General features: G+C 36.0%; 1 protein-coding gene across 8 annotated transcripts; it reads right to left on the bottom strand.

Annotated features, from left to right (window-relative positions):
• Positions 1-24,494: 24,494 nt before the first annotated feature.
• On the bottom strand, positions 24,495-43,709 carry LOC110610425 (phosphatidate cytidylyltransferase, mitochondrial). 8 transcript variants are annotated; one of them, XM_043954789.1, is made up of 14 exons: positions 42,578-42,807; positions 41,898-42,440; positions 41,559-41,641; positions 40,588-40,748; positions 39,769-39,883; positions 39,601-39,657; positions 39,452-39,514; positions 39,307-39,375; positions 39,047-39,139; positions 35,191-35,295; positions 26,218-26,295; positions 25,673-25,801; positions 25,145-25,250; positions 24,495-24,907 (listed from the first exon to the last, which is right to left on the bottom strand). In XM_043954789.1, the coding sequence occupies exons 4-14, from the start codon at positions 40,611-40,613 to the stop codon at positions 24,717-24,719; spliced, it is 1,032 nt and encodes a 343-aa protein (XP_043810724.1). In that variant the 5' UTR covers positions 40,614-40,748; positions 41,559-41,641; positions 41,898-42,440; positions 42,578-42,807; the 3' UTR covers positions 24,495-24,716. The 8 variants fall into 8 exon arrangements, with proteins under 8 accessions (XP_043810724.1, XP_043810725.1, XP_043810729.1 ...); XM_043954790.1 differs by lacking the exons at positions 41,898-42,440; positions 42,578-42,807 and adding an exon at positions 43,580-43,654; XM_043954796.1 differs by having other exon boundaries at positions 24,736-24,924; positions 41,898-42,825.
• Positions 43,710-72,089: the final 28,380 nt, after the last annotated feature.

The raw sequence follows: 72,089 nt of genomic DNA, 5'->3' as shown, positions 1-72,089 counted from the left end.
CACTTCGCAGGCTGACACAAACTGTGCCACTTCTCTCTTCATAGCTGGCCACCAATAAACCTTTTTCAGATCTTGATACATCTTGGTGGCTCCGGGGTGAATGTTGTATCTTGCATTATGAGCCTCTCTTATAATGTCTCCTTTTAGCCCTATGTCATCTGGAACACATAAACGACTCCCATAGCGGAGGATCCCCTTGTTGTCGAATCTGAACTCGCTGTCTTTGCCTGACTGAACAGTCCTGGCAATCTTCACTAACTCTGTGTCCTCATGCTGTTTCTGAGCCACCTGCTCCAGAAACACAGGTGCCACTCTCATCTGAGCAATTAAAGCACCTGTACCAGACAACTCCAACTGTAGACCTTCCTCAATGAGCTTGTAAAACTCCTTCACCACTGGTCTCCTCTCTGCCGTGATGTGGGATAGACTGCCTAGTGACTTCCGGCTTAGGGCGTCTGCCACGACATTCGCCTTACCCGGATGATACTGAATCTTGCAATCATAGTCACTCAGCAGCTCTACCCATCTCCTCTATCTCAAGTTCAAATCTCTTTGACTCAGGATGTACTGCAGGCTCTTATGATCTGTAAAGATCTCACATTTTACCCCATAGAGGTAGTGCCTCCACATCTTGAGTGCAAAGATTACTGCTGCCATCTCAAGGTCATGTGTGGTGTAATTCAACTCATGCTTCTTTAGCTGCCTAGAAGCATAAGCAATCACCCTCTCATTCTGCATTAGTACACAACCCAGTCCCACACGGGACGCATCACAAAAGACTATAAAGTCTTCATCACTAGATGGCAGAGCTAACACTGGTGCTGAAGTCAACCTCTTCTTAAGCTCTTCAAAACTCTCTTCGCACTGGTCAGTCCACATGAACTTCTGATTCTTCCTGGTCAATCTGGTCAGAGGAGCTGCTATTTTCGAGAAGTCCTGAACGAACCTCCTGTAGTAACCTGCCAAACCCAAGAAACTTCTAATCTCTGTCACTGAAGTGGGTCTAGGCCAGTTAGCCACAGCTTCTACCTTCTTGGGGTCTACCTCTATACCATTTTCTGACACCACATGCCCCAAGAATGAAATGCTCCTCAGCCAGAACTCACACTTGGAGAACTTGGCATACAAGCCATGTTCCCTCAAGGTCTGTAGAACCAACCTCAGATGATGGGCATGCTCCTCTGCATTCCTGGAATACACTAAGATATCATCTATGAAGACAATAACAAAGTGATCCAGGTACTGGCTAAACACTCTGTTCATGAGATCCATGAATGCTGCAGGGGCGTTGGTTAACCCGAACGGCATCACAAGGAACTCAAAATGCCCATATCTGGTCCTGAAAGCTGTCTTTGGCACGTCCTCTTCTCTGATCCTCAACTGATGATACCCGGACCTCAGATCTATTTTGGAGAAACAACCCGCTCCTGCTAGCTGGTCGAATAGATCGTCGATCCTTGGCAATGGGTACTTGTTCTTGGTAGTGACTTTGTTCAACTGCCTGTAGTCGATACAAAGTCTAAGGGATCCATCCTTCTTTCTCACAAACAAAACCGGAGCACCCCAGGGTGAGGTACTCGGTCGGATGAAGCCCTTGTCTACCAGCTCCTGTAACTGCTCCTTCAACTCTTTCAATTCTGCTGGCGCCATCCTGTAGGGAGGGATAGAGATCGGTCGGGTTCCAGGCATCAGTTCTATCTCGAACTCTATCTCCCTAGCAGGTGGTAAACCTGGCAGCTCGCCTGGGAACACATCTAAGAACTCTCTAACCACTGGCACCTAGGCGGACTCTCTAACCTGACTGCTAAGCTCTCTCACATGAGCCAAATACCCCTAACATCCCCTCCTGAGCAACCTACGAGCCTGAAGAGCTGATATCAGACCTCTAGGTGTACCCCTCCTGTCTCCTCTGAAGACAACCTCAGACCCATCCTGACCTCTGAACCTGACTACCTTGTCCCTGCAGTCCAAGGTAGCACCATGGGTAGATAACCAGTCCATCCCTAGAATGATGTCAAAATCTGTCAAATCTAGAACCACTAGGTCGGCGGACAAGCATCTTCCCTCAACAAACACAGGACTACACTGGCAGACTGACTCTGCCACTGATGGATCACACTTGGGTCCATTGACCCAGAGAGGACACTCTAACCCAGAAGTCATCAGACCCAACCTCCCCACGGCTCTCGGAGCAATAAAAGAATGAGATGCACCAGGGTCCATCAAGGCATACACATCTGAACAACCAATGATTAAGTTACCTGCCACCACGGTGTTAGATGTATCTGCCTCATGCTGTGTCATTGTGAAGATTCGTGCTGGAGCTGATGGACCTTCACCTCTGAAACCCGCTGAAGAAGAGGCTGCCCCTCTCCCTCTGCCTCTGCCACTGGCCTGAGTCATGGCTGGAGCTGCTGGCTGCGCTACACTGCCTGAGGCTGTCTGCTGGGACTGAGCCATCGGGACTGCTCTTGGACATTCTCGAGCCATATGCCCCTCTTGACCACACCTGAAGCAGGCGTTCGTCCCAAACCGACATACTCCCTTGTGTGGCCTACCACACCTCGCACAAACTGCATTATCCGCACCAGAGCTTGAGCCACTTCCGAATCCCTGACTAGACTTAACCTTGTTCCAGAACTTATTCTTCTTACCCTTGGGCTTACCCCCATCTCTTACTGCCTGAGGCTGCTGCACTCAGGGTAGAGGGATCTAACTTTCCCCCACCCAGAGTTTTAGAACCAGAAGGCTGTGCCACTGTCTGCTTAACTGTCCCCTGAATGATGGCACTGGCCTCCATTTTCCTGGCCATATCTACTATGGCATGGAAGCTCTCCCTGTCTACCGACTGAATCAAGGAGGAATACCTGGAATGAAGTTTCATGACATACCTCCTTGACTTCTTCGAATCTGTATCCAGACTCTGCCCAGCAAAAGGCAACAGCTCCAAGAATCTGTCGGTGTACTCCTCTACACTCATATCATCCGTCTGCCTCAACTATTCAAACTCTATCATCTTCAGTTCCCTTGAACTATCGGGAAAAGCCCATCCTGCAAACTCGTTTGCAAACTCTTCCCAAGACATGCTGTCCACCCTCGGATTCACAAAATTCTTAAACCACTCACGGGCCTTCTTGCATTTTAATGTGAACCCAGCCATCTAGATGGCTCTACTGTCATCCGCCCCTAACTCCTCTGTAATAGTCTTGACCCTCTCAAGATACACAAACGGGTCATCACCTGACTCAAACTGGGGAGCACCCAGCTTCATGTATTCAGTCATCTTGACCTTGCTCCCACTGGCTGAGCTAGGTCTCGAAGGTTGAGTAACTGGGGCTGCTGGTTCTGTAGGTGGTGGAGGTGGTGCAACATTTTCTGAGGTAGGGTTTGCTGGATTTGGATAGTAAGGTGGGGGTGGATACATTGGGTATTGTGAATATGGTGGGTAGTATGGTGGGTATGGCATCTGTGTGGGATAAGGGGTGAAGCTAGGGTAATCCGATGTACCTCCCATCGAATACCCAGGATGTTGTGAGAAGTGTGGGTAGTGGGGTGGCTGAATAAATCCCGAGGCCTGAGTGCCTGCTTGGGACTCTCCCATACCTTCCTCTGACATGCTAACTCCCAGACTGCCATCCCTCCTCTGCTCTACATCCATTTCATCCCCCATACCCTCTGACATTCCTCCCTGAACTGTTCCCCTCACTGATCTGCTCCTACCCAGATCCAGAGACCTTCTAGGGTCTCTTGCTGCTCTTTCTCTATTAGACCTACTCGACATTGCCCTAGGCAATGCTGGAGGACGGGCGCTCATGCCCTCATCCTTAGGTGGCACTCCTGTCAATCGTGCAGATCGACGAGTTCCTCTCATCCTGTTTTCTGAAAAACCGCACATAACAAACAAACATTAGCACCATATGGTTCATGTGGGAACACATGAACCCACATCACATACATTACATATCATAGTATATCATTAATGCACATGCATATTATCATGGCATTTCACATCATCATACAAGACAGGACTCCACATCCTATCCTAGTGGACATGATCTTCCTATTGTGCTTGACCTTCTATAACATCTATGAGCCCGACACTCTAGGTCCGACCATATGAACCTAGGGCTCTGATACCACTCTCTAACGACCCGAAAATCGGATCGCTACCGGCGCTAGGATCCAGATCGGCTTAAGGCCGCCGGGACCCGTAGCAAGCCTGACATATAACCTGTAACCTGTATAATCCCATACATGATCAACAACATACATAAAATTTAAAACTTTTCTTTTCATTCATACACCAAACTCAACCTGTGCATGCACTGTATATAACATAAATCATAAACATTGATCCCTCTGTGGGATCTCATCAGTGCCCCCAATGGGTGACATAACATATGTTGAGTTGGTTTACATAGACATCATATAAAAATCTCTAAGATCATGTATTAAAAGGGATACAACAATCTATGGTCAAGCACACCTCTAACATCCATAAACATCATCTCATTACATATCTAAACTGTACTTTTACATTACATCAAAAACATTTATCATGTCCACACTAACTAATACATAACCAAAACTCCATTACTCTATCCGGACTCCTGCTCTATCCTGTACCTGCAAGCCTGGGGGTAAAGGGAGAGGGGTGAGCTAAAAGCCCAGTGAGTAGGACTATAAAACATATTAACACTATGCTCTATGAAATGCATCATAACACAGACAATTCACATAAGGGTTGGGTGAACTTGTCACCAATTAGTCCAAGCTAACTCTGTGCCAGGCCGTAGCATGGGGTCCTGGTCTTCCTGTCATAACATACATTACTTACCATTGCCCCAGGGCCTCCTCTGGGCTCCTAGTCTTCGAGTCCCATAACCGTGCTAGGCCGTAGAATAGGGTCCTGGTCTTTCCTTACTCTGTGCCAGGCCGTAGAATGGGGTCCTGGTCTTCCTGTCATGGACTAATTAGGTCATCCAATATTCACCCACATCAACAACAATCGATGCAATGCGGCATATTCGTGAAAACTAATGCAATCACCCTATTGCATAAGCATGATGCATGAAACATGATAAAACATTTAATTTCTCAATTTAAAAGATTAAGTTTAGTTCCACTCACCTCTGGCTGACTCTGACAACACCGAAGCAGCTGAACTCACTGCTGGGGTCCTCGGTTCCTCGGGTCCGAACCTACACAGGTGGACTCAAATGAGAGACCAAACATACTAGAACATATCTCTAAACTACTCCCCAAAAACCCCCTAAAACATCATGAAACAACCATAGAAAAACATGCAAAGGAGGCCTAGACAGGGCACTTTCGGCGGCAGGTTCGGCGGCTGAAAGTCCCTCCAGAGCCGAAAGTCAGGCAGGTTCGGCGGCACCTTCGGCGGCCGAAACTCCCAGACAGAGACGAAACTCATGCATGTTCGGCGGCACTTTCGGCGGCCGAAACTGCCAGACAGAGACGAAAGTCTACTTTCAGGGGCAGGCTTCGGCAGCCGAAAGGCTTGCCTCCCCAGCCATGTTCGGCGGCCGAAAGTCCTTCGGCTGCCGAACCTGGTTTCTGCCAAAGGGCAGAAACTTGGCTCCTTTTGCACATTTCGCCTCCAAACCTTCCAAACATGCATTAAACCTATTCTACAACACACAAACACAAGCATACATGTTCCTAGGGGCCTCAAACCATCATAAACCCCATCTGCAACACATCAAGCATCCACATTGTTCATGAACATACATTTATACCCATAAACATTACCATAACCTAAACATGCATTCTAACCCATAGATCTACTTAAAACTTACTTAAAACATGCAATGAGCTTAAGATCGGCTCTTACCTCTTGAAGATCGAGAGAGAGACGACCTAGAACTCGGAGTTGGGAGAAATTGGGTTCTTGAACCTCCAAGCTCCAAAACTTGCTCAAAAGCTCAAATCTTCAAAACAAAGTTAAAACAAATGAAAATCTTGAAAGATCTAGAGGAAGAACATCAAAGATTGGTGAGGGACGGCGGAGAACTCACCTTGGCCGACAACGGGGAGAAAAGCTCGCCCGTTTTCGGCTAAGGGACCCTTTTATAGTGGCTGGCCAGGCCACGTTCGGGGGCCGAATGTGCCTCCGCATGCATGCCATGTTCGGCGGCCAAACTTGAGGTTCGGCGGCCGAACCTGGACTTTCCTCACTTATGCCTTCGGGGGCCTAAAGCACTCCCGAAGTGCATGCATGTTGGCGGCCGAACTATGGGTTCGGCGGCCGAACTAGGGGTTCGGCGGCCGAACCTAAGTTTTCCTCCAATGCTATTTTCTTGCAAAAACTCATTTTCTTTCATGCTTAAAACATAAAACACATTAAAACATTTTATAAAAACATGGTTCTTACCCTTCTAGATTCCACCGGACGGTAGGAATCACGATACCGGAGTCTAGCCGGGTATTACAGGCAAGTTTCTTCGGGTTGGCAAAGTCTAACTCTTTCCCACTTCGCAGCGTAATTGCACTTACATTCTGTTTTGGATTTGGTATGGTTTGGGAGGGTAGTTTCCCTTGAGTTTCTAGTTTGCTCACTGAAGTAGCAAGTTGGCTCATTTGATTCTCCAAATTCTAAATGCTTGACTTTGTTTCCTGTTGAAAAGCAAGAGTGCTATTAGCAAAGGATTGAACAATGTCTTCTAAAGACATACCTGATTTTGCAGCTTGATAGTTTGCTCTGGGCTGGAAGTTTTGTTGTCTATTCCCATAGCTAAGGTTTGGATGATCTCTCCACCCTGGATTGTAAGTGCTTAAAAATGGATCATACTTCATTTGTTGTTCATTGAACCCTCCAATAGCATTTACCTGTTGCTCTCCTTCCTGATGGATAGGACATCTATCTGTGGGATGGTTGGCTTGTTTGCAAATGCCACAAGTTCGTACATTATTCCCTGCAGCCAATTGTTGAATTGCAGCTGTTAATTGTGAAATTTTATAATCTAAAGACGCAATACTTACTTCATTGGCATTCCTTGGAATGTCCTCTTCTTGGCCATATTGTCTAGAATTGGCGGCCATTTTAGAGATTAAGGTTTTACCTTCTTCAGGTTCCATTTCTGAAATGGCACCTCCACTAGCAGCATCAATCATCCTTCGTTCTAATGGCAAAAGTCCTTCGTAGAAGTGAAGGTTAAGCTGTTTTGGAGTGATTCCATGTTTTGGACAACTTGCAAATAATTTCTTATACCTTTCCCAATATTCATGTAAAGTTTCATTTTTTCTTTGTTTAATTCCACTTATTTCCTTTCTTATTGATGATGCTTTAGTCGCTGGGAAAAATCTTTCTAAGAATAAGTCTCTAATTTGCATCCAAGTAGTGATTGAATCTAGGGGCAAATAGTAAAGCCAATCCTTAGCAGATTCAATTAAAGTGAAAGGGAAAGCTACCAACCTTATTTGTTCATCAGTTATACCTTGTGGTCTTATACTTGAACAAACCACATAAAACTCCTTTAGATGACGATGAGGGTCTTCATTCTCCAAGCCTTGGAATTTTGGTAACATATGAATCATACCTGTTCGTAATTCCAAGGATACATTTAGTACTGGGTATGTGATGCAAAGGGGTTGCTCTTCAGCGGCAGCAGCTGCGGCCATATTGTCTCTTTGGTTTGTGTCAACTGGAGGCTCAGTTGGTGTTGAAGATTAGGTCTCTTCGGTGCGCAAAGGAATTCGGGTAGATGAGATCTCTTCGGTGCGCAAAGGAGATCGGGCAGATGGTTGAGAGGCTCCCGAATTGGCCTGTTTTTGCAACTTGGTTACTTTCCTCAACCTTTTTGCAGTCTTCTCAATTTCTGGATCAAACTGAATCCTGCTATTCTCAGATCTGGTCATAAAAATAAAAACAAATTGTTAGAGGTCCCCGGCAACGGCGCCAAAATTTGACGGGTGCCGAATCCGTCAATTTAAAATTTACTTCCCTTTTCTTGACTGATAAGAACTTTCCCTTTTCTTGATTGATAAGAACTTTCTCTTTTCTTGACTGATAAGAACTTGTAGATAGGGTAAGTGAGTATCGATCCCACAGAAACCTTAATCCTGTTTAATTTAGATGATCAATTTGAAATAGAAGAGTAGTTTAATATAAAAAGTGAGAAGAAGAGAGTTTTTTCGATGAAAGTGATTTTGCCTTGGGCAAGCCAAAAAAATAAACTTAAAAGAAAAAATAAAAAATAATGCAATTGAAATTGAAGAAACAAATAGTTAAAAAACTTTCCGCTAAAGGTAATTAAATTGAGATATTTTGCAGTTGATCATTGATAAAAAAAAAAATCATTTTATTATCTATTGTTTAGTTATAGTGGTCAAACACGCAAATTTCACCAATTCTTCCTTATGAATAAATTAATCTGCTTCGCGCTTAAATTAATTCCTAGTCAACTAACAACCCCAATAAGCGTGTAGATTTAATTAGTCGACTGCTTTAAGAGAGAAGAACCAAACTTGATTAATAAAAACACGCGTTTTATTTAAATCAAATCTGTCAATTTCTTAACATAAACTAATATGTTAATTACTACTTGTTATTAACCCAATTAAATAATTACGGATTTAATCAGATTAATTAGCGATAAGTTATTTTTCCAAGAGATTCAATAGACCTCTTGAATTCTCAAAAAAACAACAATGGAGGTGGTGTTCCTCAAAATCAGAAATTGACAAAAAATAGAAATAAGATGAAGAGAATTAATTGCATAACCTCACAACTTAAACAAACCTCAATTTAAATTCACCTTCAACTGAAAATAGATTGTTTAGCCACTCATGGTCATAAAATTATAAAAATTAAGCAAAAGAAGAAGAAAAAAAGAAGATGGAGAAGAAGGTGGGGCAGCAAGAGAGGAAATGAGAGTGAGAGGTAGAATATGATTCTCCAGGTTAAATACTAGGAGCCTTTATATAGGCACAAAAAGATAAATTTTAAAATAAAAACTATTATCCTCATCTTATCTCTATCTTCATCTTATCTCTATCCTCATCCGATTGAGTTTGATTCAATTTGACTCCACTTGAAGTTGATATTATCTTTGGTTAGGTGGCAAAATCTATCTTATCTCCCCATCGCCTCCCTGTATAAAAAATCCTTTAATTTAGTATTTTTTCTTCATTTTATCAACTTCTGCTCACAAACCTGTACAAAATTAAATTCAAATTCAAATTAAATATTTATATAAAAATTACAGTAAAATTAAGGAATTAAATAAGAAAAAAAATTGTGAGTTTTGTAACTTATCATTAAAATACATAGATTGAGAACGAGATCGAGAAGTCGAATTCGATATCTCATTCATTTTTTTATATTGAAAAAGTCTCCTAATTGCTAGTTAGAATATATTATTCACAAAAAAAAAAATTCAATAACAACGCATTTTTTCCATTCTAAATGTTGCAAAAACTAATTGAATATCAAAAAAGAGTTGTCGTAGATAGTAGTGAAACTTCATTAAAGTTAATGCGGGCAATTGCCCACCTTAGATTTTTAATTATATATATATAATTAAAATTTTTATATATATATATATATATATATATATATATATATATTAGATTTACAATTTAAAATTTCTATTTGCTTCTCTTCTTTTGTTAAAAAAAAAAAAATTGAAATGAAGTTATATTTTTTTATTTATATTGATATGAATTGAATTAAAAAAATTTTAAGTATAAAAAATATTAGTGTGATATTACTAAAAAGTAATAAAAAGTAAATAAATATATGTTATATCGCTTAAATTTATAAATTCATAACTTTGGCATTTGTTATAATTATATTGATTGAAAAATTACTTTATTATAAAAATATTGAATAATTGATTATATAATAAAATTAAATTTAATAATTCATCAAATATTATTTCAACATATATATTAAGGAACATGTTTTTAATAACATTAATGATTAAATTATTATATTAAGTTACGGATACAAATTTGCAGAGAATATATATATTAATTTTATTATTTTTTATGCTTAAAAATTAGTTTTTTTTTTCAGAAAATAGATTTAATTCTATTATTATACTTTCTCCATTCCATAATGTTTATTTATATTTTATCTTTTGATTTTCTCAAAATTAGTGTATAAATCGATTATTATAATCCTTTTTAATTTTGTATTATTTTCCAAAAATTTTTCAAAATATCTTTTAATATTCAATAAAATTTAATATATTTAGGATGAAATAACTGAAAAGTTAATAAACAAAAATTACAATCCTTCCGTTCTATAATTTTTTTCATCTTTTCTATTTTAATTATTCCAAAATTTAATATATTTAGTCTTTTATAATATATTATTTATTTACATTAATATTTTAAAATTAAACAACTTAAATTTTTAAATTATTTTTAGAATTCATACATTTTACTTTTTAATATGAATATAATAGTAAATTAATAAATAAATTATTTTTTCAAAAAATATGGTGATTTATAATAGATGAAAAATTAAATTTATATTTATAAGATAGAGAAAATTAAAATTTGCTCCTCTAACTTGAAATCATAGTTTCGCCACTGCACGTGAATCTTTAGAAAACAGATTTAGGTTAATAAAAAAAATTAAAATTTTGAGAATTCATATACTGTTTGAATGCATAAAAGACAAGCAGAATTGTTCATCAATACAAATAAAAATGCACAAACATTGCTGGGTAAAGCCTGTTTTGAAATTCTTGGCTACAGGAAGTATTGAGCATTGGTTGCGTGCATGTTCAAGTCCTATAAGCATGCAAATACAGGGAGGGTTGTCTTGCTTTATATCCATAAGACAAGAGATTGAAATAGAAAGATAAAAAGAGCAACAAAATATGAGCTTAAATATTTTTCTTCTCTCTAATTTTCTGGGAAGGGATTTTTCCTCATAATATTTTCTGGTTTTTGAAGCTTCGTCTCCTCTCTGCCGCCAAGTGGTTGTTTTTATTTCTTACTTACCGCCCAGTAGGGGGGAGCTTACTGCTCGGAGTGTGGGTTTTCTCTCTACCTTCAAGTGGTTGTTTTTATTTCTTGCTTTTCTTGGTTTGGGAATAGCAAAACCATCGGTGAATGGGCGAGGGATCTATAGATATGCAATTTTTTGTGTTCTTTTTCTTGTCTTGGATATTTAGTTGGTCTTGTATGCAGGTTCCTTTGTCTCTCTGGTTCCCGATCTGATCTGTTAGTGCTATTCTTGCTTCGAAAGGTCAGAGATGCTTTTCATCCATGGACGCACCTCGGATGGTTTTAACGTTCACGACGCCCCTTTGGTGGGTCGCTCCGGTCTCTGAACTCTGCTTCCATCTTGTCCTTGTCGAAGTTGGTTAACGTGTTGAGATCTGTGTTGTACTTTTGTCGATGCTTTTGATCTGATCTCACCATTATCGGTGTCATATGTGTTTGATTGCTATCCCTGCTTTTCTTGGTTTGGGAATAACAAAAATTATATCTATAACAAACTGAAAAAGCATGGAAGTCCAACAAATGAGGGGTGAGCACTGTTCGGTTTGAACCGAAATAACCGACCGAACCGATTTAATTTAATAATTTGGTTCGGTTTTAAAATAAAATCGGTTCGGTTCGGTTTTAATTTTTAAAAAATTCGGGTTGGTCGGTTCGGTTCGATTTTGGAATCAAAATAGTTCGGTCGAACCGAACCGATCGAATTTAATCTTAAACGCAGCGTTTTATAATCAATTCAGTTCACTTCCCATCCCACGTCCTTCTTCACTCACGCGGCGCCGCATCGATACCTTCATCTCTCTCAGACCAAATCCCTAATCTCCATCCTTCGTCCTTCTTCACGCGGCGCCGCATCGATACCTTCATCTCTCTCAGACTAAATCCCTAATCTTCATTCTTCGTCCTTCTTCACGCGGCGCCACATCGATACCTTCATCTCTCTCAGACCAAATCCCTAATCTCCATCCTTCGCGTCTTCATCACTCTTCAGTCCCGTAGCCACAGCCACCCACCCCAGTCGCCAGTCCCACAGCCACCCGCCGGCCACCCACCCTGCCACCCACTCGCCAAAGCCAATCTCTTCTCTCCATCCTTTGCCGCTTCAGTCCCGCAGCCAATTGATTTTGTGAAAGGGTGGGTCGCTTGTCAAGGTTGGATCTTTGATAAGATTTGTTGCGGAGAGGTAATATCTGCTCTTAGGTTTTAGCTCAGCTTATTTTTTCACTATAACCCTGGCGCATGTTTCTATCTCTGTTTGGTTCCCGAGAAAATTGAGGAAAGCGATGGAAATTTCATTTTGAGGTCGAATTAGAATTCTAATTCATGTGTTCTTTAATCTTTACACCGAGATTATGCTTATTATGTATATAAAACCTTTTTTTTTTCCATTCACAGTTAAATTGATTACCTTGGCTTTTAATTTATCCAGAGAATCTTGTTGTTTTACTGATTATTATTAAATCTTTTGGTTGTTGGTTTACTGAGCTATTAATTTATTCAATATTATTGGCTGAATTAGATCTAACTTATTGTTGGTTGAACATGATGTTTGGAGATGTTACTGCTTCTTTAACCTTCCACGGAGCCCCCTTTTTTTAATTTTTTTTTTAATTACTGCTCCTTAGATTGTTGAGTACAATCAAACATTTGAAGTCTAATTTAGTTTCTACTTAGTTTCAATTTGTGAATTTGAAAGACTGCTGTGAATTTAATTACTATACTGAGAGCATTGTGTTTTGCAGTACTACTTCTTTTTCTTCTTCCAATTAGAAAATTGAAAAAAAAAAAAAAGAAATAGAGGGTGAGCAGTTTCGGATTTTGGAGAGTTCAATTGGTCAGATATAATTCAATGAAATTAGAAAAAAAGCTCAAAAATTGGTTTCGAACCGAACCGAACCGAACCGAACCAGTTCGGTTCGGTTCGATTCGATTTTCTGTCTTATTTGGTTCGGTTCGGTTTACATTTTGAAACAATTCGGTTAAATTGGTTTTGGCCGGTTCGATTCGGTACCGAACCGAACCAACCGATGCACACCCCTAAATGAAAGGAAGAAAAACAAAAAAAAAAAAAAAGGAAATTGTGGGCAGGTTCAACAGAGACTCCATACAATTATCATTTGTGCTTCTCTGCATGAACTCAAAATTATAAAAGTTTTACTAACATAAATGCTACATCATCATTTGCCATTCTCAATTTTGATCGGATTAGAATTGACATAAAATCCTCAAAATTAAATCACATAGGGTATTTACAAAAGTGCAAATTATTTATATTTTATTTGAAAATATAATTTAATTAATATTTTAATCTTATACTACAATATTAATTATACAATTCTAAATTATTTGTTAAAAGCAATTTAAATTTATATTAAAATTTAAAATATTTGTTTCATTTGATTTTCTTTTTAATCGAAATAATATTAACTTCATTATAAATGCAGTAGTACATATCTAATCATTTTATCAAATATTATTCGCCTGCTTTAAAATTTAATTTCAGATTGAAATTATTTTTTTAAAAAAATTTAGATTGTTATGGATAAATAGTTGTACACTTATCATCCAATGGCTTAATTAATTATTAAATAAAATACTTAATTTTGAGTCAATTTTTAAACTTTATTTTTTAATAATATATTACATATTTGACCTGTGCAAAAATTAGATATTAAATATTTTATTTTAAAATGTAATTTAATATTAAATTTTTTAATATTATATTGTATATTTTTAATGATAAAATTCTAAATTATATATTAAAAGCAATTTAAATTTGTATTAAAATCCAAAATAATTGTTTCATTATTTTTTTTACTTAAATTTTATTATTAAATTCTTTATAAATATAATAGCACAAATGTAAATTCTTTTATTCAATATTATTATTTAAGTTGATAATTTTAAAAATACTCATTTACAAACTTAAATTTCAAATTGAGTTATTTTAGAAGAGTTTTTAGATTTTTATAAAAAAAAAAAAAAAATACATTACTACGACATTGTCAACATTAAAATAAATCAAATGGTAATTTTTTTTTTTTTGGCATAATAAAGTAAATCAAATCATAAAGTTCTGTAAGCAAATTTTAGAGTTCCAACTTTCCTATATAATTCAAAGATAGGTCTAATTTTAGAGTTACAGTTTGGTAATCCTAAAATGCAGTAGTGAGTATTAAGTCAATCTATAATTATATAATTAACAATATATACTATTATTTGCATTCTAAATTTTAAAAAACAATTAAAAATTTTATTCTTTTAATTTATTCTATTTGAAAAGTTGTAAACACCCTTTAAAGAGTTAGATACTAAAACACCTCTTAAAGAGTTTTTTTTTTTTTTTTTTTGAAAATGAAAGAAATATTATTAACTCAAAGCGATCAAGGAAACTATATGAGGAGGAGGGACATGAACCCAAACTCCTTGAATTATATTGCTTCCTCATAACTGGATAGAAGCAATTTACAATCTTGAACCAAAAGACCAAAAGGTGATAAATCATCTAATGAAGCATTGTTAATGGACACAATAAGAACCTGAGCATCCGATTCGAAAAGAACTCGATCCCATCCGCACTCTTTAATCCAGCTCAATGCCTCTCGAAAAGCCACTGCCTCAGCACACTTAACTTCCATCTGACTGCAAAAATAGCCTACTTTAGCCGCTATAAATCTACCATTAGCATCTCGGACTACACAGCCAAAGCCTAGCAAACTTCGTTGCGAGTTTAAAGAGGCATCAATATTAACATTAATCCAACCCTGCGGTGGAGGAGACCAAACAGTCAAAGCCGATACAACATTGGTGCAGCTGGTAGAATCAGAACAGGCCCCCCTCCATTGTTGCAAAAAATTCAGTGCCATGAAGAATACACCACTCGCAGTTCGACCCTGAGCTTTCCAAACAACATTATTTCTGTTATGCCACAAAGCCCAACATATCATTAGAATAAGGGAAGCATTCTCCGCAGAAGCAGTAAGGAAGGCTAAAGAGAACCACTCCCTAAGAGAGGCAGCGGAGAATGCAGGCCAACCCAAAGGCGAACTCAACCAACAACTGCGGGCAAAAGGACACTGAACAAGAATATGTAGGATAGTCTCAGGAGCCTCATGACACAACGGATACATCGAATCAACTGGAACTCTCCTAGACTGAAGCAAAGAGAGGCAAGGAACTACATTAACTAAAGCACGCCAGCAGAAATTAAGCACTTTAGGAGGCACCTTCGTCTTCCAAAAACGACTCTATATCTTACTACCTTCCCTATGTCGAAACCCAGCAACCAGAAATCTGTAAGCACTCTTAAAGTGCATTAAAGTGCACCAATATAAAAGATAAAAAAAAACTGTGATAATAGTTATTATTTGATGGAAAAATTATTGAACGCGTTGAGAGAAAATGAAAAATAAAATTTTTTATCAATTATGTTTGAACGAAAAAAATAATAATATTTAAAAAGAAAATAAATATTTTTTATTTTTCTTGCAGTAAAATACAAGATTATTCATTTTACTTGGGTTGTTGCAAATCACAAATCGTCAAAGTTCAGTTTTTAACAATATACGCACAGAATGACACTCAAAAACCCTTAAAACAATTTTAAGAGATTGAAAAATAGAGAAGTCTCAAATGCTAACTCTCTTCCTTTTCTGCAAACTCTCGAGGCTCTTATTTGCTTCTCTTTTTTAAAAAGGAATTGAAAAAATTTATATTTTTGTTTATATATATTAAATTAAAAAATTTTAAATATAACAAATATTAGTAATATTACTAAAAAATAATAAAAAGTAAATAAACATATTTTATATCTCTTAAATTTATAAATTCATAATTTTGGCATATGTTACAATTATATCGATTGAAAATTACTTTATTATAAAAATATTGAGTAATTGATTATATAATAAAATTAAATTTAATAATTCATCAAATATTATTTTGTCATATATGTTAAGAAGATGTTTTTAATAACATTAATAATTAAATTATTATGTTAAGTTATGCATAGAAATTTGTAGAGGATTTATATATATTAAATTTTTTATTTTTTTTACTATAAGTTTTTTGTTCTTTTAAAAATTAGTTTTTTCAGAAAATAGATTTAATTTTATTTTTATATTATCTCCATTCTATTTTTTTATTTATATTTTTTTATTACCTCAAAATTATTGTTCACTATTCTTTTTCAGACTATAATAATATATAAATTAACTATTATAATTCTATTTGATTTTCTCTTATTTTCAAAAAATTTTTCAAAATCTCTGATAATATTTAATAAAACTTTATGTATTTAAAATGGATATAATTGAAAAGTTAATGAAAAAACTTTACTCCTTCCGTCCTATAATTTTTAACCATCTTGTTTTTTTAGTCTCAAAATAATTATTTAATTTTTTTTAGATTATAATAACATATAAATTGAATATTATAACCCTATTTAATTTTGTTTTATTTCTAAGAAATGTCTCAAAATATCTTTTAATATTTAACAAAGTTTAATATATTTAAGATGTGTATAATCAAAAAATTAATAAAAAAATTTGTATTTTTTAACATGTGTGAAAAAATAAAAATTATGGGACGGATAAAGTATTTATTAATATTCTAAAATTAAACAACTCAAATTCCTAAATTATTTTTAGAATTCATAAATTTTATTTTTTAAAACATTTTAAATATGAATATAGTAGAGATTAAAAAATAAATTATATTTTCAAAAGATATGGTGATTTATAACAGATGAAAAATTAAATTAAATTTATATTTATAAGATAGAGAGAACTAAAATTTAATCTTTCAAACTTGAAATTATAGCTTCGCTACTGAATGTTAATCTTTAGAAAACAAATTTAGGTTAATAAAAAAAATTAAAATTTTGAGAATTGGTATACCACTTGAATGCAAAAAAGACAAGTGGAATTGTTCATCAATACGAATAAAAATGTACAGACATTGATGAGTAAAGCCAGTTTTGAAATTCTATATCCGAAAAGAAAAGTATATAAAAAAAAGTGATGGTGAAAAACAAATAATGGAATTTAGTAAATTTTGGCTACAAAAAGTATTTGAGAGTTGGTTGTTTGCATGTTCAAGTCAGGTAAGCATGCAAATACAAAGAGGATCATCTTGCTTTATGTCCATAAGACAAGAGATTGAGGTAGAAAGATGAGAAGAGCAACAAACCATAAGCTTAAATATTTTTCTTCTCCCTCTAGTTTTCTAGGGAGGGATTTTTCCTCTTAAATCTTTTTTGGATTTTGGAACTTAGTCTCCTCGCCTACCGGGAGCTTCTTCCTCACTGCCTAGAGTGTGGGTTCCCTTCCCACTTCCCAGTGGTTGTTTTTATTTCTTACTTTTCTTGGTTTGGGAATAGCAAATCCGGTAATGAATGGGCAAGGGATCTATAGTTCTGCGATTCTCTGTGTTCTTTTTCTTGTCTTGGATGTTTAGTTGGTCTTGCATGCACGTTTCTTTGCCTCTATGGTTCTAGATCTAATTCTCAGAGCTATCCTAGCTTCTGGAGGTCAGAGATGCTTTTCCTCCATGGACGCACTCCGGATGGTTATCTCAGTCACATTTATGATGCCTCTCTGGTGGGTTGCTCCGATCTCTGAACTCTGCTTCTGTTTTGTCCTTGTCGAAGTTGGTTAAGGTGTTGAGATCGAGATCCTGTGTTGTGCTGTTGTTGATGTTTTTGATCTGATCTTACCATCATCGGAGCCATGTGTGTTTGGTTGCTATCCCTCTAGTTCTCTTAAAGTTGCTTCTTTTGGTGGTTTGAGATTATTGGGGAATAGTTTTTGGTCACCGACAATTATTTCTCTAGGCTGCTGCAGCGTTGTGATTCCTTGATGAAGTTTCTCGAGCGGCGGTGAAGCTGTGGGCTTACCGGATCCTTCATCCTTTTCAGGTTAACCGGCTTCTTAGGGTTAGCTCTGTTAAGAATTATTTGTTTGGGCATTGAGCCTTTTGTTAAGGATGGGCTTGGTTTGGTCTTGGTTTGATCTTTTTATAGGTTTGTACATTGTATGTTTTAATTTGTTTATTTTTGAATTTGATGTAATGGGTTTTAGCACTTTTCTAATGAAACTTTCTTATATTATAAAAAAATATATTTTTTTTATAATTTATTAATGTGGAGAGTGGAGGGAGATAATAATAAGACGAGAACATTAATGTTACAAATCATAATCTCATCCTAGAATAATAACATCAAAAATTGAGCACCAATAATCTCAATAATTAAACAAACTCACTTACTTCATTTGGCTAATTTGTATTTGCAACACTTTTTGTAGTATGCCATCAACAATTAATTCTTTAAAAAAACTTTAATTAATTAATTCTTTTTCTCTTGCCATTACTTTTTTCATTAAACAGGAACGCCACACTGTGTATATAAATTTCTAGATATATGATATTGACAATCTTGAGATTTTTATCACCAGAGAAAACTCGTAATTTATCTATATTACTTATATGTTCATGTTAGATTCTTTCTGAATATGAATTAATAAAATTTAATTATATATTATTTATATACATTTGATTCAATAAAAATTATATTTATAACAAACTAAAAAATATTGTAAGTCTAACGGAAGAAAGGACGAAAAAAAAAAAGAAGGAAATTGTGGGTAGGTTCATCAGGCACTCTATAATATTATTATTTGAGCTTCTTTGCAAGGACTCGAAATTATAAAATTTTAAATTATTAAATAATTTAAAACTATCCACTAAATTTACTCTATTATTAAAAATATCATATTTACATGAAAATTTAAATTTAAATTTATTAAAAAATTTTATCAATTATATAATATTTTTGTAATATGAGTTGCTTAGTATATCTAAGATGATAGTCTAAAAAACATCTAATAATTTGCCATATGGCAGTGGCATTTATCTCACACCCTCAATTATTTATTTATAATATGCGTAGTAATTACATTGGTTCACCTATAATATCTTTTCTATTTTTGACCTTTGTGTATAGAATAATTACTAATGAACCCTAGTTTTTTTCAACTAATTAACTCAGTTCCAAAACCTAATTAATCAATTCTTCTAACCAAGTAATTGAAATTCACAAGCAATAATAAGAAAAATATCTACTAAAAACAACATATCATTTCGGCTTCATTTGTGTATTAATTAATTCATTATTTATTAAGGATTCCAGTAATGAAAAACACAATTACAATTACCATTATCGTCCCAACACTCACTTTTTTTTTTAATAATATCATAGAGAATATCATTACCTATTACAGAATGATCATCATTTCCAAATAGAAATTCATATTCTACATGATACTTGTATTATCAATAATGTCAGCTCCATCATCAGCAGAAAAATCTATAATAAACAAAATCATAGATTTCTTGATCCATTAATAGAGATGAGACCGACAAATAATTCAAGTTATGACATATCATTTATGTGTGAAGCTAAAAATTATGATCAAAATCTTCACATATTGAAGCCTGGACAGCAAATTTCATGGTCTATTGTTGACATTATGTTTCCACTGTCTTAGTACTATCTTCATCTAAACGACACAAACCATGGTGTATTTTGGATTTATCAAGTCATATTGGGTTGCAATCAGTGCAATTGGACAATTCAAGATGATGGTTTATTTATTCTCAAAGATAATAACTTTGAAGAGATACATTCATTATTTATTAATGGATTTTTAAACCATTGATGTTATTGTGTTTCTTTAATTGTTCTATTTTATTTATGTCTTTTTTTAAGTTTTTATAAAATATTATTTATTAGTTAAGTTTTTTTTTTTAATTCATTCAGTTTAATACATAAGAATACTTTAAATATTATTATTTCCTCGAACCAAAAGATCATCAACATAAAGAGATACCATGATTAAATCATTCCCATTATGTTTCACATAAAGAGTGGACTCCGATAAGCTTTTAACAAAGCCAAAGCTTAGCAAATGTTCATCTATTTTGCTATACCAGACTCTTGGTGCTTGTTTTAACTGTAGATAGCATTTTTAAGCATATATACTTTATCTTCTTCTCCTTGCTTCACATTTTAAGCATATATACTTTATCTTCTTCTCCTTATCCCTCGTTCCACAAATATCTTTTCTTGTAGCACTTCATTTAAAAAAATTGGTTTGACATCTAACTGAAACACTTTTCACGGCTTTTGAGCTACTATTGCTAACAATAATCTGAGCAACTATTGCTAGTAATAATCTAATTGTATCTAAACGGACAACAGGGGCAAACTTGTCGGAATAATCGACACCAAAAATTTGTGTGTACCCTTTCACTATGAGCCCGGCCTTATATTTGTCGAAGCTATTTGCATTCAACTTTGTTCTGAACACCCATTTCACTCTGATGACTTTTCTATTTGTAGGCCTTTCAACTAATTCCTAAGTTTTATCTTTTTGAATCATTGTCATCTCTTCCTTCATTGTATTCCTCCACCTTGAGTCTTTGAGGGCTTTTTCATGGCTGGCTGGATCACAGATTGCCACATTCCATCTTTGATAAATGTCTGAAATTGACTTTGTACCTCTGACTGGGGAGTCATCTTCTAATTCATTTTGCCACTGACTTGTTGTTTGCACTTTAGGAAAGTTGTCTTCTGGGACTTGTGAAGATTCACCTTTAATTTGTAAATTCTTCTAGTCCCATTGTTCATCTTCATTGAAGTGCACATCTCTGGTGATTGTTATTTTTTCTATTTGTGGATGATACACCTTATAGGCTTTAGATATTGTACTATAGCCCATAAAAATGCTTAGGATTGCCTTCTTGTCAAGTTTATCACGCTTAGCCCGTGGAACATGAAAAAATTACATGCAGCCAAACACTTTAAGAAAGCTTAGGGAAGGTTTATAACTATACCAAGCCTCATATGGAGTTTTATTTTCCAATGCCTTGGTTGGAAGGCAATTTTGTAGATACACCGCTGTGTTGGCTGCCTCTGTCCAAAATTTCTTAGGCAACCCTTTTTCATGCAATATACTTCTAGCCATTTCTATTATAGATCTGTTCCTTCTTTCTGTGAATCCATTTTGTTATGCAGTGTAAGGAGTTGTAAGCTGATGTTCAATGCCTGCTTCTTTGCAAAATGAATTAAATTCCACCGAGGTGTACTCCATCCTGTTATCTGATCTTAGAAATTGAATCTTGCAGCCACTTTGATTTTCCACCATTTTCTTGAACTTCCATAATACTCGAGCCACTTCTGACTTGAATTTCAAGAAAAAAATCCAACACATTCTTGTGAGATCATCAATGAAAAGAACATAGTAGAGGCTACCTTTTAATGATGGCTCTCTTTGAGGCCTAATAACATCTGTGTGAATTAATTGCAGCTTTTGTAAGGCTCTCCAAGCTGATTTAGGAAAAGGATTCTTTTCTGTTTACCAAATTGACAAGCACTACAATTTGGCAAATGATCAGCAAGCACGGGTAAACCTCTCACCATGTCCTCCTTCATTGTCAATATTCGATGAAGGTGGCAATGGCCAAGTCTTTTGTGCCAAATCTTAGTGGAACTAATATCACTTATATAAGTTGCTTGCCCCCTCAGTTGGATCAAAAGAAAAGCTTTTGCCTCTCATATGGACCGTTAAAATCTCCTCTCCAGCAACACCATAAATAAAACACAACTTATCTTTCAAGGAAATTTATATCCTTTTTCTATTAGCTGACCTACACTCAGCAAATTTTGATCAATGTCAGGTGCATAAAGAACATCTGGTATTGTTTTTAAACCTAAACTTGTTGTGATTACAGCGGTTCCTTTTCCTTTTGTAGTGATATAACCACCATTCCAATTCTGACCTTCTTTACTTCAGTGGGCTCTAACTCTTCCAAAAGAATTTTGTCGTAGGTCATGTGGTTTGTATAACCACTGTCTATTAACCAACTTTCTGAGGAGCTCTTGGCTGAAAGACATGCTGCTACAAAAATTTGGTCTTCCTCTTCTTGATCAGCGACTTGGGCATCTGCTTTGTGCTTTTGCAAATCACTACTTCATGCTCAAGTTGATTGCATTTGTTACACTTGGCATCTGGTCTCTTCCAACATTTGAATGGTGGATGCCCCATTTTCCCACAGTGCTGACAAGGTGGATAATTCTTTCTTGAATATCTACCCTCGCTTTGGTTATGGTTGTTTGTAAAATTTTCACTGCTTGATGACTGATTTTTCTTGTCATTCTTTTTATTTTTCTTTCTAGCTTCCTGGTGCTTGGCTGATAAGGCTCCTTCAACCACCCGATCTTCTCTCATGACCCTTCTTCGTTCTTGTGCCTGCAAAGAATTCATTAATTCTGTCAAGTTAATCTTGAACAGATCCTTGGTGTTTTCCAAGGTGGTTATGGTAGCTTCGAATCTTTCTGGTACAGTAACCAAAATTTTCTCAACAATACGAGAGTCATTAAATTCAAAACCAAGTAACCTTGCTCTGTTTGCTATGCTCAAAAGTCTTTCAGAGTATTCCTTGATGGTTTCCGACTCTTCATCTTTTGCAACTCAAAAGTCTCCGATGAGATTCAGCACTTGCATGTCTTTAATTATATCATCTCCTTCATATTCTTTCTTGAGATAATCCCAAATGGCATTGGCTGATTTTAGAGACATAATACGAGTGAAATTTGAAGACGAGACTACTACAAACAGGCAAGCCTTTGCCTTCGGTGTTCTAGTTTTTCTTTCCTTATGGTTCTTCATTGGAGCCATTGTTGGGTTGCCGAGCAAAGGAGGAACTTTATAATAAGTTTCCATCCGTACAGCTCACATTTGGTAATTCTCACCAGTGAAAATTGGAGGTGCCATTGCTGAGAAATTTGAATTTTTTTTCCATGCTCGACATGTCGATCTTTCTATCGTACAAGAATAACAGGTTCCTCAAGAAGATTGCTTGCAATACAACTTGCAGTACAAAAGCAATAATTTTAACAAAGAAAAAATAGAAGGAAAAAAATTGTATAAGGAAAGAAATTGCAGAATCATCTCCATGCAAGACTGAAAACCAGTAAAACCGAACTCAATAATCTTTTTTGCACGGTGACATATCTCTAGAAATGCGATTAGTAAGCTCAGCAACTAACAGATCCTCATCTCGTTCAAAATTGATGTCGAGATCCGTCCCATAATTTACTATATACTGAGCTTCGGTCAGAGTGAAAGAGAGAAAGGGTTATGAGATTCTGTAGTACCAACATGTTTATGGGCTTAGTTCCTTCAGTCTATACCGCTCTCTGTAGCAGGAAAGCTTTTCCACGAGACCTTGAACCTCTCTCTTTTCCTACATAATTAAGCTGGAATTTAAGTCTGCAAGAGCAGAAGTGGACTAGACCTTTCATCTTCTTTTAAATATTTTGTTAGCCTTGAGAGAAGAGAGAGGCAAATTATTCTTTCTACTGAGTAATCCTATTTCATTATTTCTTAGTCCCCAGTCACATTATAGTAGATGATGAGATAACAGGGAAAAACTTTAGAGAAAGAGAGGTTGACAAATTGAGAGCTTTCTTCTTGATATTATTGTCTTCTTCTTCTTGATATAGATTTCAATTTTGTTTCATTTTTCAACCATATAGCTAGCTATGGCTTCTTCCATTTTAGTATGCATCTATGTATAATTTTCACTACTGAAATAATTGAGAAAAGACTTGATCAACAGTAATTGAGTAGATATATATGTTTGTTTATTTATATCTCCCTGTAATCTTTACTGGTCTACAAGCGTCAACTGTCAAAAGAAGGGCTTCAAGAAGTTGTTCAGCACGATGGTGTCATTCGCATCACTTAGTCCTTACAAAGTTGATAGAAAGAAAAGTCGCTAAGCTTTGTTGTCGGCGAGGTCCCTTTGCATTCTGGTAGAGGGTGTTAAGCTGTGTATATGATTTTGTCTCTGATTTTGTGTTTATTTTGTTGTGTTTCTCTTCTATGAGTTTTAATTTATGCTTATGCTTTGGTCATGTTGTGGAAAAAAATTAAATTAAATTAATTTATTATGAAAGTGCTTATTTCAAAATGTAGAATACAAAGTGTCATTTCTATAAAAGTCCCATGGAAATGCAATAGGAAGAAGATGTTTGTTATAATTTGGCTATATAGTTCTATAATAATGAACGTGGACTTGATAGTTATAAACTCTAATATTGAACATGTGTGAATAAAATTTGAGAAGACGTGGAATTGATAGTTATAACTCTAATGAAAAAGGTTATTTATACTTGATATCACCATTTGTTTTTCCAATTTCTTAGCAATAATTTAATGCTTTACAGGCTTCAAATTTCAAATTTAATTTTTTTTTTCAAGCTGAAGCAAGCCAAACCAATAAATATGAATACATTATTAAAATTTCAAAAAATACTATTGTTTTCATTGCTAAGGTCAAGATTTTAAATCTTTGTTGGTCCCCATCCCAATTAACTGAAAAAATAATTTAATGATAATAATATATTGAGCATTCCCTACGGCCAGGTAGAAGGGGAAAAAAGTCCAAAGTGCAAAAACAACAAAATAAAACGCTTCATCTCGCACAAGATTATGAAAAGGGATTAGCATTTAGCAAAACAAAACTTGCTCTCAGAATCTATTCACCTAGTTTTTAGATACCCACGCTTTACTATGTGTTTCTACCTCTGCACGTAAGAAATACATACCTTTAGTCTAGCAGAACTAATTTCAATATACTAGGAAACCAAAGGAATTAAAATTTGCACAAAATCAAGTCCATGATTTCCAAGCCTTGCGCATTTTACTAGCAAGATATCTAGTGGAATTAATACCGCCAACAGCCAGGAGACCAGAGGCAGCCTGTCTTAAACTGGAAACCATGACTGTACGCCTTATAACGTTTTGCATGCATCTTGCAGCCTCTTCTCTTGAACCAATCAAAACTTCACGTAAAACTCTTCCTGGAAATTTAGGTTAACTAAAATGATGTTAAAATATGTTCACCTTGATGTTCAAGATGAAAGTATGCAACTCCAGCTTGTAAACCATTATTGGCAGCAGGCTTCCCTCCATATTTCTAAATCATGTTTTGCAAGTGCTGCTGGCCGCTGAGTTTTGGGGGCTTGATATTGTAACACAGATTATGCAATTGACTACTAATCGATATATTAAATATTCAAGTAAAGAGATTATCATACCAGAATCAGTCAAAACGTTTTCCTCTCCCAGCTTCATCCCCATTTTGCTTCTGACTAATGGTGGAAGAGCACGAACAAGAGAGCGAGTTACCGACAAACCACAATCCTGGTTATGAGAGGCTTGAATGTGTAAGGTTTTCTAGATGGAGATAAAAATGACCATTGTAAAGTATGGATATGCATTTGTCTATAAAAGAAATAGTGCTGCCAATATATCTGCCATAAACAAGAAATTTGAGACAAGACAATTTTGTAGCTTACAACTAAGAATTCCCCGGAAGTTTTCAAGTATAGAATGAGTTCAGGAATACATCCTAAAGCATGCCAGCCAAGTTAAAAAGAATTCTCGAGCTTTCCATAGGATAAACTATACCATTTTTATTTTAATGGATAAAAATAGATATGGATAAATTGATTAGAGATGTTTAATCATCTGATCAAAGAGAGAGCTCCTCCCCCCCCCCCCCCCCAGTTATAAGTACAAAATCCAACATGCTTTAAATTGAGAACTTGGAAATGTAAACAGACCTGAGAGATATTTGCCTGATGACTATTGAATGAGGAGAATCTTAGTAACTCTTTGGCCTCGTATTCTTGAAGTAATGGTGTATACATTGATTGGAATAGACCAAATTGTCCTTGTACAATCTTCTTCACCTGTGGCAGGTTGATAGTGATGATAAATGGTGTCAATCATTTGGCAACTGCGGCCATGTTGCATGTGTACTAACGATATCATAGTTTAAGAATAAGATGCCAACACCACGAAGAGAGATAGGAATGGCTGGTGAGCCAGCTTTGGTTTCAATGAGGGAAAAGATGAAACTAGAGTGGATGTAAAACCTGGACATTGTAAATCACAGACTCACTATTATAGTGTTCAAATTGATAATAGCAAATATGAAGGAATATCTTTGGTATCACTTGTCAAAGTAGACTGTTCTTTGAAAATAGTCAGAAACTCTGCTAAGAGCAATTATTGCCAGGTTTTATAATTGAATACATGATAAGTATGACAACACCATTCACAAGCTATGACCAATTTCCCCAAGGCAAGCTGTGTTAAACTTTACCTTGTTTTTGTCCTCCGCAAAAAGCATGCGCAAGTCTCCCATATACGATAGACTACATATTTTGGAATACAGATCTTCCTGCAAAAGAATAAATGTGCAGACTATTTTATTATTCTACAACAGCCAATACTGCAAAAATCCAAAATTTGAGTCTATCGATTATAGTTCTTTTTTAGTAGCTTAAAGGAGCATGTGGAATAACATCCTATATCACATGGACTATGTTCTATAAAAAAATAGGAAAAAGAGAACAATGTAAAATGGAGAGAGAAGACCGAAAGGGAAACTAATCTTTTCTCTCTTAAAATTTCAACAAGGGTCATCAGGTGAGGTTTGGCATAAATCACACAGTAGTCCCCACTACTTGAAAATGTAACAATTCATTCCCTTAGGTATAATTCTGTTTTCTATGGAGTTCTCACATCAAACTTGAAACCGATGATGAAAAGAAGAAGAATGCAAAAGTTTTGAGAGAAAATACTTGATTATTCCCCCCAAAATTGAGGTATATATACTACTTATAAGAGTATATACTAGGTAAGAAAATAAATTAATTCCCTAATTATAGTCTAATCATATCCCAATCATATCACATAATCATATCCCTAATTATCACTACAAATCTAGACTATTTACAGAAAGAATCTCAACACTCCCCTCAAACTGGAGCGTCCATGTCATATGCTCCAAGCTTGTTACAAATATACTTGATTCGTGAACCTTGAAGAGATTTTGTGAAAACATCGACTAATTGATCATTTGAGTTGACAGAGCCAGTAGAAATGCATCCCGACTCAATCCTTTGCCTAATAAAATGGCAATCCACCTCTATATGCTTCGTCCTCTCATAAAAAACTGGATTTGATGCAAAGATACGTGACTCAATAGGAAATAAAGATTTAGTAGAAAACATGTTATAAGGGATATCACCATGAAGGACGGAGGAAGGCATGCGATTGATCAAAAAACAAGCAATAGATACAGCTTCAATCCAAAAACATTTAGGTACTTTCATTTGGAATAAGAGGGCTCTGGCTACTTCAAGAAGATGTCAGATTTTTTCTTTCGACAACTCCATTCTATGAAGGAGTGTCAACACTGGAAGACTGATGAAGAATCTCTTTTTGTAACAAATAAGATTGGAATTCCTCAGAAAGATACTCTTTAGCATTATCACTTTGCAATATTTGAATGGAAATATTAAATTGAGTTTGGATTTCAGCATAAAAGGCACAAAAGATAGAGAACAATTCTGAATGACTCTTCATTAAAAATAACCAAGTAGTGCGAGAGAAATCATCAACAAAAGTAACAAAGTACTTAAAGCCAAACTTAGACACAATAGGACAAGGACTAAAAATATCAGAATATACTAACTCAAAAGGAGATAAAGCCCGTTTATTGACTCGAGACACTGTAGGTCATGGTTTTAAATCGCGGTCGCGGCCACGTTCGCAGTCGTGGTCGCGGGTAACGGAAACAGACCTATAACGGCCGTAACGTAACGGTAACAGCTTGGCGCTACGCAAATGTTTTAAAAAAATTTGCAAAGTTCATAAATAAAATGATATTGATTAGATTTAATTTAGAACAATGTATACAAATGCATAATAAACATAAATATATAAAATATAGATTATTCAACTTAAATTAAACATCATATAGTTTAGAATAAGAAAAATCAACATAATCTTTATAGATCGAGTAAACTAATAGCTCAAAGTATAATTTTAACTCAAAACTAACGCTTTAATCCACAAAAACTTACAAAAAAAAGGGAAAAAAAACAACAATTAAAAACTAAAATAGATAAAATTTAACTAACTTTTTAGAAGAAATAAGCTTGGAAATAGAATAGTTTATAATGGATCTAAGTTTATATGAGAAATATGCAAGGAAGATTGAAATTTGAAAGAGAAAAGGAAGAGAAAACTTTAAAAATATAGTCTTTAAAGCTGCTAAAAAGTGTAGAAACTAATGAAAATGAGAATAGGGAGCAAAAAATAAAAGATATAAAAGAATTTTAATTATTGGTAACGGCCGTTACCGTTACGTAACGGTCGGTAACGGCCGTTACCGTTACACATGCAAATCAGGAGGGGCCGTTATATAACGGGATAACGGGTAACGGCCCTCCCAAAACCCGTTACATAACGGCCGTTACGTAACGTAACGGCCGTTATTTAAAACCATGCTGTAGGTAAATAGTGATATTTGACAAATTGACAAGACTCACAATCTAAAACAGACAAAGAGTGTAACTGTGGATATAACTTCTTCAAAGCCGAGAGAAAAGGATACCCCAAACGACAATGAATATCAAAAGGTGTTAAACACGTGGAACATGTAAGAGATCTACGTAGTTGCTGATCCAAGACATGAAGGCCCTCTGACTCACGCCCTCTACCAATAATCTACTTCGTTGAAAGATTCTAAAAAACAAAATGATCAGAAAAGAATGAAACACAACAATTCAATGCACAAATGAGTTTACTAACGGAAAGCAAATTAAAGGCGAACTTAGGAAGACATAACACAAAGGATATAGAAAGGGAAAGGGTTAAGTTGACATGTCCAGAACCCATGACAGAAGATTTAGTGCCATCAACAAAAGTAACATAAGAAGACGATGCATGAGACTTAAGATTGGACAAAAGGGTAGAATTACCTGACATATGATCGGTAGCACCAGAATCAATAACCTACTTGGAGGATGAAGACACAAGACATGCAATAGAGTTACCTGACTCGGCAATTGCATAGAGGAGTTAGAGGATTTCAAAGATGCTTGGTTTTGCATAAATTGTGCATACTCATCTGCATATATCAAAATTCCCTAATCAGAAGAGGCCTCAACTGCCATATGCGCCATTTGTGAGCGTTGATTCTTATTCTGAAGTTTCTGGCACGTCTTCTTAGTATATCCAGGTTCACGGCAGTAATAATAAATGATTCTACCGGAGTCAGAAGTAGGAACTGCTTCCCCAGGATGTTGAGATCCTCTACCACCATTAAAACCTCCCATGTGCTCACCTCTATTATTCTATCTGCCACTGTCATTGCGACTAACAAGAGCACTAGGGGTGTGTGAAGGATTTGGAGACTCCGTACGCAACATTCTAGTGAACACATCAGGTAACGATGATATTTCAAAATCAGAAAGGATCTGAGGTTTAGCCGTCTCAAACTCTGGAGGGAGACCTGCAAGAAAGCTCATAACAACCATTTGCTCTCATTGAGCTTGTTGAGTTTTCACATCTGTACTAAATGCATCAAGACATTAAGTTCCCCGTACACTCTTTTAAAATCCATAAATTAGGAGGTCAAAGTTCTATCATTTTTCTCAGCTTGATAAAACGCCTTACACACATCATGAATACGAGAAATATTCCCTTTGCCATAATATAAAAATTCCAAATGCTCCATTAATTCTTTAACAAATTCACAGTGATTAATAAGACTGATTACCTCACTATGAATAGAATTTTGAATCTGTAAAAATAATCAAGTATCATCCCTCATCCAATCTCTCCTAATTTCATCAATTGGAGGATCCTTAGTAAGATGGTCATCCATTTCAATACTTCATAAATAAATACGGATAATCTTACTCCAATCCAAAAAAATAAATCCATTTAATTTGTGTTCCGAGATTTTAGTCATCATTAACTTCAGCCATAGGAACAACCAACCCAAAGCAAAACACAAAATCAGAAAACAGGAGGTGAACATTAACCAGATGTGAACAGTACCAAAAAACACCTCAATCCAACACCCAAACGACAAACGAACAACAGATCTAATGAGGGGGCTGCGAGGCGACTCTAACGATGGTGACTGAAGTAGCGATGGGCAGACGATGCGCCTCCACGCGTCGGAGAGTGGGACGGCGGTAGAACTTTGTCGCGGAGCGTGAGGCTCACTCGCCAGCCGAACGCTTATTGGCTCTTCAAGGAAGCTTCACCGGCGTCCTTCCTAAGTGGGCAGTGAGATCCAACGTTACCCTATATGGGTAACCTAAATGAACAGAGCTCTAAGTCTCAAAAAAAAATGAACAGAGCCCTAAGTCTCCAAAAATTTAAATTTCTATATGGGAGGCTCTGATACCATGTAGAAAGGTAATATTTGATATCTATTACAATAGAGATTACAATATATTTATACATGAGAGACTGCATCTGAAAGGAAAAGAAATCAAGACTATGATCATGCGATCCCTAAGATTAAGCAACTAATACATCTATCAATATTTACTTCTTATATTAACATATTTACTTCCTATAATCTATAACATGAACCATTAGCTAAGGTGACTTTAGATGGTGTGGAAGGTGAAACAAGAGTAGAGAAAAGATTGTGATTACCAGAGATGTGATCAGAAGCACCTATGTGAACACTTAGTTAGACAAGCAAAGGAATTACCGGAGTGAACAATGCTGGAAGATGGAGGATGTTGCTTAGCTGTTTGAAACTGCAAGTATTTTTTATAGTCTTTTCCAGTTAAAGTGATTGAATCTAGTTCCTGAGATTTATTGGTGGGTTGTGGAAGCAAGCCTTCTTTATTAGATTGGGCAAGATGAGCTGTTGACTTGCCAATATTATCGGGTTGATTGGGTTGTAGTAGGCGGCCATGCAATGCCCAACATGCATCCCGTTTGTGACCTTTCTTATCACAATAGGAGCAATGAAACTTCTTCCCTTTACCTTTGCGTTTTCCTCCTTATTCTTGATTCCCTTACTGCACAGCCAAAACTGAGAATTCCATATCTGTAGCGTCACTCTTACTACGGGAAATACATAAGAGCCTAGCTGACACATCTTCTAAAGTTGGAATAACTGAACCAGTCAAAATTTGATCTTTAACAGAGCAAAGGTCATATCGCAATCCAATTAATACCAAAACCATAAAGAATGTATCACGTTGTTCGTCTTGCGCATCAACATCATCAGAAAAAGGCATAAGAGAATTAAATTCATCTTTTAGAGTTTCTACTTGACCAAGTAACTAACCATATCCTAATGATTCTGTTGTAAGTGAACCATATCTGACACAACCTTATAGATGCGTTGTATGTCATTAGTATATCATGTTTGGGCCTTAGTCCAAACCTTACAATAAGTTTTGCAAAATTGAAATAAAGCAAGCAATTTTGGATCTAACGAATGCCATAAAAGACTACATAGTTGAGCATCAATCTTAACCCAGTTGTTCCATCATTGGCAGTGATATCAATGGCATTTTTTGTTAATAATTATTATTTCCTTGCAACTTCACCGTAGCAATTGAAAAGAAAGGTTTAAGGGACTCATAACCTGTATTGATGGTGTTCTGCTTCTCAGATATGTCCAGAGAGATTTTGGAACAACAAGGGACTAAATAGGGACCTGAATCTGGGAATTTGTGCCCGTGAACAGTAAATCCGATGCTACTATTCACAAGGGGCGTGTAAAGACAAGCTGGGTGACCAGACCTACTGGACTGGAGTCACCGGCGCCAAGCGATGCTGGAGGAAGAGTCGCTGGCATAAAACAGTCGCTGAAGGACAGTTCATGCGCCAGCGCGTGTACCGGAGACAAATTGCTTTGAGCAGTGCGTGAAAGCATGTGGGACCGGTTTTGGCGGCGGTGCTTCATCGGAAAGCCGATCAGAAGCCAACGAAGAGGATGGGCTAGATGGTGAGACCAACTGATTTCTAGAAAGTCTCCAAAGCAAGGTGGCTGATCTGCCACTCATAGGTGAACTAAGTTTTTTTTGGCTCTGATACTATGAAACTAATGATGAGAAGAAAGCAAAAGTTTTGAGAAAAAGTACTTGATTATTTCCCTCAAGCCAATTGGGATATATACACTACTTACAAGAGTATATACTAGGTAAGAAAATAAACTAATTCCCTAATTATAGCCTAATCATATCCCAATCATACTACATAATCATACCGCTAATTATCACTACAAATCTAAGCTATTTACAGAAAGAATTTCAATAAAACTGAATCCAAATTGTGGAACATACTAAAATACCTTAATTAAATTAATAGTTCTCTGCTCCTCCATCCATCGCTCCTCTCTCTCTCTCTCTCTCTCTCTCTCTTTCTACCTTCTTGCACTCTCTTCCCCTCTGTCGTCCCTCCCCCATGCACTCCCTTCACCTACCTCCCTAAATCAAAAAGCTAAGAGAACATTAAAAAAAAAGAGAGAAAAGGAAAAAGAAAAAAAGGACCCGAGCTGTCATTTGAAAACAACAATCTTTCACAAAATCACAAAAGGAAAATTATTGAAGGACAAGTGAAGAAAATCACAAAAACCACAAATTACAGATGTTCTCTTACATGGAAACAAAAAACCAGATATTTAATTCACAAAATCAAGAAACATAATTATTTCAAAATCAACAAAACCCAATTACCCATACCTCACATGCTCATGTGAGAGAGCCAACACAAAAATGCATGCTCGGCCATTTCCTTGCACGATAGTGTAACATCTCTCTCAGATGCATCTCCTCTTTCACTCTCCCTAGTTTTATTTTCCCCTATTTTTCATGATTTCACCTCTCTTAGGTTGCTCTAGCGGGTTATCTTCTTCAATTGTAGGGCTCTAATTTCAAGATGGTACTTTGTGCAGCATTGGAAGAAGACTAAATTTAGGATAATTGGGAATCATATTCATTGTGTAAAACTAGAAACTTGAGTATCTCTATTATTAGAAATTCTATTACTATTGTAGTTGCTACAAGTCAGCACATGAAAGTAGATTGGAGTTGCTATTGAATCATTGACCCTCCATAACAATAGCAATTCCCATCCTTGTGGAATGATACTTGCAGGGCCTCATAAGTTGGAACAAAAAAATGAACCAATCCGCTCCTAATAATACATCAAAATTGCCTAGTGCTAGAATACTAATAGGGAAAGAGAATTACGCTTTTGAAATGATGGGCAAAAGTGTAGACCCAGTGAGTTTTCTACCACCTACCACTACAATAGCAGATATAGGTACTTGCACAAGAGGTACCTCTCAAGATCTCATGCAACTCTAGCGTCCAGGAAGCTATTTGTGCTTCCACTATCTATAAAGATCATAAAGAAACTACTCTTTGCTTCCATTCCCTAACTACCCTCTATAGCATGCATTCAGAAGTCATCTCTTGCTGGTACTCGAGTAATTCCCCATACTCTACTAGAGGAATTACTTATTCCTCATTATCATTACTGCTTATTCCCCTTGTTCCACAGATAGCATAGGCAAAACATTCTTCTGCTCATATTGGTGGCTAGAAAAATGCTTATCCCCACACTTGAATACAAGGTTTAGGCCACTGACAGCCACTTGGTTTGCTTGGCTAGCAGGTTTTGGAGGTTGGTTAACAAAGCACTACTGATGACAGGAGAGATTTTGATATATTGGTGGTTGGTTTCCAAACTGAAGATTGGTGAGTAAGCGTAACTTTGATGGAATTGAGAGGTTTTATAGTAAGAGAAGGGCAGAGTTTCTAAATGAGTTGGCAGCTGGTTTGGAGAATGGAGAAGGTTTTGTATTACAATTGATCAACTAGGCAAGGGTTTCTAGTTTCATCATCTTCATCATAAGCCTAACCCCTCAAACATCCATGAGGCTTGAAAGAAAATAAGATTCACTCAATTCAGGTGTTACCCTTTCCACCCGTATCCTAAAATCCCCAAAACTATCTTGATATTCTTACACCAGTCCTAACTGTCTCATTCTCACATATCCTTCCACAATATCTTTCAATCCCAAATCCCCAAGTCTATTTCACAAAGCCATTTCAAATTCTTCCCATAGCTGGGATTTGCTACCATTTTTCCACTTATTAAACCAAGCATCTGCCCTTTCAACCGAATATAAACTTGCAATTCCTACCATCTTATCCTTAGGAACCCCCATAAACTTCATAGTACTTGGTACATTTCCTAATCCACACTCTAGATTCACTTCCATTGAATGTAATAACTCTATTTTAGGAAAAAATTTTATCAAGATTACCTGATTCATCTATAGAACCAGAACTGCCTTGATCTTTATTCTGAGAAGCAAGATTCTCCCTTGGAAGAGGAAGTAGTCCTTTGCCATTTGCTCCATTCTCTCCCTGAGATCAAATAGACCCTTCCTTCCAAGATCTCCTCTCAGCTTTTGGCGTCCAAAACCTCCTTCCTCACTCCCTCCACATCATGCCTGAATACATTTTGGAGATTCTTGAAATTAGCCTTCACCATTTACACTTCTTTCCTTGTGCCTTAAAAACCCTAGTGGAAGGATCTTAGTTGTTCATCCACCTCAACCAACCTTATTGCCTCTTGGCACACCAGTAGATCTAGCCATGGATTCCACCTCCAAAGAATGAATTTGCAAATATTGCCCACTCACAAACAAGCTCTGATACCAACTGTTAAGATAGATACACTAACAAAGCAATTAATAGAGAAGAAAAAACAGTTATAGATGAGAACTGAAGAAACATAAGAAGTTGAGGGAGAAAATAGAGAACAGAGAGAGAATATTGAGAGATAAAACTGAGTATTGTTTAAGATATTTTTTTGGATGAGTCAATTAGAGCTTTCCAGCTCCTTTTATGCATTGACAACTGCCTCTCCCACCAGAACTTAACAACTTCGTTTCTATAATATTAATAACTGCTCTAACAAACTCTTCAAGAGCTAACTACTTTTCCCTCCATTTCTAACTCTCTCCTAGCTACTTCTTCCTATACATCTTTCTACTATATGTAACAATTTGTTTCTCGCCTCTGATAATCTTTTTCTCACCTTTTTTACGCATTGTTCCACTAGTTCTACATCATACACTTGTTAATATTACTTACAACTTCCATGTCCCTCTAATTTTTGGGTCATTAGTTGATACTTGATACTCAATTAGGTCATAATTGATTCAAGTACCAAACTCTTAACGGATTAACCCATTCCATAAAGTGTAAGTGATGAAAAAGGGACAAACCTCAGTGAATTTGGATGGCAAAATGAGGAGAGCAGCAGAAAGTGCAGCCCTTAGGTTTACAGAGTTAACATTTCCAATATCCAAATTATCAAAAAGGATGTGAACCTGAAAAACAAAAAGTTAAAAAAAAAATGACACTTGCTAACGATAAAGGCGGCAAAGATATTATAGACGGAGTATGAACCCTGGCAGCAAACAAAAAGCTTAGGAGCACAAGCATAAAAAGTAAAATAAATGATCACCTAAAAATTAGTTAATTAGTTTATATCAATCAAATCATGCTTAGGCAATTAAAGAAAAAGAGGATCAAGACCTGACATTTAGATGCTGGAGTTGGACTACAGAGAATTTCATATTTAGGTGTCGTATATTGAATGAGTCCAACACCCATAAATACAGAGTCAAGCCTCAATTTTATTTATGAACTATTTGATTCAATTACAATACTAAAGCACTTCATCATGAAATCTCACAATTGCGCAAAAAACAGAAATGTCATACAGACAACGGGCTTTAACAAGTTGAGATTGAGCTCTTAACAAGCTACTTGGGCTCAGCTTGTAAAAAGACTCAATTTGGCTAGTTTCGCTAAATAAACAAACCCGACTCATTCTCTTATCAATTTGAGCTTGAACTTGAATAGTTGCTAGCTCACACTCAAGAGAAGTGACAATTGCTCTCCTTATTTTCCTGAAAATAAAAATATTATAATAAAATTAAAATTAAATATTCCTGTTGTAAAATTATATATATAGACAGACTTAAGTTAATAAGAAAATATATTTTTATCCTTGAAATCACAAAAACATGAAATATAAGTAAAAAAAATGGAGGAAAGACAAATAAACTAACAAATTTAAATGTGAAACTCAGGTGGAACAGTAAGTAATGATATATAGAGACAAGATTAGTAATTTAGTTTAGCTATTTTTTGAATATCACAATTTTTGTTTCACCAATATCTAATTTTTTTCTTATTATAAACTAAATAAATAAAAACTGATCATTTCTATCCTAATTTCAAGATTTTATTGTTGTTATTTTTAGTTATAAGTAACAAATCTTCTTTATTAAAATTATGATGTTGGGTCCTTACATCTTTTTCTATTTATAAACATGTGGGTAATATATTAATGTTGAGATACTTGAATTAAAATTTTAACTTTGATTGCTTCATTATATGTATCGCAAAATATACATTTATTTTAACTAACCGTAAAACTATTATATCTCATTTTCAATACAAGAAAGGGCTCATGGAAAATATTCAAAATCCTGGCTTTACCTTTGACATTGAACATGTTAGATTTTGGCTTGTGAACATAGAATCCTTATACATGCATGTTAGTGCAGGCGCATGCACACAGAAAGCATATAAAACTATAATAGCATCTGATATGCATATATAAACATAAAAATGTTAAATCAGAATAGTCCATAAGACAATTAATCACTATTTTCTTCAAAAACATAAAGTATTAAATATTAATTAAATTGATTGAATTAAAATTTATAGTGGATGTACATTATCCTTCTACTTGATAGATTCTGGTCAAAGTGGTTGCAACAAATAAGGGATCAACATCTTATTTTTAAGCTTAGCTTGTTATCTTTAGTTTAATTTTAATTGTTATCTTGAGTTTAATTTTTAAATTTTTGTAGAAGATAGTAAGTATTTTTTTTAGTTCAAGTTTTTTACGTAATCTTTATCTAAATGCAGCCTTCATTATAAAAATGCATTGAATTCTATGAATAAAGCATTCAGAAATTAATTTGTCAATTTATGAGATCAGAAAATTCTCTCAAATGAGCTCTCAATTTATTTTCACAACAGGTTCTTTAAAGAGAAGTAAAAACATTAACAAGAGAAAATCAATATGGCATGAGACGGATTTTATAATTCGGTATCAGAGCCGATTACAGATGATTTAGAAAATCTAGAACAGAAGCTAAACTCTTTCATGCAACAAACCGGTGCTCAATTCATTGACTTGGCTCGTCAAATTTCCAAGCTAGGTTGCACCTTCAATAGAGGAGCAAACTAAAACCAAAATGGGACAAGTTGCGGCTAGCAAAATTTTGTCCAATCAAATAATAATCGCTCTAAGGGTTACGTTATTCCTAGATATAAGAAACTTGATTTTCCCTTGTTTGATGGCTCCAATGATCTGCTCGGATGGCTTAAACATTATGAACAATTCTTTCACAATCAACAAACTGCAGAAGCAGATAAAGTTAGTTCAGCTGCCTTCCATCTTACCGGTGAGGCTCAATTTTGGTTTTACAGACTTGAACAAGAGGAACCTGGGATGACAGGAGATGTTTAAGGAGAACTACAACGTGCGATTTGTCCCTCCTTTGTGTAGCAATCCCTTGGGAGAGTTGGTAAGCCTAAAGTAAGTTGGAAGCATAGAAGATTATTAAAGCCAATTTCAATCCTTATTGGTGAGGGCAACAATTCTCCAAATTGACATCCATACTGCAGAATTATGTAAGAATATTTGGCTAGAGATGGAACTGCATAACCCTCGCAATTTAGTTACTGCAGTGAATTTTGCTCGAACATTAAGGAAAAACAGCTAGGTCAATCAGACAATTAGATGGTGACAGCTTATAGGTCATTTCAAGAGTATGCACCATTACTAGCAGTTTAACTCATAGGTCTAGGGGAAATAACAGTGCAACATCTTCAAGTGTGGCAAGCACCTCAACTCCATTTGTCAAACAACTAAGAAGGACAAAAATGGTTGAACTTCAAGCTAAAGGCCCTTGCTACACCTGTAATGAGCCATATTCCATCAAACCGTCAATGCAAAAAAAAAATTTTGGATAGAATTGAAGGATTTAGGGCCTCCTATATCGAACCAGATGACTGAAAACAAGCATGGGGACAAGCTTTTTCTCTAGGAAGGAGGTAGTGTTGTGAATGTGTATTATCCTTCTACTTAGTAGATTATGATCAAAGTGGTTGCAACAAATAAAGGATCAACATCTTATCTCTAAGTTAGCTTATTATCTTCAGTTTACTTTTCAATTGTTATTTTTAGTTTAATTTTTAAAATTTTAATAGAAGATAAGAAATATTTTTTTAATTTAAATTTTTATGTAATTCTTAATTGAATTAAGCCTTCATTATAAAAAAGCATTGGATTCTAAGATAAAGCATTCAAAAAATTATTCATCAATTTATGATATCAAGGAATTCTCTCAAAGAAGTTCTCGATTTGTTTTCATCATAGGTTCTTCAAAGAAAAGTAGAAACATTATGTTATAAATAGAGAGAAACAAATGAGAGGGAATAGAGAACAGAGAGAATTCGAATAGAGACGCAGGGATTAGAAAAAAAGAGAGAGAGAATGTGTATTTCTTGATTGATCATTGACTGAGTTACAGATTAGTCTCTCTACTCTACTTGTATAGCTCAGTGAGCTTAGTAACTGCTTCTAACAGAATAAATGATACTTTGTTATTTTTGTTATTCCTTTCCAGCCAACTATTACAATCAAGACTTATTTCTAAATCTTCTTCTCATATATGTAACATATTAAGAAGGGAAATTAAATCCGGCATGAGGAGAATTTTCAATTAAACACGACAATGTGAATGTAACCTTAAGAAAATATAACTTGTCTGTAGCTATTGAGTTGACCAAAATGAATTTGCTTTTGATTCATTGAACCTATTTCATGCATATGGACAGAATTAGTCCATTTCAATTCTAGCCTATTCATCATCACATTCAAACAAGTGCTTTTCGCAAATGGGATTCCAACCAAGTTCAGAAGAAGGAATTGGGCATTAATTTTGTTACAACAAAGAACATAATAAAGATTATGCCAAACAAGAGAAGACATACCGGTTTTTGTAGACGACCACACAAGTAGAATCTCTTCCAATTCATTATGTCCTGAACCAAGTCATGCATTCTAACAACCCCATACTTGAGCATCTATCAATAAGTGCTTACAGATGAGAATTTACAAGACAGTACTGAACAGTGGATAATATGTCAAGCTCGAAAACATGCTAATTCTAAAGGATGACAAGATAAATGGCATCCAAATGCATGTGAAAATAGATTACTTTCCTAATTTATTGAAAAGTTATTTTGAATACCTTCCCCTTCCATGTTATGAAAGGATTGAAATGCACGCCAACACCAATCTCTTCTGCAACTTCAGTTATCTAGCACAAAATGACAAGATTAAAGTCTCAAGATAAGGTAATAAAGTATGAGACACAGAGCTAGAGAGGCAAGCACCAGTTTTGCCCCTCCAAAATGCACCATCCATGAGGCATAGTGATCTCCATTTAACTTCAAATTCTGAACAGCATGATAAACAAAAACAATAAAGTGAGATGCATAGAAGAGAAGGAATGATAGGAAAGTGTCTAAACTTCAATCTTTACCTCAGAATGCCATTGTTGAGGATCTGATACACCAAGAATATAATCTACCATGGATGACTAGAAAAAACGCATTCATCAACATAACAAAACACTATTTCAGGTTTATGCATGCATCTATATACAAGGAAATAGAAGAAATCACTCTAAAGGACATGTGGAGGAAAAAACCTTGTCATAATTATTTGGATGGAGCGCTGAGCCATAGACGCAGCAAAATTCTACTGAGGGAAGGACTTCCAAGAAACTTTTAAGCTCAGCTTCTTTCCCATTTTCCATAATGACACTAGCAGTTAGGGGAAAAAAACATTTATAAGAAGAAAATGATACATAGGGGAAGATATAAACATGGACATGAAGGCCATTCATTTCATGATAATTACTAAGCAACACTTAAGGGCACAATATACAAAAGTAGAACAAAATATTTTCAAATGGTGACTTTTTTTCAGTAAGGTAGCCGTTACTGAGGTGTAACATAGATTCGAAAAGGGTTCTCTCAAGACGAGTTACCAAGTAATAGATTAACATCATACCATGGTTTAGGATTTAACAATGCAAACAGAGCATCTATAATGTCTTAAGAATAGCATAAGAAATGTAGTTTTGCATAATCAGCAATGGGTGTAAACGACATATAGATTAAATTTGAGAATCATGATTCAAACAACTCATTCACATACCAAATAAGTAATAGCATGGTATATCGCTAGCACATTTACAACTCACCCATATAAAAACAAGTGAAAAAATTATAGGTATATAATACATATATGAATGTATATTGACTTATTGAGTGCGAGGTGTTGTTCCATATAAACTGAATTCTATATGGGGAATTTTATCAAACAGACAGTTGATATACACGCCCAAAATAGTTTAGCAATATAAAATTAACGCAATAAAAAAGGTCAGTTATAATGCTATGAAATGTATTGACACTGGGATACTATTGCAAATATTTTCCCCAAATTATGTGCTTGCACTTGCGTGGTTTCCTGGTATGAGGAGGTCATACAGGTAGTAGAGGAGACTAAAGGAAAATTTCCAAATGTCCGAAACTTGCTTTCTACAGAAACCGTCTTCGTAGAGAGAAAGAAAAAAGGCAAGCCAAACCCTTTAAATTCCTGCTTACCACTCCACTCTATTGCCTGGAGAAATAGCAAGAAAAAAAAGGAGTGGGAACACAATCACAAAGGTGAGCATCGAACAGTGATGAAAGAATGTGTTGGAAGTACAATGTGAAAGCCTGTGTAGTCTCTCCGCACTGTACTTCCATGTACGTTTGCTTGATGTTTTGATAGTTTGAATTTACTGACGTCTTTGTTTGTTGGACATGGAGCCAATGCTCTTCTTGGCACAATGTTTAGTTTTTTTTTTAACTTAAATTTTAAAAATTTATTCAAAACATTTTTAAAAAATATTTCATTAATTTATGAATTTTAATTCACAATTAAATTAGATTTATAAAAAAATACAATTATTATATTTTTATTTAATTTAGTTATAAAATTTGCTATAATGAGAGATTAAATATAGGGGCGAGCATTCTTCAAAACTGAACCGAACCTAAATGACCGAAAACCGAATTATAAAATTTTACATAAATGGAACCGAATCGAATAAGAGAGATAACCAAATCAAATCAAACCAAACTGGTTCGGTTCGGTTTGGTCGGTTCAATCTGTTGAACCTATTTTCAAACTTTTCATTTTTTTTTTCCAATGTTCTAAAATTCAATTGAAGTGTTTCTTCTTTCTTGGGATCTATTAACGGAAAGAATAGGATTTTCAATCCCTTTTATGCAAATTCAAAGAGAAGAAAGAATTTTGTTTCTTTAGCACAAGATATAAATACAGTATCTGCAAGCTATGAATTTTCCTGTTTTTATTTGTGAATCGTGGTAGATATCTCCTGGCTTTGGGTTCCAGGTTCTCAACGAAATCCATGAACAAGCTTACCTTTGGTGCTGCGTCAACCCTTTATTTGGAAAGTGATTTCTTTCACTGGTTTGAGTGCCTTGATGCCTTCCCCTTCAATCTTTCTGATATCAATTCAAGAAAGAAGAAAGAATAGCTTTAGCCATTGCAGTTTAGGAGACTGATTGTTTCTTGGGAACTTTGACAGAAAGATACAAGGATTTTAATCTTTTTTATGGCAATCCAAGAAAGAAGAAAGGCAGTAAATGAAAAAACCTTCAAAAAATGACATAAACAACAAGAAACCTTTGCTGAATCAAATTCAACAATCAAAAGCACACCAATTCAACAATCAACAGCAAATCACAAATATTTACTTACCTTCTACAGTTTATTCAAGTTCAACAGCACGGTGGCACTGGCAGGCAGCGATGTACGACACAACCGAGGGCTGGAGGCGCGAGAGGCACTTTTGGTCCCGGAGTTTGGTCCACGGACTGTGGAAGGCTCAAGGCTGGAAGCGCCACACAGAGACTCGGAGAGGACTGAGGACTGAGGAAGCACGACCAAATTGCCGACGGCCCAACGATGCGTGGAGAGCCGATAAAGAGTGACGGCCGACGCCGATGATTGCGTGGAAAGAGAGACTAAAGAGCAATAGAGGACTGAGGTGAGGACTGAGGAGGATTCAGCGTCGCCGAGTCCCGCAGCAGCCGCAGCATAGTGAAGAGTGACGAGACGAAAGTTAATCGACGATGGTTAATCAGTCCAGTCGGGAGGAGAGTGGAGGCACAGGCGTGAGAATCTCGCGGCGAGATGCGTGCATGGCCGGTGGCTCTACTCAGAAAAAGACTAGAGGCTGGACGGTGGATGGTGGAAGCGCCGCTGGAAGTGGATGCCTGGATGGAGCTCAGAGGCGAGGCACTTTGAGGTGAGGGCGTTAGGGGTGAGCACAGAGAGGGCGTTAAAATTGAATTCAACAATAAAAAGGTTAAATGGAAGAGAGGGAGGGAGGAATGAAAAAATTGCAAAGACAAATTCTATTTCTTTTAACACCAGACCTGCAATCGAGTGGAGAGAGGAAAAGAGGCTCCACAAAGGAAGGGAAGGAGAGAAATGGCGGCGATGGCGGTCGACTGGCGATGGAATGTCGTCAGAGAGACAGACCTGAACGGAAGCTGGTATGGAAGGCGAGGAGAATCGCAACAACTTCAACAATTTCAACTTCAAAAATTTTCTATTGAAAATAGTTTAAAAAATTTTGTGTTCTTTTCAAACAATAAAAAATTATTAAAATTTAAAAATTATAAAAAAATTTATCTTATAAAAGCATATCTTAGAAAACTTTACTTAACTCTACTTTCTCCCAAATAGTATAAATATTTGAATTTGTTTCTTTTTGTTTTATAAAAGCCTAGTTTAAAAAAATTATATAGCAGCAGGCTAGTTACATATAACTTAGTCCCCCTTCAGTTAAAAGACTATGAAAGTGCTAATGGCATGGCAACCCTCAAAGAAGGTTTGATGAAATCGACCACAGACAATAATCCATCAAATTTAAACAAACATATTCTGTCACAAAGATCATGTTTCCTCTTTTCTTGTTCTGTTTAACACGATTTTGGGTACTAAAAAATATACAAGGTAAAATCAATCAAATTGCCAAGAGAAACTAAATCCATATGAAAAAATGCATATAGCAAGAATGCAAGTGACTTCATCAAAGATTTTTATTCCAATTGTTTGTTCAAAAAAACAAAAAAACAACTTCATCAAGGAGAGAGAATAGGGATCAATTACAGAGTGTATCAGCATCCTGCTTCATAAAGTAGATATCTCACCATTATCTTATTCAAAAACAAAGAGAAAATAAGATCGTGCATTGAAAATAAAAACCCAACTCAGAAATAGGTCGTTCTTTCACTAACTCAGAAAAGAAAACAGAGACGGGGAATGTCGTCAAGGTGTGTTAACAAGCTCCAGAACACCATAGAATTCAAGTGAATAAAATCGGGGAAAAGAAAGCATACACCCATTATGGAAAACTGAAAAATTAGACATACCAAGAAGCTCAAATGAAGAAAAAGTCAAGAGTTGGCTCGCAGAAATCGGCACTAGTTTGTTTCGTCTCCTCGAGACTTTAAAGGTATTTTTTGGGCTTCAACAGAAATATAACTAGCAAAGGAGAACTGGGAGGGACCAATTCACCTACACCTATATATACGAATGAGGGGGACTGATCAGAGAGATAGAGAGAGACTAGCGAAGAGAGGGAGCTCTACTTCTTAAAATCCATAATAAATATGAGTTATTATGAGTTAAAAAATTGTTGCAGTTACATTTGTATTTCTTTTTACTAATTAAATTTTAACTTTTTTAAAATTATTTTAATTATATTTTATTATTATTTATATAATTAAAAATTAATAAAATTATTAACGTTAATAAATTTTAAAATAAAATCGATAATAATTTAAAATTTTAAAATAGAATTATAATTTATAATAAAACTAAAATTATAAATTATTTTTTACAATAATTTATTTTATTAATAATTTTTTTAGAAAATAGAAAAATGGAGATTGAATTATAATTTCATATTAATTATATATTATTTTAACATTCAAATAAATCAGGTTAGATAATTAAATATTTAATTTATATATTATTAATTTTTTAAAAATTCATTTTAAATATTAGTATAATTTAAAAACAAGTGGTGGATTAGTATTATATTTAAGAATTAAAAGAGTAATTTAAAAAAATTATTTTATTATTTTTAATATTTTCAAATTGAATTATATTAAATATTATTTTAAATTATTTTTTAATATTTTATAACTAATATGTTTAATAAGTTTATTTTTTTACTGATAATTTTAAAAGTAATTCTAAATAGTATGTATATTATATAAATTAAAAAAATCGATAATTTTAGTCAAAGTAAAATTAAGATAAATTATTATTATAAAATCATTGATAAAAATAAAAAATTGAGACAAATTATTATTATAAAATTATTAATAAAAATAAAAAAAAATAAATAATAATATAAATAGTAATTTTTAAATATATTTAATAATAAAAAAATTAATTTGATAATTTTATAAGTTTTCAACTATAAATAAGGATATGTAAACGGATAGGGTATCTCACGGATAGGGTACCATAAAATTGAGAGTATCCAAATTTAAAAATCCGATTATATGTAAAATTTTTAAATCTGTCCCAAACCTGTTTAGTATTTTAATTTTACTATCCATATAGTTTCAAATCTGTTTAACAATAGCCTTACAATATTTGAACCCGATTTTTTTAATAATAAAAAATTTAAAGATTTGAATATTATAACCCAAATAACAAACCTGAATTTAAAAATATGATAGCATTAACATATATTTTTCTTAAACGACATGAAATCTGATAGTATTAACATATTTTAACAGCAACTAAAAAGATATTGATTATCAGATTAACAGTAATCAAATAACAAATAATCAGATTAATAATCAGATAATCAGATTAATAGTCCATAAATTCTAAAAATCTTTAATAGCAATTAAATCAGATTAATTGACCATAAATTCTAAAAATCAACAATGTTACAGTAATCAAATAGCAAATAATCAGATTTTTTAATAGTATCCAAATAATCAGATTAATAGTCCATAAATTCTAAAAATCTTTAATAGCAACTAAAAATTCTTTAACAACATGCACATAAAAGATCTTGATTATCAAAAAATTTGATTACAAACCTGAAGAGAGTTCCAGTCAAAAGAGATGTCGCCGACACCGATTGGGCAGCGGCAAGGGTTGTCTCGGCTGGCTGCCGGCAGTCGTTAGTGAAGTGGGTGAGAGAAGCATCGATTGAAAAGAGTAAATGTCACCGGGGAGAGAGAAGGAGATGTCGACGATGCCGACTAGGGAGAGGAAAGAGTTGTCTCCGACTGAAAAGTGGGAGATGTCGCCACACACTGGAGAGAGAAGGAGATATCGTTGACTGGGGAGAGAGAAGATTTATCGTCCACTGGGGAGAGAAAGGAGACGTCGTCGGTGGTGACTGGACTGTCGGCACTTGTCTTGAAAGTGGGGGAGAAAGGCCTTGACTGGAAAGTGGGAGAGAGAGAAGGAGATATCGCTGACTGGGAGAGAGAAGATTTATCATCGCTGGGGAGAGAAAGGAGACGTTGTCGATGTCGACTGGGCTGCCGGAATCGTCAGTGAAGTGGGGGAGAGGCGTTGATTGGGAATTATGGGAAGGGAAGCGGGGAGAGAGGCGCCGACGGAGGGAGGGAAGCAGTATATATGTAATACCCGGCTAGATTCAAGCATCGAAATTCCTACCGTCCGGTGGAATTCGATGATGTCGGAGGTTTCTAGAAGGGTAAAGGAAAGGTTTTCTTAAATGTTTTTAAGTGTTTTATGGTTTTAAGTAGAAAGGAGTTGAGTTTTGAAGAGAAAAGACCAAGGAGGCTTTGGCCAGGTTCGGCCGCTGAAAGTGATGTTCGGCCGCCGAAAGTGCCTTAGGTTTTGCCCCTGAAACTCTAAGTTTGGCCGCCGAACGTTGTATGGTTTTGCATGCAGCTTTGGCTGCCGAAGGAGAGGCGGTTGGCCACTTATAAAAGGCCCCTTATCCGGATTTGAGGTGAGTTTTCTCTCTCTTTTCGGGTATAGGTGAGTTCTTGATCTCCTTGGGTTGTTTTGTTGTTGTTTCTTCAAATCTTTCAAAGTTAAGCAAGTTTTAAGTAGATTTTATGTGATTTTGAAGAGTTTTGGAGCTTGGAGACTTTTGGAGCTGGATTCTCCATATCTTCAAGTTTGGATCGCCAATCCTCTCGTTCTTCAAGAGGTAAGTGTAGATCCTTAGCTTTTACAGTGTTTTAAGTGAGTTTTATGAAGGGAAAGGGTTAGTTTGCATGAGTTTTGCATGGTTGTGCATGTGAGGGTTTATGGACCCTTTATGCCTTTGTATGCTATATGAGTTGTTTTTGGGGTTTTGAGCTTGTTCTAAGCCCCTATGTGCAAGAAGAAGTGTTTATGCATGTTTTTAAGAGGTTGGATGCATGTTTTGGGTGTTTGGAAGGTTTGGGAGGCTTGGTTGTGCATGAGGCTGAGTTCTGGATGAACTCAGGTTCGGCCCCCGAAAGTAGTTTCGGCCGCCGAACCCTTATGGAGGTGGTTTTGGCCGCCTAAACTTGCCCCCGAACATTTGGACTTTCGGCTCTGGAAAGGACTTTCGGCAGCCGAAGGTGCCACCGAAAGTGCCTGGCTTTCATCTCTGGAGGAGACTTTCGGCAGCCGAAGGTGCCGCCGAACATGCATGAGTTTCGGCTCTGGAGGGAACATTCGGCCGCCGAATGTGCCGCCGAAGGTGCCCTGTCCAGCCTTTCTTTGCATGTTTTTCCATGTATGTTTGTGATGTTTTAGGGGAGGTTTGGGGAGATGTGTAGAGTTATGTTAGAGTTGCTTGGTACCTCATTTGAGTCCACCTGTGTAGGTTTGGACCCGAGGAACCGAGGAGGCCCCAGAGTTAGAGTTGGCCCAGAGTTAGTCAGCAGTGGCAGGTGAGTGGAACTAAACTGAATCTTTTAAATATGAGTAAGCAAATACTTTTAGCATATTTCATACATCATAATTGAGCAATAGGTTGATTGCATTAGAATTTCACGAATGTGATGCATTGCATAAAACGATGATGATGATGTGGATGGATACTGAATGACCCTCTAGCCCTCAGTAAGATGTGATATGATATGACTTGCACGACATAATATGATATGTGAAGTCCAGGTGTAGCTGTATCGCCCCTGGCATAGAGTAAGAGAAGTCCAGGTGTGGCCGTATCACCCCTGGCATAGAGTATGTGAAGTCCAGGCGTGGCCGTATCGCCCCTGGCATAGAGCATGGTTGAACTTGTTGTGATAAGAGATTTACATGTAGAGGGCTATTGGTGACAGATTCATCCTTGATGTGATATGTTTGTGATGTGATGCATTTCATGATACATGATTTACATGTTTTATGGTTCTATTCACTGGGATGTTTAGCTCATCCCTCTCCCTTCACCCCAGTTTTGCAGGGCCAGAGTTAGCTATGAGAAAGATCAGAGTCAGCAAGAGTAAAGAGTAAAGTCAGGGCTATGAGTATGTGTTTGTAATAGAAGGTAGTGGACATGATGTAAGTAAAGTTATGTTTTGTACAGACATGTTTTAACATGTAATGTATTCAGAGTTATAATTTGTGCTTGGCCCTAGAGTTTGGATAATCCCTTTGTACATGATGTTTTATGTTCATGTTTTATGAGGAAATGTTTGTGGACTGAGCTTGGCATATGGTATGCTGACCCAACTAGAGGGGTTCTATGTTTTCAGACATAGTGCATGCAGGTCAAGCTTGGTAAATGAAAGAAAAGTTTAAAGTTTTATGGAAATGTTTGATCATGTATGGGATTATTCCAGCTATGCAGAGTGTTTAGCAGGCTGGCTACAGGTCTCGGCGGCCTTAAGCCGATCTGGATCCTAGCGCTGGTGGCGGTTCGGGCCGTTACAGAGGGGTATCAGTTTTCGGGCCGTTACAGATTGGTATCAGAGCATAGGGCCTCAAGAGTACGATGTGCTAAGCGAAGATGCTCAGGGATTAGAGGTATCCCACATCGGAAAGAGGTTGTTTTAGAGGGCAAGCATAATAGTAAGATCATGTCCACTAGGATAGGATGTGGAGTCCTGTCTTGTATGATGTTGTGGATGAATATTGGTGGATCCTCTAGCCCTCAGCATGCATGAGATGACATGTATGAGTTGAGCAGACCAGGTTTGGCTTAGTTGCCCCTGGTACAGAGGAAGAGAGTCCAGGAGGCCGTGTTGCCCCTGGCATAGTTGGACATATCTATGTTATGGATATGTAGAGGGCTATTGGTGACCAGTTCATCCATGAGATGAGATGCTTTGCATGTGTATGGGGTTCATGTGTTACCACATGGATTTTATGTGATGCTGTGTTTTTGTGGTGCCATGGTTGATGTGGACTCATATGTAACCGCATGGGCCATGTGATGCTATGGTTTCTATGTGTGTTCTCTTTTCTTAACAGGTAGGATGAGAGGTACTCGTTGATCTACGGGATTGACAGGAGTTTCTCTTGAGAGGAAAGGTACAGATACTTTCCCCTTGTTCTGCCAAGAGCGCAGTAGTGTAACATCAGCAGAGAGGGTTCATCAAGGGACCCTAGGAGGTCTTTTGATGTAGTCAGAGGTAGACTGGACCCTAGAAGCTGTCAACTGCTATGAGAGTAGCAGAGTTAGATGTTCAGAGAAGAGTGAGTAGCTAAAGGTTAGTGTGCCAGAGAAGAGCTTGAGAGAGTTACTATGAGATGCTATGGCCTCGGGTTTTATAACCTCAGGTATAGTGAGAGTTGATCTCTCATCTCTGAGTGCAGCCCCCTCAAGTAGAGTAAGTGAGCTAGAGCAGAGTAAGAGGTAGAGAAAAGTAAGAGTAAGTGTAAGTTCAGGTAGAGGTTTCAGTTCGGTCTGGGATTAGGTGGTGGTTGAGGCAGGAGGAGAGGGTTATCCTTTTCTTCAGTAGGTTCCCGAGGGAAGATCCGTCAGCTTCAGCTTGGATCTTCACTCTGACTCAGCATGAGGCTATCACATCGAACACGGTGACGTCTGGTACGTTCACTTGTGGGTGTTCGGATGTGTGTGCTGTTTTTGAACCCTAGTGTTCCTCCTTCCTTGATGCTTTGTGAGCCGTAGTGAGGGTGGGTTTGATAGCTTCTGGGCTTAGAGTGTCCTCTTTGGGTGAGTAGACCCAAGTGTGATCCATCAGAGGCAGAGTCAGTCTGCCAGTATAGTTCAGAGCATGTTGAGAGTAGATGCCTTCCAACTGACCTTATGGTTCTAGATGTGACTGTTTGACGTCCTTCTAGTGGTGGATTGGCTAGCTACTTGTAGTGCTACCGAGTCTGCAGAGACAAGGTAGTCATGTTCAGAGTTCAGGATGGATCAGAGGTAGTCCTTAGAAGGGACAGAGTAGTGCTTAAAGGTGTGATGTTAGCCCTACAGGCTCATAGTTAGCCCAGGAAAGGGTGTCAGAGGGTTTCTAGCTCTTGTTGGAGAGTTCTGCAGTCAGGTCAGGAAATCAGCCTCAGTGCCCTTAGCTAGAGAGTTCTTAGATGTTACCCAGACGAGCTGTCAGGTTTACTATCTGTCAGGGAGATAGAGTTTGGAGTAGGAGTGGTGTCTGGATCCAAAAACCATTTCTTTCCTTCCCTACAGGATGGCACCTGCAGAGTAGAGAGATGTAGTAGTCAGAGTAGTAGAGAGGCTTGGTAGATAAGGGTTTTATCCAACCTAGTACCTCACCCTGGAGTGTTCCAGTGTGGTTGTGGGAAACGAAGGATGGCTCCTTGAGACTTTGTAGCCATATATAAGGGTTTGTAATAGAAGGTAGTAGTCAAAATTAATTCTAAATTTTGCTCACGACATATATTAATATGACAAGTAGGTATAATTTCGTTAATTTTTTAACAATTAAATAGTAATTTTAAAAATTAGAGTTTAATTAATAAAAAAAATTATAAAACATAAGTTCAATAAAATTAAAAATATAGAATTTTTTCAATAAAACATAATTATAATAAAATTAAAAGTATATAATTTTTTCAATTAACTTTTAAAAGTCAGTATATATATATATATATATATATATAGCAAGGCCCAAAAATTGTTTTATAATATTTTACCACTTAATTTAATAAAGGTATCTGAATAAATCTCTGAGATTGGTCATGTTTTACTTTTCAATTCCTAATTTTTAACTAAAAAAAAAATGGACAACTAGCCTCTCCATTCAACGACTCTACTATTAAACCACATAATTTAATTGTAGTATTTAAAAGGGTAGTTTACATTTTCTTAAAATGTAGTAAAATCTGTAATTTATTTGCTGCTTGTCTAATAATAAATAATTTAATTTTTAAACTTTTATTTTATTAAAAAATAATCTTTTCATTAATTTTATCATCAATTAACTATTAATTGAAAAAATCATTTCAAATTAAAAGTACTAAATTTTTATAAATAACTATTAATTGAAAAAGTTAATTCAAATTAAAAGGACTAATTTTTTATAAATATTAAAATTATAAAAATTAAATTGGCACAAATCATTAAATTTAGAAGGATTAAACGGTAGTAAAAAGTAAAATATGAAGGACTAAATTGTTTGATTTAACAGTAAATTTTAATAAAATGACTATTTTATTAACAAAATGAAATCTTAAAAACTAAATTATTTAGTACTAAAATGATAAGACTAAATTGTAAATTTTATTAAATCTTAGACACTTTGTTATGAATTATTTTATTTAAAATATGACAAAGTTACATTTAATTATAAATAAATGTATATAAATTTTAAATTTAATTATTATATATGTCATATCAAATATAAAAGGAAAAATTAATTTTTAATCTTTGAGATATAATATAATTAATAAATATGTTTTTTTATTTTTAGTATCGAACGGTTTAGTATCTGAGTTTTCAATCCATCTAAATTAAAAGTTTTTATGTTAAAATATTTTGTAAGTCAAAGGGAAAAAAAGTTAAAATCTAACTCTAAATATACTTTCAAATTCCTAAAATTGGATTTGTCTTTTTGTCTTCTCGCTCTGAGAAGTTTTTTTGTCCCTATTCTTTCTAAAGTTTTTCTAGCCATTTTCTTGGCTTTTTTCTAGCATTGTTCGCCATGAGCACTCGTATAGATGATGATGCTGTCTCTGAGGAAATGACGAACCTATCTGTGGAAGGAGGGGATGGTGCGCATAGAGAGGAGGGGGAGGAAGGCTTGGTTTATGAAGAGGATGAGCTAACTGAGGGGGAGGCTTACAGTCTTTGTTTTGTTGGTCGTTTTGTAACTAATCAAACGATTAATTATAAGGCTATGTCTCAGATGATGGTGGCTTTGTGGCGTCCGATTATGGGTATGCAGGTAGTGAAACTCAATGGAGGTATTTACATATATCGTCTCTTTCATGAAGTTGATGTGCACCGAGTTTTAGAGATGTGTCCATGGACGTTTGATAATCAACCACTCTTATTGGAACGCATGGATGGGCAGCAGAGTCTAATGGATGTTCCTTTGTTTTCTATTCTTTTGTGGCTCCAGATTCATGATCTTGAGCCTGGCTTTAAATTAGAGAGGATTGTGAAGGATGTGGCTAGCAAGGTGGGAGAAGTTGTCCTGATTGACCCCAACAATTTTTCTTGGAAGTGGGATTCTTATATAAGAGTTCGCATCAGATTTGATATTAGAAATGTTTTGAAGAAGGACTTCTGGTTGAAAGCGGCAAGAGGGGACTGGTTTACGGTTCATTTCAAATATGAGAGACTCCCAAACTTTTGCTTTATTTGTGGGCTAATTGGACACATTGAAAGGTTTTGCTCTTGCCTAATTAATTTTCCTCCCGGACAAGCAGTTCCGTCTTTTGGCCCTGAGTTATGTGCTCAATCTAGGCGCAATGCAACTAGCATTGGTATATGTTGGCTGAGGAATTCACATGGACAAAGTACAAATGATGGGGATATTGGCAACTGGAATCACAGTGAGGTTGGTGGATTTTTTAATCCTTTATTTAAAAATCAAGAGCCTGATATTGAGAATAATGTGTCGGGTATAGTGGATAAAGAGGGGGTGCATGTCCCAAATGCTGATGGGGTACAGGTTGTTGGGAATGATGGACTTGTGGTTTCAGAGACTAAAAGAAAGCGTTTGGGTCAGGATCAACCAAGTGGGGCCCAGGATTTTTCGGCCGGTCTTATTAATCAGACCCGCCGGAAGAAATGAGTACGCTTAGTTGGAACTGCCGTGGGTTAGGCAATCCACGGGCACTGCAGTTGTTGGAATTCTATGTGAGAGATAGGAGACCAACTTTTATTTTTTTAATAGAAACTTTTTGTTTGTCTTCTAAAATTTCTGAAATAAAGACTCGTTTGGGTTATGATGACTTTGTAGATGTTGATTGTATAAGGCATAGTGGGGGCTTGGCATTACTCTGGCGCTCAGTCTCTTATGTTTTTGTTTTGAATTTATTTTCACATTATATTGATGTTAAAGTTTCTATTGACGGTATTGGTTCTTGGAGGCTTATGGGTTTTTATAGTCAGCCTAATTGCTTGAGACGAAATGAAACTTGGAATCTCCTTCATAACTTAAGGGATTGTAGCCCCTTACCTTGGGTTTGTCTCGGTGATTTTAATGACTTACTTGTTGTCCACGAGAAGAGAGGAGGGAGGCCACAACCACATGCTTTAATTCAAGGCTTTCGTGAGGCTGTTTGTGATGCAGGTTTGACTGATTTTCCTATGGGAGGATATCCTTTTACGTGGGAGCATGGTAAGGATTCTGATAATTGGATTGGGGAGAAATTAGATAGGATTTTGGTATCTAACAGTTGGAGGTATAAATTCCCTTATGTTCAGACATATACATTGGATATCACTACTTCTGATCACTTGCAAATCTTTTTGGAGGTTCGGTTTATGGTCACTCGTGATCACGCTAGGAGATTCAAGTTTAAGAATTACTGGCTTTGTTTTCCACAATGTAAGGAAATTGTTTTGAACAATTGGAACTCTGAGGTGATAACAAATTTGGAGGATCGGTTGAAGGTTTGCGGGTCGGCTTTGTATCACTGGGATATAGATCTGAAGGAGATATATAGGAAGGAGTTGGAAGAGTGCCAGAATATAATTAAAGCACGACATAGCTCTCGTTTGGGGCGGGATCGTAATGTTATTCATGAAGCATATCAAAAGTTCTTTCAACTGCTATATGACCGTGAGGTTCAGTGGAAGCAGAGGGCGAAAGTTTTTTGGCTTTGGGAAGGGGATGCTAATACACGTTTTTTCCATGCTATGGCTACAGACAGGAGGCAAAAAAATAATGTGCTTAGGCTTTAGAATTCGGAGGGAGTCTGGTGTTTGAGAGGGTTGGGCTTGGAAGATTTGATGGTTGGCTACTTTCAAGATATTTTTACATCACGCATGGGTAATATGGAGCCTATCCTTGAACACGTTACTGCATGTGTTATGGAGGAGATGAATCAGAAGCTGGTGGAGTCTTATTCAATGGAAGAAGTGAAGGATACATTGTTTAGCATGAAACCTGATAAAGCTCTAGGCATTAATGTTTTAATCCTAGATTTTTTCAAAGTCATTGGGAGATTGTGGGTCTCGAAGTGTCTAGAGTGTGCATTCAGTATCTGCAGGAGGGATCTTTTCCTACCTCTTGGAATGAAACAGTTTTGGTTCTCATACCAAAGAAGCAAACACCTCAGGTAATGAGTGACTTAAGGCCTATTGCATTATGTAACGTTATTTACAAGATTATGAGCAAAATGATAGCGAATAGGTTGAAGGTTATGCTGGATACTATTGTCTCTCCAACACAAAATGCTTTCATTCCTGGCAGAAGTATTCAGGATAACAATATTATGGCCTTTGAAATGATGCATTATTTCAATAATAAAAGGAGAGGTAAGGATTGTTTTGCTGCATTGAAAATGGACACTAGTAAGGCTTATGACAGGATGGAATGGCGGTTTGTCCAAGCAATGCTTCAAAGTTTGGGTTTTAACCAGAACTGGATTAATCTAGTTATGCACTGGATTAATCTAGTTATGCACTGTATTTCTACTGTGAAATATTCGGTTCTATCTGGGAGTTTGTTGTTGGGTCCTATAATTCCATCCAGAGGGTTAAGGCAAGGAGATCCAATCTCGCCTTACCTTTTTATTCTTTGTGCTAAAAGTTTGTCTCGTATGATTTCAGCTAAGGTAAATCAGGATTTAATTACAGGATGGTCTATTACGAGAAGAGCTCCTATTATTTCACATTTATTTTTTACAGATGATAGTTTAGTTACTTTCCAAGCAATTGGCAGAGAGGCACGTGTGGTGAAGGAGATTATGGATGGGTATGCTAAGGCGTCGGGATAATTAATCAATTATTCCAAGTCTTCTTTGTGCTTCTCGCGAAATACACCTCTTAATGTGCGATAGGACGTATGTTCTATATTGGGGTTGATGGAGCAAAAAGACTTGGGGGCATATTTGGGTTTGCCGACATGAATAGGGATTAATAAGTGTGAGGTGTTTCAGTTTATGAAGGATAGAATGTGGCAAAAACTCAACTCTTGAAAGCGGAGATGTCTATCTAGGGCGGGGAAAGAAGTGATGTTAAAAACTATTCTCCAAGCACTTCCATCGTATGCTATGAATTTATTTTTGGTGCCGCAAACAATTTGTTATGAATTGCAGCGACTTATGGCTTGATTTTGGTGGGGAGAGGGAGCTCTCATGAACGAGGTATGCATTGGGTAAGCTGGAAACGGATGGCGAAATCGAAGTTTGATGGTCGGTTGGGATTTAAGAAATTGCATGACTTCAATTTATCTATGTTAGGGAAGCACGCATGGGCAATTTTCACTAGAGATAATTCATTGGTGGCAAGAACTCTCAAGGCCAAGTATTTTCCGTTTAGCTCTTTTTTAGATTTGGAGATTGGGAGTAATCCAAACTACTTGTAGAGAAGTTTGTGGAAGAGTAAAAAGTTGATTGCGTCAGGTTCTCTTAAAAGAGTTGGACATGGTAAAAGCATTTCGATTTGGGAGGATCCATAGGTGCCATTAAATTTGAATGGTAAGGTTTCTACTCCTCAACAAACAAATTGTGATATGTTTTTTGTTTCTTATCTCATTCAACAGGGATGTTGGAAAAGGGATTTGATTCTGTCTATATTTAATCAAGTTGATACTCATAATATATTGTCTATCTCTTTGAGTATCACTAGGCAAACAGATAATTGAGTATGAAAATTTGAGAAACATGGATTCTATTCGGTTCGAAGTGCTTATAGATTCTTGATACAGACTACTCACTTGAGTTGCTCAGTTACGGTTAGATTAATGTGGAAGAAACTCTGGCATATTCAGGCTGTACCGAAGGATTTGAATATGGTATGGCGGGCTTGCCTTAATGCTATTCCATGCTTGGTTAATTTAATTCCTAGGAATGTCCAAGTTAGTGAGTCTTGTCCTGTTTGCTCTAGTTAGAGTGAAACGATAATACATGCTCTGGTTACTTGCCCTTTTGCTCGTGATTGTTGGATGATGACTGAATCTGGTTGGCTCTTCCCCCACATGTAGTCATTTAGTGATTGGTTTTGTTCGAGTATGCAATTCAGTTTCTGTTTCTACTTTATACATAGTGGTTATAGTAGTTTGGGCTTTAAGATAAATATTGATGCTGCATTATTCCTATATCAGGCTATGAGGGTGGGTTGTGTCTTAAGGGGAGGGAATTGTGAGTTTATTGCAACACGTCAACAACAAATTCTTGGTAATTTTGATGCTTCTACAGCTGAGATCATGGCTTTTAGGGAAGTTTTAAGCTGGCTCAAGAATAGTGGTTGGTCCTCGGTTACTGTGGAGTCAGATGCTCAACTTTTGATTCGAACTATATCTGATTTCAATTATCAAGATTTGTCATCATTTGATTGTCTTGTTTTTTTATTGTTAGTCTCTTATCTTGGAAATGATTTTTATTTCTATTAACTTTGTTCGTAGATCTGCTAATGGTGTAACTCATGCTCTCGCTTGAGCTAGTCATGGTATTTTGGGCCTGGTTGAGATCTTTTCCAAACCTCCTGATTGTATTTCTGAGTTGATCGTTTTTGAAACTTAATGAAATTAACGTTTTATTCAAAAAAAAATTCCTAAAATTCATTTTTTTTTCTCTCACCTATGCTATTTTTCCGATCTACAATCTCACATACTCGATGACCCAACATCTTCTTTGCCCCATTCCTCCTCCTCCACATCCTCTCTCCTCCTCTTTCTTCTTTTTATTTCTCTTTCATTTGTCTCTCTTGTAACCTCTCATTTTCTCATAATTTTTTAAGAGACAAATAAAAAATAAAAATAAAAAACTAAAATTATCTCTCATTATTGAGAAAATCACAAGAAAAAACCCAAAATCTCTCATACTACTCAGAAAACTAACTTGTATTCAAGATGCAACTGATTCTCCTTGAGTAAATTGTTGATTCAAGGAATTGGTTCCAATGGGTCTTTAGTTTCCGAAGTCCAAAAAACCCACACAGTGCAATTGATAACTAAATTGAAAATACCCATGCATTTTACTCTACATGAAATTGTGATTTAGATTGAAAATGGAGAATAAAAATGGTTGGGATCTTGAACAATTAATTAGGAGATGGAAGATGTTTTCTTGGATTTTATTTGAAAGTTGCATCATGGGTTATAAATTTGTTGCTCAAACTCCATTTTCGTTTTAGTTTTCTTCACCACCACACATATTGCCAATCATGAGGAGTTTTATAGTCTTCTTTCCTCCAGACATTTTTTCATTCCAGGAGCTTCAATTTCACATATTCTGAATTGTTGCAATCATAGGTTGAATATCATTACTAATTTGAATATTTGGATTTATTTTTGGCAAATGTTAAGTTTTATTCTTTTATCTGATTAATTAGTAATTTAGGAGAAATTGAATAAATTTATGTAATTTTTTTGTAAAGTTCCATTTTTGATAGCTTGAAATCGGGTAATTTTCATCAAATTATCCATCTAAAATTACTTAAATTTTATTATATTTTTAATTTCATCACTCAACTTTAATTTTTTTTCTTAAAATTCTTCAAACTCTAATTTACTTTAATTGAACTCCTTTTTATCTACTACTACATATTTTCAAGTTAACATAAATAAAAAAAATATATTTTTCTCTCTTTTTTATAATCTATTTTCCATTTTTTTATCTCTCTTCCTTCTTTCATTTTACTTCTCTTTTGTATTTGTATGTATTTACTCACACAATTGATTATTTATTATTTTATTTTAATAATTTAATTAATATTTTTATATTTTATTTTTGAATCACATTAATTTTATTAATAATAAAAATATTAATTAGATATAATTTTATTTTAAAAATATTATTTTATATTAACAAATAATTTTTTAAATAATTATTTACATAATCTTATACATATTTATAACAAAATTAATTTTAGATAATCATTATTCTATTCTCTTCTCTTAAATAAGATTTTAATATTTAAAATTTTAAAACACTTTAAAATAATAAATTATAAAAAAATAGAATAAAATAGAACCTATATATTATATATATTCCTTTAACTTTATTAAAAAAAATGCAATAAGTGATAATTATTAGAAACATAAGGAGTATTGACTTAAGAAGAAAAGAGAAATTATTTTATCTTCAATTCTTTTGCTCTTTTATTATGGGTAGCTGTAATAATTTTACATAACTTTAAATTTCTCTATTTTCTTTATATTGTAAAATGAAATTATATATTCTTAGGAGAAATAGAATAAGAGAAGAGAGAAAATATGTAATTCTTTTTTTAGAGAGAGAATAAAAATATAAAATAAATAAATAGAAGAGAGTTTTTTTTGAGTTTATGTTAAGCTGGAAACATGCAATTTAAGGAGTTCAATAAAAGTTTAATTGAAATTTAAATAGTTTTAAGAAATAAATTAAAGTTGAAGGATCAAAATAAAAATATATTAAAAGTTGAGTGATTTTGAGTGAAAATTACTCCATGAAATCTGTTTAATTGTATAAATTAGAAGTTCAATTGTTGAATGAGAAATAAGGGTAATTTAGTCATTTCTCTATTGATTAACGTCATTTTTAATGGATCGACTTTCAATTTGGACGGATTAAAACTTAGAAACTAAAGCATTAAATACTAAAAATAAAAGAACAAATCTGTTAATTATACTATATCTCAGAGACTAAAAAATATTTTTTTCAATATAAAATTATAGTTGTCGAGAAATTTTGTTAATTATGCTATATTTCAGGGACTAAAAAATAATTTTTTCAATACAAAATTATAGTTGTCGAGAATGAGAGAACATGATGATTGAGAAAGTTCTGAGAATGTGTTTTAGATAATGATTGGTTTATTGTGTTTCAGCTCTGTGGAAACCTGTTACTTAGGGTTTTTGAGGACTGTTGCTGCTTTTTCAATTATATTGGAGTATTCTTTGTTTGTTTTTCCCCTGTGAATTATCCTAATAATTTTTTTAAAGACTATTATCCATATGATGGATTCGTTGACATATGAAGATCTTGTATTGGAGTTATTTCTCTCCCACACAGTTGGTTCTTTTATTACTTTGAATAAGTTGTTACTTAAAATACTTGGTGTTTGTAAATACAATCCCTAGCTTATCAAGAATGCGATGGTGAAAGCATGGTCCTTTGAGCATGATTTTCAGGTTCACAGGGGATCTCTTGGGATGTTCATTTATTTGTTCCAATATGAGGATCAACTCTCCTTTATTTTGGAGGAGGGACCAAAGACCATTGATAACAACCTCATGATCTATTGTTATTGCAATTCAGGAGGTTGATTTTTCTCTGGTAGATTTCTGAATATGAATTTATGGTCTACCATCGAGATCTTGGACTCGTGCCAATGCTTCTCCGATTACTTAGTTCTTTGAAGGTTTGGTTGCTATGGCGGATTTTGATACTTCTTACGAGGGTCACTTAAATTTTTAAATCCGTGTATCTATTAATATTTCTCATCCTCAATTTATTAGGTTCTATTTTAAACATGATTTTTGGAAGATATGGGCTTCAATTCGGTATGAACGATTGCCTTTCTTTTGTGTTCTCTGTGGAATTATTGACCATGTCTTTTGTGTTTGTCCATACTATTATAAAGACGATCATCTAGGGGGTTCTATTGATTTTATGTTTTGCATGTGGCTGTTGTTGGTGCTTCCAGTGGTAGCTTTGGTTCTTCTGGGCATCGGCTTCCTCTCGAGCTTGTTCCCTATTCATCATCACCATCACCGGTGACCACCACATAGTGGCGTGTGATTTTGTCATCCCCCATGCAATCCCGTGAGATGGTGAGTTGGCACGTGAATAGTTCATCTCTTCCCTTGGTACCTAGGTGCTTGGTTGCATCTTTGATGACCTCTTCTTTGGATACATCGGCTTTGCACTCATCCTTAGACACTTCATCTTTCCTTGCTTTAGCGTGGCTCAATTTGCATGGCCCTCCTCATCCTGGCAGCGTGCTATCAAATTCAATTGGACCATCCTTTTTGATGGCTCATGATTCTGAGTCTCTTTTTTCTCAAGATCTTTTTCTCATTACTAATGTTTGTCACCCTCTTTAGCAAGTGGACAATTAGGTGGCATGTTTTCAAGCTCTTCCTCTTGCACTGACATTTGGCCATCCAACATTGAATCTTTGGTTGGCAAGAAACGATATTTTGAGTTGGTCACCTCTCATGAGGATCCTTCATCACTCCCCATAAGTTCTTCTATCTAATGTCGAAGGTTGTCCTTTTCATCAAGCTTGCAACTCTTAACTCTTGAGCAGTGAAATTTACTTTTTAAGCAATTGAATGTGCGTCCTTTTGATTGTTTGGTCCATCTAGCTAATAGTTTGTTACATCTTGAGGATATTCTGGCGGAACCTAGTTCCACACAAATTGAGGATATTTTGCAAATTACTTCCACTTCTCCTTTATATGGCCAGCTTCTCTTAGCTATCCCTCAGTTACCATCTTCCTCATCTATCATAGTTTGTGGAGATGACGATCTCGTCCTATTTCTTCCTTGCAAAGTGAATAGGTTGGCATAATATTCTCTAATGTTGTGGTGACCACTTTGGAGGTTTTATGCTCTTCTAAGGTTATAGTGGCTAGCCAGAAGCCATGAATGGTTACATGATAACCTTGGTTTAGAACTGCTAGGGAATTAGACAACCCCTAGCAGTAAAAGCTCTTCAAGGGCTTCTATGTAAATATAACCCATCCATAGTGTTCCTTAGCGAGACTAAGAATCATTGTACATATATGTCTAGTCTTTAGCAGAGGTGTGGTTATCCTAGTTCATTGTTTGTTGACCCGCTGGGACGAGCAGGAGTGTTAGCTTTATGGTGGAATGACTTTGTTATTTTATCAGTTAGTTTTTCATCTTAACATTTTGTTGACTATATTGTACAAAGTTCTAATATGAAATATAAATGACATATTACTTTTGTGTATGGATTTGCATCTCAAGGTAGTAGGGATTCTTTTTGGCTTGATTTGCAATCTTTTAAGCCATCATAGGATTTGTCATGGTGTGGTATTGGGGACTTTAATGCTATTTGCAATCAATTTGACAAAGTTGGTGGTTGTGCTGTGTGATTGTCTGAAATGATTGGTTTTGATAATTTTATTCAAACATGTGCTTTGATGGAAATTGCTTAGAAAGGAGCTTATTTCACTTGGTTTAATAAGCAATTTGGAGATCAGGCGATTCAACAATGGCTTGATTGTGCTCTTATTAATGCTGCTTGGCTTCAACAATTTCCGCGATCATATGTACTTTATGAAGCTTTGTTGGAATCCGATCATCGCCCGTTAATATTGTTTATGGATTTTGTCTCTTCTGTTAAATGTTAATTTTTATTTCATTTTGAAGCTAAGTCGCTCACGCATCCTCAGTATCGAGAAGTTATTCAGTGGGATCCATATAGTGGTTTGTAAATGTTTTGTTTGGCGCGTAAGTTGCAGTTGTACTGTTCTTAGCTTAGTAGTTGGAGTTATCAACACTTTTGAGGTACTGCATATAATGTACACATGTTAAAACAACAATTAGAGGATATTTATGCTCGTCCTTTTAACCATGCTAATGCTACTGTTGAAGCTCATTTGCTAACTAGGCTTCATGATTTGTGGAATCGGGATGAGATGCATTGAAAACAACATTCTACTATTCAGTGGTTACAAGAAAGTGATCATAACACTCGCTTTTTTTATTTTTCTGTAATTTCTCGCCATCATTTTAATCATATTAATCGAATCCAATCATCGTCTAGGGAGTGGATTGAGGAGGAGGCTGCTTTACATTCCTATATTCGCAATTTCTTTTCTCATCTTTACTCTGCTAGTTCTTTGCAAGGTTTTGATCTGGTTTTGAATCTTATTCCACCATTGGTCACTCCAGTTGTTAATGATGCTTTATTAGCTCGCTTGTCAGATTCTGAGGTATTTCAGGTTGTTTTTCAACTGGGTGGTGAGAAGGCACCTGGTCTTGATGGTTTTTCAAGCCTTTTTTATCAGCATCACTAGCATATTGTGGGACCGACGCTTTGTCATGCAGTGCAACGTTTATATGATACGAGATTCTTACTTACTGAGTTCAATAGAACTAATATAATTCTTATCCCGAAGTGCCGCAATCCATCGGATATTCATCAATTTCGTCCTATTAGTTTGTGTAATTTTATATATATGGTCATATTGAAGACTATTGTTAATAGATTAAAATCATAGATGTCATCTCTAATTCCTGAGGACCAGAATGCCTTTGTTCTTGGTCGAGCTATCTAAGATAATTTGGTGATTGCCCATGAGGTGTTTCATTTCCTTAAAATATCTCGGCACTATTCACATTCAATGGCAGTTAAACTCGACCTTTATAAAGCTTATGATTAGATGGATTGACATTTCTCGCATCTAGTTCTTATTAAGATGGGTTTTTTTCTGTGCAATGGGTACACATGATCATGTAATGCATTTCGACTGTCAGTTTCTCTATTCTCATCAATGGTGTCCCATTTGCCCCTTTTAGACCCTCTCGAGGTATACGTCAGGAGGATCCTTTGTCTCATCTGTTTTTATTTGTATCTCAAGCATTACCATATTTGTTATCTTCGACCCATGATAGAAAACTATTGCATGGTATCAATTTGCGCCAGTCTTCTCTAATATTCTATTTGCGGATGATACTTTACTTTTTGCAAATGTCTCACGTATGGAGTCTACCAACCTCTTGTATTTATTACAGTCTTATATTGCTGCTACTAGTTAGTCTATTAATTTTCAGAAGTCACATATACTTTTCAATAAGAAGATGCCATTGCAATTAAGGCGAGAAATTCTGTCTCTTTTTTCCATGATTGAGGTTTCTTTTTCTTATAAGTCTAGGTCCTCTCTCTATATTCTCAATTGATGATAGCCTGATTGTAGGTCAATTTTGGAGAAGTATTGAGCCCCTTGTAGCTGATCAAATAAGTCATCAATTTGAGAAAGCATATATTTATTCTTAATTGTTATCTTATTCAACTGTCTATAACCAATACACAACTTTAAAAATCCATCCTTTTTTTTTTCTCACAAAATGGATGGGAGCATCCCAGGATGATGTGTATTACCAACTCGATATGGTCGTGAACTGGCTATTGGCCACTAAACTGGCTATTGGCCACTAAACTGGCTACCTAGTATGCTAGGAGTACCAAGAAACATCGGTCTGGGTATATTACCAACTCAACTCTGTGATCTAGTTTACTACTCATTACACATTTAAAACAACTCCATGAACTCATCGAAAAAGATCCACGATGAGTACACATTGAGAGCAAGGTGCAAAAGAACTATTGTGCCCTGAATCCTATCCACTACTGGAACTATAGCCTGATATGTGCACTCCAAAAGTATATATATTATTTTAGACCAAAATAAAATAAAAATGCACCACGCTGAAACTAGAGGCAAGTGAAATATAGCGTCGTACCTACCCCACCTATCCATATCCTCGGGAGTCAGCAAGATAATGCACCGTACCTACCTTGGGAATCCACATCCATCCATCTATGTATATATATATAAAAGCTCCAACTTATCCCCAAGGCAGCACAATACAAAAAAAAAATAATAATAATGCAAAGTGTAAAGTATGCTCCTAACATATCAATTAGGTATATAATATAAGTGATGCATGAGAATGTTAGATGAACATAAATGTTATTGAATTTACAAAGATAATTAATATCCAACTCACAAAATAGGGTGACTCGACCGAAAATACTAAAAGCCCTTTTAAATTTCTACCAATATTCTCTAGAGTTCTCAATAATGATACCTTATTATAATAATTGATTTTACTTGATTATATTCTACCTAAGATATTTAATAATATATCAACCTAAACATTAATATTATGGTAAGATGATGATTTTGAGTTCGGGCTTACCAAAGTCAATTCTGACATTTGAAACGCGTCCGAGACATTTGAAAATAATGGAAAGGACTATAATATTGACCTCTTTTGGAAGTTAGTCTCGAAGCCCACACATTCAGACTAAAATTGCAGTCCCAAGTGCCAGTAGAATTTCTCCAAAACAAAGGTACCTACACGAAGCCCATAACACGACGAGTAAGAATATAATTTTATTTTATGAAAAACACAACTCTAAGGGTCTGAAAACTCACCGTCAAATTTATAGGTCTCTAAAATTTTTTGGTATCGAAAAATTATGAGATTGGTGTCTACACGAAGCTCTCGATGAGTATAACACATTGGTGGCTTCAGATTTTCAATAAGATATTTGGTGTAGGAGAAATCTTAGAGAGAAGGGGAAAGGGTCATAAACTTTGGATACTTGGTTCGTGCAAATCGAGTGATGATAGCGGACAATCTTAGTATTTATGCAAAGCTCGTGAGGAGAGGAATCTAAAGAGACCAACCTTGCTTAAAATGGTGGTCGGGAGAGTGAGAAATCGAAGAGAGAGAGACGGTAAAGAGAAGAAGAAAAAGAAAACAAGAAAAATGGAGGAGAAGGATGTCTTGCAGAGGACAAAATGGTGGGGCCAGTTCAATTCAAATGGTCCGATTTGACCGGTTCAATTCAATCGGTCTGAGTCTATCAGTTCAATTCAATTGTTACGATTCTTTATTTTCTCAATTTGAAATTTTATTTCTAATCTTTTAATTCTTCCCTAATACCGTAAATAAATTTAGAAAAATCCATAAAAATTCGTGGAAGTTCGAAAACTTTTTAGAACATTAAAATAATTTAAAAACTTTAAAATTTTTATCAATAATAAAATAAAATAAGTATAGAAAATTTGGGTTTGTTAGTTATTAAACTTGTTTTGTTTATTTTATTTGCTGTCATAAGCTTCTGCTAAAAAAAAATTGCAGCAGTAAGCATTTAGTTTTATTTGTTTGTTATTTCTCCATAATGTTAGGATTAGTTTGTTATGAGGTTGAACTAGTTTTTAGGAAGTGGAATTAGTAGAAGTAGTGATAGCTGAATTATAGCAGAACCTGTTTTGTTTTTCTATTCTATAAAGAAAACGGTGTCAGTTGCATTGTGGTAACACACCACAAAAAGATTGAAAATATTGAGAGTCTTTGCTTGTTCTTAGTCTTTGCTTGTTCTTTATTTCTGTTATTGCTAAAAGTTGGTATCAGAGCCACAAGATCAAGGCCTGATTTTCGTTAATGTCTTATTTAGAAATTGAGTGGTCAAGAAGAGAGCAAAGAGAAAGAGAACAAAAACAAAGAGAGGAAATGAGTGATACTGGAGATGGTACCTCGAATGAAGTAAGTGTGAGGATTCAAGAGAAGGAGGGTCAGTCACGCTTAAATACACAATGCTGACCAGAAGTAATTATGCAGCTTAGGCAATTAAGATGGAAGTTTTCATGATGGCACAGGGTGTTTGGGAAGCAATCGAAAAACCTGAAATTGTAGATAGCCGCAGAGATAAGATGGCTTTGGCAGCCATTTATCAAAGCATAAGTGAAGATGTGCTGCTATAGCTGGGAGCCAGGAAAACTGCCAAGGAGGCATGGAACATGTTGAAAAACATGAATCTCGGTGCAGAAAAGGTGAAGGAGGTTCGAACGCAGACTCTCTGGCATGAATTTGACGATCTCAAAATGGGTGACTCAGAAAGTGTTGATGAGTATTCTGGGAAACTCACTATCATTGTTAACAAATTAAGAGGTCTCGGAAATACTGTGGAGGACGTTAAAGTGGTAAAAAAACTTCTGCGATCTACCTCTGCAAAATTTCTTCAAATTACCTCTACAATTAAGGAGTTTAGTGATCTCAATTCGAAAACTGTCGATGAGATCATTGGATCCCTCAAAGCACATGAAGAAAGGTTGCAAGGTTTTGGAGATAAGGATGAGACTATTCTTTTCACTCGTGCAGAATGGAAGGCACGAGAGAACTCAAATTCCTCAAAGAAAGAAGTGAGGGATCAAGGCAGTTCGCGAGGTGGCAGGGGTAGGGGTCGTGGAAGAGGAAGAGGCCGAGGAAGAAGTGATTCATACCAAGGAGCTGAAAGAGGGTCACAAACTCAGAAGAAAAAGTTTGATAAAAGTAAAATCAAATGCTACAGTTGTAAACAAATGGGGCACTTTACATCGGAGTGTTCTAACAAGACTGAACAACTGAACCTGGCGGAAAAACAGAAGGATGAGGAGTCTTCACTGCTGATGATAGAAACGTGTGAAGTGCAAAACACACATGACGGACAAGCTGAGTTTGTGATGTTGAATGAAACGATCGTACCTCCACCTTCAAATACTGGAGCCGAAAATTCCTGGTTTTTGGATACAGGTGCGAGCAATCATATGTCTGGAGAAAGGAAGATGTTTCATGAGCTCGACACATCGATTGTGGGAAAGGTACGCTTTGGAGATAATTCTATAATAGAAATCTGTGGTCGAGGGATAGTGCTCTTTAAATGTAAAACTAATGAGCACTTGATCTTGTCACAAGTCTATTACATACCCAAACTTAAAAGCAATATAATAAGTTTGGGTCAGCTGGATGAGAGTGGAAATAAGGTAGTTATTGAAAATGGTATAATGAAAGTTTATGATAAAGCCCGGAGCTTAATTATCATGGTGAACAGGCAATCTAACAGATTGTATGTAGCGAAGCTGAGTCTTGCAGAGCAGGTGTGTTTAATGGCGAAAATTGAAGATGAAGGATGGCTCTGGCATGCTCGATAAGGCCATCTGAATTTCCACTCATTGAGACAATTGACTAATAGAAGATTGGTAGAGGGGTTGCTGAAAATAACCCAAGTTAATCAGTTCTGTGATGGATGTTTAATTGGGAAGTTGCACAAAATTCCTTTTCCACGAACAACAAATTATCGTGCAAAGGAACCGCTGGACCTCATTCATGGAGATTTGTGTGGACCGATTTCGGCAATAACATTTGGAGGTAACAAATATTTTTTATTATTGGTGGATGATTTTTCTCGTTTCATGTGGGTGTTCTTTTTGAAGTATAAGAGTGAAACGCTGGTTGTGTTCAAAAAGTTTAAAACCAGTGTTGAGGTAGAAAATGGCAAGAAGATTAAAGTTTCAGGACAGATCGAGGAGGAGAATTTGTGTCCACTGCCTTCAAAGAATTTTGTGAAAAGGAAGGCTTGAAGAGGTTCCTTACAGCACCATACTCGCCGCAACAAAATGGTGTGGTGGAAAGGCGAAATCAGACAGTTGTGGAAATGGCCAGGTGCATGCTAAAGAGCAAGGAGATGCCCGCAAAATTTTGGGGAGAAGCTGTTAAAACTGCAGTCTACATCTTGAACAGATCAACAACGAAAGCTGTTGAAACAGGTACTCCATATCAAGCTTGGTATGACAAGACACCAAAGGTTTATCACTTTAAAATCTTTGATTGTCTTGCTCATGTCAAGAATATCACTACACATCTTCCTAAACTTGCTGATAGGAGTATAAAGACAGTCATGTTGGGATATGAAGAGGGTAGCAAAGCCTATAGACTGCTAGATCCATTGAAGAACATAATAATGGTGGGCAGAGACGTGGTGTTTGAAGAGGAGAAGCAGCGATCTTGGAATAAAGACTCAACTGGCGTTGAAAAAGAAAGTGGAATGTTCACTGTTCATTTTTCAGAAAAACATAGTAGAACAGAGGAGGAAAACAGCGAACAAATCGAAGTTGATCAAGGTGAAAGACAAACAGAGTCATCATCGTCAACTTCGGCAACGCCAGAAATTACTACATCAGCTTCATCCTTAAGCTCATCAACACCGAAAAAGTTCAGATCTATAGAAGATATTTATAGAGAGCTGAACGAAGCAGAAGAGGCAGTCGTTGGTCTTTGTTTTCTTTTTATAGAAGAACCAACCTCATATGAGGAAGCTTCTAAGAACGAAAACGGGGTAGATGCAATGAAATTAGAAATTTTTTCAATTGAAAAGAACAGTACTTGGGAGCTTGCAAATTTGCCGAAGAATCAAAAGGCAATTGGAATGAAATGGGTTTTTAAGTTAAAAAGAAATCCAGAAGGGAAGATTGTGAAGCACAAGGCGACACTTGTGGCGAAGGGATATGCACAGCAGTTTGGTGTAGATTATGGCGAAGTCTTTGCACCAGTGGCCAGGTTAGAAACAGTACGTCTAATTTTGGCATTTGCAGCAATGAAGAACTGGGAGGTACATCACATGGATGTAAAGACAGCCTTTCTGAATGGCGATTTAAAAGAGGAGGTGTATGTTATTCAGCCAGAAGGGTTCGTTGATAAGGAAAATCCAAACAAGGTATTAAAACTCTATAAAGCCGTGTATGGATTAAAACAGGCTCCTAGAGCCTGGAATTTTAAACTTGATTAGAGTTTGCAGTTTCTTGGTTTTATTAGATGTCCACAGGAACATGCACTTTATAAAAGAGTAAATGGAGATGAAATGTTGATGGTTGGTACATATGTGGATGATCTAATTATAACTAGCTCAAATAAAAAAGTTATAGCTCAATTTAAGAAGGAAATGCAGAAGCAATTCGAGATGAGTGACCTCGGATTATTGAGCTATTATTTGGGCATAGAAGTACGTCAGAATAGTGATTCAATCACTCTATGTCAGGCTGGTTATGCAAAGAAAATACTGGAGAAGCTAGGATTGGGGGAGTGTAATTCTTGTTCAATTCCCATGGAGCCGAAAGTGAAGATGAGCAAGCATGGGAATGGAGAACCTGAAGTTGATAAAACTCTCTATAGAAGTGTGATTGGAAGTCTACGCTATCTGGTTAATACACGGCCTGATATAGCCTACTCTGTTGGAGTTGTGAGTAGATACATGGAGGCACCTACAACCTCACATCTTGCAGCAGTAAAGCAGATTTTGAGGTATATTAAAGGTACTCTGAATTTTGGTTGTATCTATAGCAAGAAACTATCAAATTTGGAGTTAGTAGGATTTAGTGACAGTGATATGGCCGGAGATATTGATGATCGGAAAAGTACAATTGGTGTATTGTTTTATTTGGGTGAAAATCCTATAACCTGGGTGTCACAGAAGCAGAAGGTGGTAGCCTTGTCATCTTGTGAGGCTGAATACATAGCTGCCACGGCTGGTACTTGTCAAGGAGTTTGGTTGAGCAAAATTTTAAGTGATATTAGTCAACAACAGGTGAAACCGAAGCTTAATGTAGATAATAAATCGGCAATAGCGTTGGCTAAAAATCCAGTCTATCACGATCGAAGTAAGCACATCGATACCAGGTTCCATTTTATCCGTCAATGTGTTCAATCTGAAGTTATTGAGCTGGAGTATGTAAATACAAATGAACAGTTGGCGGACATTCTGACCAAGCCATTAGCAAGACAACGGTTCTTGGAGTTGAGGGAGAAAATTAGTCTGAAGAAGATTGAGACAGTATAGCCAACAAGTTTAGGGGAGTGAATGTTAGTTATTAAACTTGTTTTGTTTATTTTATTTGCTGTCATAAGCTTCTGCTAAAAAAAAATTGCAGCAGTAAGCATTTAGTTTTATTTGTTTGTTATTTCTCCATAATGTTAGGATTAGTTTGTTATGAGGTTGAACTAGTTTTTAGGAAGTGAAATTAGTGGAAGTAGTGATAGCTGAATTATAGCAGAACCTGTTTTGTTTTTCTATTCTATAAAGAAAACGGTGTCAGTTGCATTGTGGTAACACACCACAAAAAGATTGAAAATATTGAGTCTTTGCTTGTTTTTAGTCTTTGCTTGTTCTTTATTTATGTTATTGCTAACAGGGTTGTTATAGGTAAGACCATTGAGATCAGAAAAGGCAAGACTAGTAAGATCATGCTAGAAGGGTAAGAGCAGTAAGGTCATGCTGGAAGGATAAGACCACCAAGGTCAGGTCAGAAGGACAAGACCACTAAGATCATATTGAAAGGGTAAGACCAATGAGGTTAGAAAGATAAGGCCAGTCAGGTCAAAAGGGTAAAACTAGTGATTAGGAAGAACAAAACCACTGAGGTCAAAAAGAGCAAGACCACTAAGGTCAAATCAGAAGAACAAGACCACTAAGGTTACACCACCAAAGGAAAGACCACTAAGGTCAGGCCACCCAGGGTAAGACCACTAAGACCCAACCATGAAGGGAAGACCACTAGTGGTCAGACCACAAAGGAAAGAGCATTAAGGTCAGGCCATGAAAGAAAGACCACTAAAGTCAGGCCACTAAAGGAAATACCATTATAGCTAGGCTACTAAAGGTAAGACCACTAAGGTTAGGCCACAAAGAAAATACTACTAAGTCAGGCCACCAAGTGTAAGACTACTAAGGTCATAGCATGAAGAGAAGCCTACTAAGGTCACTAAAGGAAAAACCATTAAGGTTAGGCCACCAAAGGTAAGACCACTAAATTCAGGCTACAAAGAAAAGACACTAAGGTCAGGCCACTAAAGGAAGACCACTAAAATTAGGCCATTAAAAAAAGACCACTAAGGTTAGACCACAAGGGCACATAAGACCATTAAGATCAAACTACTATGAGAAGACTACTAAGGTCAGGCCACCAAAGGTAAGACCTCCAAGGTAAGACTTTAAGGTATGACCTCCTAGAGTAAATGAGGGTATTTGATAATATATGAAATTATTTAAGTTAAAAAATAGGCTCTACCTAAGAACACATCCCCCATAAAAGAGTATTTAGTAAGATGAAAGGGAGCTCTTTTTCTTTTCCAATAGACAAAATAGGCTCTACCTAAGAATATGCTAAAGAATATCCACACATCCCCCTCTTCTTCCCTTGTAACGACCCGAAAATCCGGACCGCTACCGGCGCTAGGATTCAGGTCGGCATAAGGCCGCCGGGACCCGTAGCAAGCCTAACATTCATCCTGTAAACCTGTTTAATCCCATACATGATCAACAACAAACATAAAAATTTAAACTTTTCTTTCCATTCATTCATTCTTTCATTCATTCACCAAACTCAACCTGTGCATGCACTATACATAAACATTAACTCCTCTGTGGAGTCTCATCATTGCCCCAAAGGGGTGACATAACATGTATTGAGTTTGGTTTACAATAAACATCATCATTAAACATTAAGATCATGTATTAGAAAGGGATTAACATAATACTATGGTCAAGCACAACTCTAAACCTTCATAAGCATTATTACATAACATTTCTATATCATACTTTTATATAACTATACTCGACATAACATATCCTCATTTATCATGTCCACCCTAGCTATTATATGACCATGACTTCATTACTCTTGCTGACCTCCTGGTCTACCCGGTATCTGCAAACCTGGGGGTTAAGGGAGAGGGGTGAGCTACTAGAGCCCAGTGAGCAGAATAATAAAACGTAGCATTTAAAACATATGATATCATGGGATGCATCACAACACAAACATTTCACATCAAGGATGAACTTGTCACCACTTAGCCCTCCATACAGTCTAATCATGCCAGGGGCGTAGTGCAGGCACACATGGACTTCCATAGCATAACATACATATTCAGTCATGCCGGGGGCGTAGTGCAGGCTCACCCGGACTTCCATAGTCTGTCATACCATATAAGGGCTAATGGATCATTCAACATTCATCCACATCAACAACATAAAGTGCAATGCGACATATTCGTGAATTCTAATGCAAGCACCCTAATATATCTCATGGCATTCATGATGCGTGAATCATGCTAAAACATTCGTTATTTACTTTGAAATCATAGAGAGTTATTCCACTCACCTCTGGCTAGCTCTGACAAGACTCGAAAGCAGCTACCTCATTGCTGGAGTCCTCGGTTCCTCGGGTCCGAACCTACACAGGTGGACGCAAATGAGGGACCAAACATCTATGATCATGACTCTAAAATACTCCCCAAAAACCCCCCTAAAACACCTCAAAACATCCATAGAAAACATGCAAAGGGAGGCTGAACAGGACACTTTCGGCGGCAGAAAGCCCCTCCAGAGGCGAAAGTCATGCAGGTTCAGCGGCCGAAAGTGCCCTCCAGAGACGAAAGTCCATTTTCGGGGGCAGGCTTCGGCAGCCGAAAGTCTTGCCTCACAGACAGGTTCGGCGGCCGAAAATCCTTTCGGCTGCCGAACCTGGTTTCTCCCAAAGGGCATAAACTTAGCTCTTCTCTGCACACTTTCCTCCCAAACCTTCCAATCATGCATCCAACTCAACCAAAATATGCATATACACATACATCAACACCTAGGGGTCTCAAACTATCCTAAACCCCAACTACAACACATCAAACATGCATATCCAACACACATTGTCCATATAATCACATAAAACCTAACAAAGCTCAACTAACCTAAACATGCATTTCTACCCCATGAATCAACTTAAAACTTACTTAAAACATACTATAAGCTAAAGATCGGCTCTTACCTCTTGAAGATCGAGAGAGAGACGACCTAAA

This window comes from Manihot esculenta, chromosome 3 (genome assembly GCF_001659605.2).
Source record: "Manihot esculenta cultivar AM560-2 chromosome 3, M.esculenta_v8, whole genome shotgun sequence".
Lineage (NCBI taxonomy): Eukaryota > Viridiplantae > Streptophyta > Magnoliopsida > Malpighiales > Euphorbiaceae > Manihot > Manihot esculenta.
This window is presented reverse-complemented; position numbering and strand designations above follow the sequence as displayed.

What these genes read in the sequence shown, in the direction of transcription:
- LOC110610425 (XM_043954790.1), bottom strand. Translation starts at nt 40,613, where the DNA reads ATGACCTCCTCATACCAGGAAACCAC. An exon ending in ATTTTGGAGGGGCAAAACTG is followed by an intron (nt 39,376 to 39,451) that starts GTGCTTGCCTCT and finishes ATTTTGTGCTAG; the next exon opens with ATAACTGAAGTTGCAGAAGA. An exon ending in TGCCATCCAAATTCACTGAG is followed by an intron (nt 26,296 to 35,190) that starts GTTTGTCCCTTT and finishes ATTCTTTTGCAG; the next exon opens with GAAGATCTGTATTCCAAAAT.